The 72089-nt window shown below is 32.2% G+C and overlaps 11 protein-coding genes across 11 annotated transcripts in view; 6 read left to right on the top strand and 5 right to left on the bottom strand.

Annotated features, from left to right (window-relative positions):
• LOTGIDRAFT_229618 (hypothetical protein) overlaps nt 1-1579 on the bottom strand; it is a gene marked incomplete at both ends in the record, with an annotated part of 11003 nt that extends 9424 nt beyond the window's left edge. Inside the window, one exon of the mRNA XM_009067001.1 lies at nt 1261-1579. Coding sequence (XP_009065249.1) covers nt 1261-1579 — 319 coding nt within the window. The remainder of the gene's footprint in view (nt 1-1260) is intronic.
• A 2772-nt stretch (nt 1580-4351) lies between these two features.
• Nucleotides 4352-4720, top strand: LOTGIDRAFT_107973 (hypothetical protein; the record flags this gene model as incomplete). Its single annotated transcript, XM_009067000.1, has 1 exon — nt 4352-4720. A coding segment is annotated over one exon (369 nt), but the record flags the coding sequence as incomplete, so codon positions are not given.
• Nucleotides 4721-5128: 408 nt separating this feature from the next.
• Nucleotides 5129-5404, top strand: LOTGIDRAFT_108260 (hypothetical protein; the record flags this gene model as incomplete). The annotated part of the gene is made up of 1 exon (XM_009066999.1): nt 5129-5404. A coding segment is annotated over one exon (276 nt), but the record flags the coding sequence as incomplete, so codon positions are not given.
• Nucleotides 5405-22695: 17291 nt separating this feature from the next.
• LOTGIDRAFT_73646 (hypothetical protein) lies at nt 22696-24918 on the bottom strand (the record flags this gene model as incomplete). Its single annotated transcript, XM_009066788.1, has 6 exons — nt 22696-22747; nt 22911-22998; nt 23129-23325; nt 23465-23563; nt 24048-24349; nt 24766-24918. Coding segments are annotated over 6 exons (891 nt in total), but the record flags the coding sequence as incomplete, so codon positions are not given.
• A 974-nt stretch (nt 24919-25892) lies between these two features.
• On the top strand, nt 25893-26498 carry LOTGIDRAFT_108143 (hypothetical protein; the record flags this gene model as incomplete). Its single annotated transcript, XM_009066998.1, has 1 exon — nt 25893-26498. The coding sequence occupies one exon, from the start codon at nt 25893-25895 to the stop codon at nt 26496-26498; it is 606 nt and encodes a 201-aa protein (XP_009065246.1).
• Nucleotides 26499-27635: 1137 nt separating this feature from the next.
• On the bottom strand, nt 27636-31953 carry LOTGIDRAFT_211076 (hypothetical protein; the record flags this gene model as incomplete). The annotated part of the gene is made up of 5 exons (XM_009066997.1): nt 27636-28958; nt 29147-29261; nt 30204-30437; nt 31016-31141; nt 31674-31953. The coding sequence occupies 5 exons, from the start codon at nt 31951-31953 to the stop codon at nt 28769-28771; spliced, it is 945 nt and encodes a 314-aa protein (XP_009065245.1). The 3' UTR covers nt 27636-28768.
• A 104-nt stretch (nt 31954-32057) lies between these two features.
• LOTGIDRAFT_155441 (hypothetical protein) lies at nt 32058-40934 on the bottom strand (the record flags this gene model as incomplete). The annotated part of the gene is made up of 12 exons (XM_009066996.1): nt 32058-32144; nt 32343-32486; nt 32787-32925; nt 34581-34762; nt 35273-35444; nt 35867-36024; nt 36292-37522; nt 37698-37750; nt 38257-38481; nt 38722-39018; nt 40012-40432; nt 40911-40934. Coding segments are annotated over 12 exons (3133 nt in total), but the record flags the coding sequence as incomplete, so codon positions are not given.
• Nucleotides 40935-41778: 844 nt separating this feature from the next.
• On the top strand, nt 41779-46570 carry LOTGIDRAFT_211073 (hypothetical protein; the record flags this gene model as incomplete). The annotated part of the gene is made up of 3 exons (XM_009066995.1): nt 41779-42498; nt 42743-43751; nt 43797-46570. 3 exons carry the CDS (start codon nt 41779-41781, stop codon nt 46322-46324), a joined length of 4257 nt encoding a protein of 1418 aa, XP_009065243.1. The 3' UTR covers nt 46325-46570.
• Nucleotides 46571-48643: 2073 nt separating this feature from the next.
• Nucleotides 48644-54939, bottom strand: LOTGIDRAFT_211070 (hypothetical protein; the record flags this gene model as incomplete). The annotated part of the gene is made up of 10 exons (XM_009066994.1): nt 48644-49569; nt 50321-50538; nt 50856-50983; nt 51183-51351; nt 51731-51922; nt 52382-52550; nt 53159-53205; nt 53533-54004; nt 54128-54357; nt 54780-54939. 10 exons carry the CDS (start codon nt 54937-54939, stop codon nt 49534-49536), a joined length of 1821 nt encoding a protein of 606 aa, XP_009065242.1. The 3' UTR covers nt 48644-49533.
• A 732-nt stretch (nt 54940-55671) lies between these two features.
• On the top strand, nt 55672-57775 carry LOTGIDRAFT_229613 (hypothetical protein). Its single transcript, XM_009066993.1, has 3 exons — nt 55672-56032; nt 56331-56430; nt 56801-57775. Exons 1-3 carry the CDS (start codon nt 55735-55737, stop codon nt 57039-57041), a joined length of 639 nt encoding a protein of 212 aa, XP_009065241.1. The 5' UTR covers nt 55672-55734; the 3' UTR covers nt 57042-57775.
• Nucleotides 57776-58316: 541 nt separating this feature from the next.
• On the top strand, nt 58317-70776 carry LOTGIDRAFT_229612 (hypothetical protein). The gene is made up of 14 exons (XM_009066992.1): nt 58317-58501; nt 59850-59911; nt 60393-60549; nt 60780-61036; nt 61384-61466; nt 61937-62262; nt 63606-63798; nt 63982-64291; nt 64524-64631; nt 66259-66342; nt 66603-66688; nt 67116-67194; nt 68485-68705; nt 69211-70776. The coding sequence occupies exons 1-14, from the start codon at nt 58420-58422 to the stop codon at nt 69473-69475; spliced, it is 2313 nt and encodes a 770-aa protein (XP_009065240.1). The 5' UTR covers nt 58317-58419; the 3' UTR covers nt 69476-70776.
• Nucleotides 70777-72089: the final 1313 nt, after the last annotated feature.

Genomic DNA, 72089 nt, shown 5'->3' with positions numbered 1-72089 from the left:
AATCCAATTGGTCTGGATAAACTTGCATTTTTATATTGTCTATTGAATTGACATTTACGTCTGGAAGAAAAAAGACTAGTGTTCCTAGATTATTTGAACTTCCTGTTGAAAATAAGCACATGGATGCTATAAAAACTTTTTGTTAATATTTAGCTCGTTTTGAGAGTTCTGTTGGTTTGACAGCAGTTTGGAAGTTACAATCAGGAACTGTTTTTTCTAACCAGTTGCGGTTCTCAGTCGCAGTTACAGTTGCGGTTCTTAGTTGCAGTTACAGTTGCGGTTCTTAGTTGCAGTTACAGTTGCGGTTCTCGTTCTCAGTGACAATGAGCTTGTAACTTTATCAATATTATTCATTGATTTCATGGTGTGAGAAGATTTGATTTGAACTGTGTTATAAGCCGTTCCTGTATTTCATCATAAATAAACCTAATTTGTTGAACTATTATATTTGATTATTTTTCATATCAAAAGACAATCCCTACGTCTTAATACGTGGTAATGTCCTGATGAATTGCCTGGATATCGGGACAAATCTCTCTGTCAATTGCATGGCCACTAACTTTCCAAACCAGGCAGTTTATTGCATAGGCTTAGGAGTCATATTTCTGATCGTTTGAATGATATTAAACTATTATATAATAAATACATCTTGACGTAACTAACAATTTTATTTGGGAAATATGTGTCGACAGGTTGTCTGAAGTTTGTCGATGAGTTATCCAGGTTTGTCGGTGAGTTGGCTAGACACCCAAGTGACAAACTGAATAAATGACAAAGTCATTTAAGTATGTTCGTGGAGTGATCAATTGTGTTTACACAACAATAATGCTTGTGAGACCAACTCTTAATTCTTAAATGGCATCCCCTGTTGATATTTACGAGAGAATAAATAATTTATGATATAATACTGTATAGTTTAAAGTTTATGACGTTCCTTGTAGCACAAAAAAGTTCACTTAATTAAATTTTGGTCCATAAAAAATGTAATGAAGAATTTCAAATAACCAGGATATCATAGTTTTGCGAAGCAAGCTGACATATGCAAAAAAATCCATACAGAATTGTTGCCTGTAGAGTGAGCACGAGTTGTACTATATAGCTAATAGAGTGAAAACGCTAAGACGGACACGATATTTTAGTGAAAAATTATCAGATCTTCCCGAAAATTTATAGGGATCATCTTCATAATGACATTGACCTACAAAATAAAAATCAAAAGAAAGAATCTGTAAAGAAATATAGCTTGGATTTTTTACCTACCCAAACCAGCAAACTGTTCATACTCTTCCAAATTTTCTGAATTGTTTACTGATAAGTCGGATGTTGATGTCAACTGCCAATCCATGCCAACATCTTGAGAAGACCTTCGTTCACTTATCGAAAAATCTCCAGCAATGTGTAATAGAGGTTTGGGTTCTTTAGTGTCTTCAGTTTGCAAATCATTGTCCGATTGTGGGCGGTTTGTTTCTTCAATCGAATCCGAAGGAGGAAACGTCTGGTATCTATTTCTCCTTTCAGCATGTATGTCTTCTTTGAGTGTGGCATATTTCTTTCCTTTAGAATCACCAGAAGTCGCCATTGTTTATGCTTCCGATGACATGACAAAATAAGCTGTTAACCACAACTTTTTTCTAAAATATCTCAAATTTTGTTAATAAAAAGTTTAGAAAACTTCCATTGTTTTCTCGATTGACAAGTCTCTAGTTTTCATTGTAAATTTATTAGGAGTATTTTGAGACTGTTTGATGGAAAATCAACCAAGGAAGGGCCTTAACTCTGTAATTGTTTTTAATTTCGGACAACCTCAATTTTAACAGATCGCCGTTTATAGTCCGAAACACCCATTGTGACCTAGGCCAGTGCTTTCATGAGACTATGTTCTCATCCCCATCTAACTCCCATATCGTATAAATAATGTAACTTAATTATTGAAAAGTTTTTGATGGGCTATATTTTTGCGATCTACCCTCTCAATTTCGTAACCAAAACATTTCGGGTTTCATTAAGCGGTTCGGATCGTTACGGTAGGTCTACTTGGTTTATGTTTATTTATCCAAGATCATTTAAAGGGACAGGTGTGCCATTTTGAGGGGTTGATTTTAATCTTCAATATCTGAAGTACTAGAAATGTACGAAAATCACATCCTTTAAAAATACTTCTAACTATGAATTTTACTCACTATTTCTTTATAGGCCTATGTCTTTTCTGTATATCACATTTAGTATCTTAAATTGACGAGTCGTGATTTTAACATTTAAACGCAGATATTTCTGGACACACGTTGATTTGAAGGCTCAAGTTTCGACGGTGAGCCGTGAACACAATAACTGATGAACTCTGAAAAATTCCAGTTTCTAAGACTAAAGTAGACCTATGATTCGTCAAAAAATGGCCTACCCATTCTTTTCAAAAAATTAATGCGGGGCTAAATGCTAGCTAAATGATGATCTTAGCCTAAATCAAGTTGTATCTTTATTAAACCCATAAAAATAGTTAGAATCTTAGAAGTTTCAAAATCTGATTTTTTTTACCCCTCGACTCTGAAATAATGAAAAATGTATTCAATTTCCACTGCCAAAATCGCGTAAGATGTATAAATTCCGCCTCCTATAGCGAAAATACCTCCGCCCCCCGTCAGTCAATGAAACCTAGGCTACACCTGTAAAGTTTAGGTATTAACTATTAGGGGGTGAAGTTTAGATACGTAGGTTGCGAGAGTTTCAGGGTTGAAAGAAAACAAAACATTTTATGCAGTCCTCATCATTTATATAGGGCAATAAGTTTAACGCCATCAATGAATCTAGTCTACATCTATGTGATTCAGTTACTATTTTTAGAACAGCTAGTTTGTCAAGTCTAAACATGGCTGATGATGCGACAATCATGGACTGTTGTAGTAGGTTTGTAAGCTATTTTGTCTTCTTGCAAGATTGACTGTGGTTTTTCATATTCAGATAGGCCGGCACTTAGTTCTTCTATTCAATTGTGTAATTTTTCAGATCCTGTTTTCGTAATCAGCCTCATAATTATTCTTCTTGATGGAGAATCAATCCACATTAACCTTTCGTATACATAATCCGAGAAACTATCCAGATATAACCATTTCCACATGGCCCAACAAACGATCTTGACGAGTTGCCAGGAGGAGGTTCAGAGACAAATGTATCATTTTTATTTGCCCCTCGGGATAAAGATACCCATACGCTTTTATTTTAATGCCCATTCCACGAATAAAAAAAAACACCCAATAACCTCACATTTTTTCGGCCTAATTTTTAAGCATAATTGCCTATGTGACTAATGTGACTTCAAACTGAAGTGGCTAAATTAAAAATTAACGCTATTAAAATACAGAACGAAAGTTTGGTATAACTTTTGGTTAATATAAAATCTATAATTCCAATGTTACAGTAATAGTCACATGTTTGTAGGTAGTTCTTTTCTGAATTTTCAACATAAATTATGTTAATTCGTGCCTTTTTGGAATTCAATTTGGCGTCAGATATGGCGTCCTATTATTGAAATTATTGGATTCTTTGTCCCTCAAAGGGACATTCCGGTTTTTTGTAATCAAAAGCTTTGTAAATAATATCCGTTCAGTAGTTTTCTAATAGGTTGCAAAAAGCAGAGCGAACTTAAAAACATTACGTATATACCGTACTTACTGTTTTTAAATATCTTTGGTTTTTAAAAAGTTAACGGCCGGATTTTTTTTTAGTTAAAACTTTCAGATGTGTTTTGGCAATTTGAGCAAAAAAAATTTGACCTATAAAAATTATCATAAGCGTTGTTGTATTTTCGGATGGTTATAATTCAAAATAGCTTTTTCTCAAGTTGAATGTTGTAGGTGATATATAGTTAAAACAATATTATAAACAATGTACACAAAAGACTCAATACTGCCGACTATGATATGATGGTAGGCTATATAAATTATAGGAAAGGTCGACGCCGTTATATGTTCCTTAAGATCATTATCATGTAAAGTTGCTGAAGGATCATGACACCGTTAGGGCCTACACAAAGTTAAACATTGTAAAGTCTATAGTTGGATTATTTTTTTTATATTTGTTCTAATAACCATAACATTTTTTTAGTATTAGGTATCACCTTGAGACAGAAGAAGCCCATCCCGACAAACTGGTAGAATTACTGAAATCTAAACTACTAGAAGGTAACATACTACAGGAAGATCTTGATGATGGATTGTTTTTAGCTGCAGTCAAAAACTACCTAGAATGTGGAGCCATATTGCTTGAATATGGTGCGAATATAGAATCTAGGCGTAATGGCAGAGATGATATTTTCAGTAATTTAGATTTGGAATCAGATTTTTTCTTCTGTCGAAACTTAACACCATTAATGATGGCTTCAAGAATGGGACATATTAAATTTGTTAAATTTTTAATAGATAATGGTGCCGACGTAAGTTCGTTTGATTCATTTGGAAAAACAGCGCTAATGATAGCCATTGATAATAATCAAGAAGATTGTGCTAGATTTCTTGTCGATAACGATTTAGCATTTGAAAAAAGTGATGTTATGGGGTACACTCCCTTACATTTGGCTGCCAAACACGGACTCTGTTCTCTTGTTAAATTATTGGTTTCTAAAGGCTGTTCAATCAATTACCTAAACAAATTTCAGTATGGAGCTCTCCATTCAGCAGCTGCAAACGGACACACTGATATAGTCAAATGGCTGATTGAAAATGGTGCTGCAACCAATATAAAAAATAGCGATGGATGCAATCCGCTCCTTATCTCACTCTTAAATGGCCACGAAGAAACAGCTTTATATTTAGTAGAGCAAACGGTTGACCTAGAATCAGTTGATAGAAATGGAGACACAGCATTGATTTGTTCAGCCAGAAAAGGACTTAAAATACCTTTGGAATCACTTATCGAAAAGGGAGCTGACGTGAATGTTCAAAACAATTTTAACCACAGACCTATTGAGTTGTCAGTACATTTTCGGCATGAAAAAATTGCTCTGTGCTTGGTTGAAAATGGTGCGGATATAAATTTCAAAGACGATGCCTCGAAATCTCTAGTTGTGTCTTGTATCTTAACAAAGCAGATAGACCTGGCAAAATATCTCATTGAGAAAGATTGTCTTCTAGACGGAGCTCTTGTTGCAGCTGCTAGGGCTGGGGAGATGGAAATAATCCGTATTATTCTTGATAAAGAGTGTGATACGAATTACGATGAAAACAGGAATGCAGCTCTTCATGTTGCAGCGACATTGGGCTATGTAGAAATCGCTGACATGCTAATAGAAGAAGACGTTGATGTGGACGCCCTCAATGAGGATGGTTTGACCCCTCTTATGTTGGCAATACAACATGGTAAAAAAAATATAGTTAATTTATTAGTTCGCGAAGGTTGTGATTTAGATATACAGGCCTCCAAAGGTGACCAAGATTGTGCTCTAGGAGTAGCTGCCATATTCGGCCGACCTGCAACTATAAAACTTTTAGTTGAAAACGGTGCTGACATGAATCTTAAAAATAAAGACAAATGTGTCCCATTGTACCTGGCAATCGAAAACGACCAAAACAAATCAGCAATTATTTTAATCGAAAATAACTGTCAATTGGATGTAGTTAATAATGGATTCCAAACGGTATTAGCTTGTGCTGTAGGCAAGGGTTCTTTAATTATCACTAAAGCTTTAGTTCAACATGGCTGTGACATTAACTTGCAATCTGGATTAGAAAAACTTTGCCCTCTTCATTTAGCTTTATATTGTAATCATGTGGATATAGCAAAATATTTAATTGAAAGTGAGGCAGATGTCAAGATTCAGGATAAATGTGGTAACAATGCTTTAGTACACCTAATAAAGAACCTAGTGAAAATGGTGATATTTAATCCGAATGTCCCGCATTGTGTCAGTGCCGAGGTGGAGGAAACACTTGGTGTACTAAAGCTGCTCATTTCACGTGGTTGCCCTGTAAATGAACAAAATGAATTAAAAGAATGCGTTCTTCACTTTACGGGTCGTTGTCATGCGGAGGTATTAAAAATTTTGCTTCAAAGTGGTGCTGATGCCAACCTACGAAATAGACGTGGTGAGACAGCACTCTTTACAACACTACGGTTTGGCTCTCTATATCATTTTGAACAGATGTTACAATATGGTGCTGACCCTAACATCATGTCTTTTCACGGTTTTTATATATCAGATATAAAACCTTCTCATATTTTTCCATTTTGTAAACTGATGATCAGGTATGGTTTGAGAACAGATTTATACCCAAAACATTCAGTATATCCAGGATTATTAATGAACCATTTGATGTATACTGCTATAGATGAGTATCCAGACGATCTCATTGTTAAAAATATAGCTTTCCTTTCTGGCTCTGCATCACAAGAAATTTTGTACTGTTTACTTAAAGACCCTTCTATGGTCAATACATGGGAAATTAATCCAGATAAGAGAGAATGGTTAGAATCAGCATGTAGTACACCAATGACACTCCTGAATTTATCAAGAATAATAATTTTGAAGAATGTCAATCAAAAACCTACAAAAGTAACGAACATTAATGAACTAAAATTACCTCAATCTTTTAAAGATTTTCTGAACTTTTCGGATATAGAATATGAAGCTTTATAGATAAATGTTCATAAGCAGGTTTTCTTATTGTATCTAACAAGTCATTCAAAAGGGTGGGGGTGATTTTGTGTGGCACACTTATATAGCTTCTATATATTTGCACCACCTGGCAATCTGATTGAAATGAGAATGAGACAATTTATTTTCTGTGCTGACTCCTTCTATCCATGATCTGACTCTTAGCTTTTTAATAATTAACCAATCAAATACTCTCTGATGAAAAAAAAAATCCCATAGGCTACTGATATTCATTAAATAGTTAGCCTTTCTATTTTTTGTTTTTTCTTTCAATTAAGTAGAAAAGTCATTCATAATTGTTTCCACCACATCCACCACATTCACGAAATGGAGGTAAGCCTACGTTCATATAACAGGAATAAACTAGCCATGACTAGTTAAAGTCTATGAAATGAACAGAGCAAAGTAGCCTATAGTCATCACCTATTTGGCCTTGGTCAACAAGCGCACTTATATCCTTAAACCTGTCGGAATTCAACCATGCTACGTGTATTTTTGTCAGTATGGCTTATTGATTTCTATAATAAATTTGAAATCATGTCCAAAATGGAACGTGTGTACATTAGGAGAACGGGCATTATATCATATAACTCTGTGGAAAACGGGTGACAAGGAGCTTAAACCCAGTGGGTGTAAAATTCCGAATATCGAATTGAGTCAGAAAGGACCTAAAATCAAGATTCAAATTCCGCCAAAGCTGTGCCCAAATTTGGGAATGACAACGAATGAATAATTAAAAGCAGTTTTGTCAATCGTACCAATAAAAAAGACAGACGGGCCATTCTTTTTGACCAATCATACCTTAGTCTCAGAAACGGAAAATTTTTTAGCTATAAAGTAACAGTGTTCACAGCTCAAAGTCGAAATTTGAACCTTCAAATCTATGCGTGTCCAGAATTATCTGTGTTTTAATGTTGAAATGACGACCCTTGCAAGATACTATGTGATACATACAATACATACATACATATATTGAAAGATAATTTGCCAGGCAAGGTAACATACGCTCACTACCATCTGTCAGAAATGATAACAAAGTCTGTAGTAGTTTAATATATGAAACCAATCATCCGATTGTTATTAATTTCAAACTTTACTGAGATCTCATACCAAGTTTCATCAAGATCGGATAAAAAATGTAGTTTCTAACAGGCCTACAAGCCAACCCTAACCCTAGCAATAATTCCAAAACCATTCATCCGATTCTTACTAATTTCGAACTCGACTGATATCTTTTCCATATATAGGGCCTATATGCATACCAAGTTTCACCGAGATCAAATAAACAATGAAGCCTCTATTGTGCCTACAAGCCAAATTAGAAATAGACGCATTGAATTAATTCAAGGGCAATAACTCTAAAACCATTCATCCAATTATTAGCCTACCATTTTTGAACCTGAGATCTCATTAATATATACATGCGTACCAAGTTTCATCGAGATCAGATAAAAACTGCATCTATGACTACGTGCTACTGCCAATAAACCAAATTTTTACTTGTTTTTACTAAGTCAATGCTATAACCCTGAAATCTTTCATCCTATATACCAATTTCGAATATGGCCGAGATCTCAATATCGAGGGTTAAAAGCCAAAACTGGTATGAGTTAATGAGTTAAGTCCAGTTTTAGACATTTACAGTTGTATATTTTAATACTCCTATCTGAATAAATGTCTGAGATATATCGACTTAATAATTGTCCCTTACAACTTAAATATAATTTTTGCATAAATCAAAAGTAGCCTGGAAAAACTGGTAAGTAAGCATAGAGTTATATATAGAAACTATATTTCCCTTTAATAATGGAGACTAGCTTATGTTTATATAAATGAATTCCTTTGTTTTCGGAATTTTAATTGAAATAATATGGTATCAAAGCGAGGTAAGTTTAATTCCTTCTTTATTCCCGTTTGGCGAATCGTTGTAAAAATTTATTCAGCCTTAAATTGCAGAATCACAGATCACAAAATATTAATAAAAAATTGATATTTTCCTCTCTGGACATAACCACTTATGGCAGAAAATAATGTTCATTAACACTTAGGTCACGTTTTGCTGGTCTGTATGTTTACAATATGAATACGGAAGTAATCATATATCAAAATTTGTAATTTCGGGTAAATGCTTTGAAGTTTGATGCTTTCGATGTATTACAACATATAGATGAATATGATGAGGAATTTGACGATAGTGACAATGATCCTGATTTTCCGTCTCCAGATGACGAGGACTATGTTTCTGAAGAAGATTGTTTTCCCCCGAAAAGTTTTTAAAAAATCAAGATAAACTCAGAACTCAAGATAGAAATGGCAGTGCAGATGCAACCAGGGAGAGAGAAAATCAAATTAACGTTGATACAACAAGGGAAAACCAAAGCAATGTAGTTACAACTTAAGAAAACCAAGTAAACGTAAGTACATCAAGAGAAAACCAAACCATCGTAGATACAACAAGAGAAAACCAAATCAATGTAGATACAACAAAAGAAAACCAAGTAAACGTAAGTACATCAAGAGATAACCAAACCATCGTAGATACAAAAATAAGAAAACCAAATCAATGTAGATACAACAAGAGAAAACCAAAGCAATGTAGATACAACAAGAGAAAACCAAACCATCGTAGATACAACAAGAAAAAACCAAAACCAACGTAAATACAAGAGAAAACCAAACCAATGTAGATACAACAAGAGAAAACCAAATTCAAGTCAACGTAGATACAACAAGAGAAATCCAAACCAACGTAGATAAAACAAGAGAAAACCAAACTAATTCTGGTTCACGAAAAAGAAAAAGTCATCCTGAAAATGAAAAGAATATAAGAAAAGATAAGAATGCACGGACAAGAATTTACAGATGAAACTGGGAAAGTAAAACCTAAAAAAACACCCTTCCATTTAACTGTGGTTGTAGATATCGATGTAATGAGAACTTCACTGAAGAAAAAGGAAATGTTATTTGCAGTGAATATTGGTCGTTTCGCCAGACAGAAAGATTTTTTATTGAATAGAATTGCAGTTTTAGGGGTACAGAGAGTCAGAGTCCGTAGTCATGATAGAATACGTAAAAGTAAGAGAGAAAAAACAATTTTAGATAATTTCCTAATTGCCAATGAAAAGAAAAGAGTGTGCAGAAAATATTTCGAAAAACACTACACATCAGCCATGGTCCAATAGATACAGCACTTCAAAATATTGGTGAAGCTGGCACATTTTCAGGTTCTGATAGTCGTGGAAAGCATGAGCCTGGAAATATGTTAAGTGAAGAAACTTTTAACGTTGTCCGGAACCATATAAAAAGTTTCCTGAAAATAGAATCGCATCACACCCACAAGGGCACCAGCAGATTTTATTTAGATCAAACTTTGACAATTTCGAAATTATATCGTCTATATCAAGAATATTGTGAAGAGACCAATAAAACCAGTGGGAGAAAAGATTTATAGAAGAACCTTTTGTGAAGAATTTAATTTGTCCTTTTACCATCCAAAGAAAGATCAGTGTTCTATGTGTGTCAAATATAACCTTCTCACGGGAGCTGATAAGGAATCTTTTCAACACGGAAGAAGAACACATGAAGCGAAAACACGAAGCCCAATCTGCAAAAAGTCAAGACAAAATCAGAGCTTCTAATGATTCATCTTTTATTTCAGCTTCTTGTGATCTTCAAAGTGTCCTCCAGATTCCCACTAGCTCAGCATCTTTATTGTATTATAGCAGACAATTGTGTGTATACAATCTTTGCATCTATAATGCATTCGCACCAAACATCGCATATTGTTATTGCTGGTCAGAAGTCGAAGGTGGTAGGGGCAGTAATAAAATTGGCACTTTATAGTTGGTTAACAAACTTACCAGATAGTGTTAAAGATGTATGTTTGTTTTCGGACCAAATGTATTACACACAACTTCCTCGAAAGTGGTCATTCACACATGGAATGTGACAGCATGCATGCTGCTGTTGAACATGAAAAAAAGTACGCTTCTGTATATTTAATGCTCGATTGGATATCAATTTTCAATTTTATTTCGTCGCAATCCCTATGATGTAGTTAATTTCCACCATAATGACATCATAAATTTTCAAAGTCTATCTCAATTATTATTAAAGAATAGACGAAAAGACACTGATGGTCATATTGTCAATTGGCTCAATGTTAAAGTTTCCGCTATGTTAAAGCGGAACCAGGTATAATTTTTTATCGATACAATTATGACAATGAATTTCGAAAAATATCGGTGTATGGTAGAGGGCGCCCAACATTACCAGATGTTTTAGATAAGGCTTACTCGGCCAGAATACCTATTAGTGAAGCCAAAAAGGCTGATCTATGAAAACTTTTCAAAAGTAAAGTTATACCACAGGAGGTCCATCAATGGTTTCGGGACCAACTTTCAATGCCACCTGGAGATGATTCCGATGAGGATGATCAATAATCTAATGAACTATGTTGTTAATTCCGAAATGTTTGCTCTTAGAATATCATGTCCATTTGTTACACGTTATTATAATGCAATTGTTAAAATTAATGAACTCTTTTATTGAAATTACTAAACGTATTCAAATCAAATAATCTTTTTAACACCAATCTTGAACCTATAAATGGGCAAGTCCATATTACATTAAAAAAAATCTGCCAAAAATGTTTATGTCCATTTTTAATAATTTCCCCACCAAAAGTCTGTCAGTCCCAATTAACAAATGTAACACATTACCTGCAGCAAAACCAAAATAATGTATTCATTTCCTGATTTTTAGTGCTCTCTCAAATCTGTCATTTTCGATATATACATGCATACTAAGTTTCAGCCTTTATCGTGCTTACAAGCCAAATTTAACGCGTTTTTACTAAGTCAAGGGCAATAACTCTGAAACCGTGCATCCGATTATTACCAATATAGAACTTGACCGGGATCTCATCAATATATACATGCATGAAATGTGGACGGATGGACAGGGGCGACGGCAATATACATCCACATTTCCATGAGGGCATATCAACAGTGAGGAAAATTCCTAGTTTGAGATATTGTAAGAATTATGACTCTAAAATGTGTACTTTCATTTAAAAGTATTTACAATCAGTACCTTTTGATGTTTTATCTAGGTCAGTTTGGTCAAAGCACTGGATTGTGTCATACCCGAGCATAATGCAGTGGGTAGTTTATCTGGTATTGAACATCCTATGCTTCATCACTTTGTTTCAAGTGGTACCAAAAATGATTGATCTTGCCAAAATTTGCAAGACCTTTTCAGGCCCAATGTGACGGCGTGTTAAGCATGAAGCATTTTATTGCCAATGTGATGAGTGAATTACCCCAAAAAATTACATTGGATGAGGTACGGTCTCATTTATATAGCAGATATCTGTGCCAGACGTCGAGCATGGACACAGAGTCAACAATATGCTGCCAATTAACATCATAGATAACATCAGGTGAAAAAATGAGGACCTTTGTCATTATTCAAGGGGATAAATATTCATTGGTATACCAGCAGGTTGCATCTAAATCCAATTGATAGACCGACTTGAGGTGATAACAATATGTCAAGATTATAGGCTGGGTATATAAAAAGGAATTTCAAAGATTTTTTTTAGTTTTATTCATCATAACTCTGGTCTCTTAATGTCTGCAGCAATCTACATCCATTTCTATTTTATTTATTAATTCCATTGATCGAAACAGTTCTGTTGGCACTATGTTCTGAATTGCTGAAATATAGTATAGTGTAAAATCAGAATTTAGCAATTGAAAAATGGTATATATGATTTGTTGATTAACTATTGTTTGGTATTGCCAATCAAGGTTAAATTTTATGTTCATGTATTCATTCACAACTATATTGTACCAGAATTAATATTTATTTCTAAGAATTTATTTGGCATTCCAAAACGCCTTACACATACAAGAAATCTAATTCATTTATTGTAGACCCCAGAGGTAAAATAAATAATAATCAAAGTGTCTGCAATCAAATTACACTGGTAGTAATGTAACAAGTCTTTTAGAGATTATTTTAAAAACCATTTTGAGGTTTGTTGTCAGCTATCTTCTTGCTACATTTATGTACCAATACTAACCATAACAATCTTTAACTTGAAAAATCACACCATATTCGATAACCTACACTTAATACCCTTTCCTAAAATTAATATAATTTATAAAACATTATTTTTATGTGAAAAACATTAAGCTCATTGTACTTAAGACTATTGGTGTACATGAAAACATGAAATGTTGAAAAATCTAAGTGTCCAATTTCTCCAAACGACATTTATGTTTGGATGACATATCAAACTATACGACTGTTTGCCTAGCAAGATACACCCACTTTCCTGATACATTTGTATGTGTGTCAAAATCTAATTGTGCAAGATATTGTTGATTTAATCAAGCAAAATTTAACAAAAGTCATTGGCAACAACTCAATTCCGTTGATCGCAAAATTGGCAAATTCAATTTTGACTAAGATCTCATCACATCATTATAAATGATCATACCAAATTTCATTTAAATCGGATGATATCTGTAGTGTCTATTGCGTTCAAAGGCCAATTGTGGACGGACAGAGGCAACGACAATATACGACCACATTATAATGTGGGGGTATAAAAATCTAGCATCTTTCAAATTCAGCAAGGCCATTAACATTGTTTTATAAAGCTTTCAAATTCTTTATTTTATTTTTATACCTGCTTTCAATAATTATCTTCTTCCACATTTTTCAAAAAAGTCAGTTTTCAAAAAAAAAGATGTAAATTATTGCAGGACAATTTCTTTCAAACGTGGAATCGGTAAAAATTAGATGTTGAGAATAAAATTATAGTATTCATACATTACCTTTGAAATGTTTTCTTCATTGTCACAATGGATTATTTACTGTTGAAAACTAACCAACCAGTTTTACAACATTACAATTATCAACCACATACTAAAACCTACAAATATAGGATAAATGTTATTTGAATGAAGAACATCAATATTTATGCACTTACCTTATTCAAGTTAAGTTTCCCAAATAATGAAATAAAATCAACACAACATGTATGTTATCAGTTTTAAATAGTACTCAATATATAATTTTGAATTACTGAAAAGAAATGAATAAGGATAACTATTCATAATGCCCCGAATAAAAGGCGGGACTAATTGTGGACATACATTGTTCAATTATTTTCAGTAATGAACCATTGGATTATGTAAGCATGAATTACCAATGCCTCAGTTTATTTACCTTTTTTTGTTTTAATTACTTGGCAATTTTAGGTACAAATTTGTACAGGTAGAAACATTTATAAGACTTTAATTCACAATTTCAAAAGTTGGTTTAATTAGTAATTGTGCCATAAATAGATCTTAAACGGGTGCTAATGTCATAAAATTTATCAGACAACTTAACAGATTTAATATTACTGGAGACTTGGGAAGGGAAATATTCAATCTAGCAACTCATTTCATTAATTTCATGACATTAACAGAAGTGAAAGATTCTATTTATCACACAACTATCAATCAATGCATATTTTCCTTAAATCCTTTGCACCTTTAGTATTTAAGCCGTCATTTTGAGGTCAGCCCTTTTACATCTGAGCAAGTAACAAAAATGACCTTGGTAAACCTGTTAATCTGATTACAAAATTGAAACTTGTAGTCAGGATCATTTTAATAGTAACAATTTTATGTCCTTCATCTTCCATTTTAACTGAATTGTCAATTCAAAGTATGGCATGTTGTTTGTTTACATAGAGCTTGAATACATGACCTATTTTGCATAGTCATTAACCTGTGCTACAAGTTCATATTGTTTTGAAGAATCTCTGTTATGAACCTGGGGACAATACTGTTGTGTAGTGTAATAATAAAAAATTCAATATTGCATTTGAGAGCAGTTAAAATCAGATTAGAAGATTTTATCACATATCAGGACTAACAGTGTTTTTTTTTTTTTTTTTTTGTCTTCTAACTACAATCTAATTGCACAAGACTCAAAGTATGAAAAATTTCCCAGTGGTTATCTTTAAAAAAAAAGATTAATAGATCAAATGTCACAAATCTCATTTTAAGAATTGTTTGAATCTCATTATGATATAACTTTGAAGATAATTGATAAAAACAGTCTGATGTATGAATAAAATAGTATGATAATTTTGTAATATAATGAATCCAACTCCAATGAATATCTGAAAACTCTCCAGAAAATATAAGCCTTTAAGATGCCCTGTATACATTGTAATATTAAGCACTTAAATAATTATAATCAAGAGCAAAACCTTTATGCACTTGCAATATATACCATTTTACCTCTTGTGAAATTGATAAATTAACCAGCAGATTTTAGGAATATGCATTCATTGGATAAAAACCACATAAGTGACGACAGTTCAGTCTACAAGATTTTATTATCACTTTCTGTGACATGATGAAATAAGTAGATTCTATTTGCAACTTCCCAGAACTTCAACAGGAGGTTCATTTCTGCAACTTGGTCCCTAATTTACACCCTTTAGTCGGTTTCACACAAAACTTAACTTAGATGATTTTGGCGTTTCAGTTAATTATTAATTTAGATTAATTTCTTAGTAGTAAAAATTTGTTCTATGAAACATGTCCTAGGGGCAGGAACTTGTATCCTCTTGGAATATTTCCAAAAATACGTTATTTCAAATAATTAGATGATTATGCCAATATTTCATTTGCCCCACCATTAAAGCTTAAATTTTAATATTTCATTTATATTGGGTAGTTAAGAAGGTATCAGAAGGTGACAAATGCATTTTCAGAGGTCAGAAAGGAAGGAAACCAACAAGGCTAACATCTGACACAATTAAAAGTAAATGCTTTTTCTGTTATTTCATCTTTTAACATTACATCCAATACTTCGTTCAGAATTTTCTTTTCCCATTTCACATTATTTGCAGTTGATGTTTGTAGAGCCTTAATTACTTTTTGATTCTATAATTTGATTTGACAAAATTCCTTGTAGGAAGAAAAGTTCATATATTCATTACCACAATAATCAGGGCAGATTAACAATCATCAATCATTTACTTAATGGATTTCATCTTTAGAGATTTTGAATACTTAAGGATATTTAAAATACAGTCTAAAAAAGTCAAAACTTAATGTTATGGTAAAATTTTGTTATAAAATGGTTACAAGCAAATGAAGTTCATACAAAAAATTCTGTTCTCTCAAAAGCGTCTCACAATTATACACATTAGCAAGGCTAAATCATCTCACAATACGAATGTTACTCATAATACTAAGATAATTTGCAGTAATTACAGATTTCATAGCACATAGTGGTAGATAATTAAAAAAAAACTCCATCCATACCCGCAGGTCTAATATGAGGAAATAATCTTAAAGGATAAAAGTACAAAAGCTAAAGCTTACCTCAAATAATGTAAAGTGACATTAGGAATAAAGGTACATTATGGTAGGTTTCTTCTTATCTTTAGTGTAGCGTTTCATTTCTAACAATCTTTATTTATGACAAGCTTTATTTTTTACTACAACTTGAATACACTCCCAGTTCCGACCCCCATTACATTCCCACTTCCTTTTCACATTTTAATTCCCACTCCCATCCTACTTTCATCCCCACTTTCAACTCCATCAAGTTTCTACACCCATCCTTTTCAAATTCCCATTTTCATTCCCAATTTACAAATATTCAGAGATTATTCAAGACAAAACAGTTAAAAATTTGGAATGTATATATTGAGGTGCAACCTTCTGAAATAGAGACGCCTCTTCCGTTTTTCTTTACTTGTCCAGTATATCACACCTTTCACATGGATGGGAACTAATTTTGTGTTCTTATTCTGGTGACTAGGTCAAGCACCAGGGTTCGGTATGAATAATATTCATTAAGAATGACAATAGAAGAAGAGTAATCAGCCACAAGATCAAGACCCAGCCAAAATCTGTGTGAAAAACATGGAAAGAATCAATCCAAGTTCTATCAATTTATATGTAATTCTAGTAATCGTACTGTTGAAATGTAGGAAAGTATTTAGAAATCATTATGTAACCTTGTCACATAGCTCATCAAAAAAACATGAAAATGAAGATGATTAATATTCCACTTGGTAATCTTTTGAAATAAGTAGAGTTTTATGCTCTATACTTTTCTTGACAACATGGGGCAATGAAGAGGGACAACGCTATAAGGGAGATTTTGCAAGAACAGCAGCATATGTATCCTGCTCTTTTTTGCTTCCCAACTGTCGAGGGATCATTAACATGCACTGTCTGTAGCACATGGGGCCTCAGTCTATCGTCCTATCTGAACAATTAGACATTTTTTTCCATGTCAGCCCCTCTTTTCCAGTATCACTGATAGGAGAAACTGGGTTGAAAAATCCTTAGATATTATATCCACTTAACCCTGAACCAAGCATCTAACTCACTGAGGAACGAGTAGTAAAACGATTCTTCTAAATGGATTTGAACACAATTTTTATGTCAACAAAATTCAGTACTTTAGGTCTAATGAATTATATCCATTAAGCAATCTTTTTTTTAGCTATATAGCATACTCTGTATAATCTTACATACATTGGGACAATAAAAATGTCTGATTATTGAATGAGTACTTTCAATTTCCAAGTTGGCATTTGAAAAACATGCAAGAGCATAGTGGATTAATTTACCAATTCAAAGAACTTACAGTTCCAGTTTTTGAGATGTCAATTAGTCTATACTTTTACTCACTATAACTCCCATCATAAATGTATATGTTATTCAAAAAATGCATATCAAACAAAAATGAGGCAGTTGATAGTGCTATATTTTGCATAAATACGCTTATGTTATTTCGAATATTCTCTATATTCTAGATTGTCCATCCCTTAAATCAGGCACCAGTATTAACATGAAGGAATATTTCTGTCATTACTTTTCACATTAGTGGAATGTTAGGAAACAGTATGCCAGAGGCAACACTATACTTTGTACAAATAATGAACTGCTATCTTTCATATTGACCCCCAAAGTACTCTGATAATGATCTGATGGAGTCTTTTGTCATAAAAAAAAAACAAACCATGTTATGGTATCCATTTCAGTGAATGTCTTAATGGTTATTTACTACTGTAACATAGATGATGCAAAAAAAAATGCATTCATGAAAATTCAATTTCTTCTTATGGCCTTATATTGCTATATTATGTAAGCTTATGCTCGAATAGAAGATGAAGTTTTAGATTCTATAACTAGTATTTTAATATAGTTTTCAGTAAAATGAATGATACATAATCTAGGATTTGATAAAATACATGATAGTTTTTTTTACTCACATAAATTAAGACATAAAATGACTCGATAACAACATTAAACAACAAAATGTGAACTTCTTAGTAAATGTTTTAAAATCTCTAGTACCAGATCAATGATACAAAGTTCATATTCAACATAAATCCATCCCCAACTTACACAACTATACATATTTCCAATAAAGCACTTTACGATATTTGTGTGAATGGTTTAGTTATTAAAGATTCTCAAAAGATTGAAGCTAGTCTTGAATCCAATCAATTAAAAGTCAAAATCAGGTGAATTAAGATGAGATGACAATAAGGATGGTAAATGATTATTTACAGTGGTCAGTGTCCAACATGAATCATAGGTAAGTTAAAATCGTCTCAATCTCTTCAGATCGCCAAAATCCTCATTTTGTCCACCTTCTCTTCTTCGATCCATCATTCCTCGTTCACCTCTCATACCTGGTCCCCCACCCATATTTCCTCCATAGCCCATATTACCCCTTGGGCCACCAGGTCCTCCTGGACCTCCCATAGGTCCCGGTCCTCCAGGACCTCCCATACCACCTGGTCCACCCATAGGTCCAGGTCCACCCATACCACCGTCAAAATTAGGAGATGTTTGATCAAATCGTGATTGACGCTATAGTTTTAAATGTTCGTAAGTTTACCGTATTCAAACATCAGATATAAATTAAGTTACAGCATCACAAGTAGTTTTAAAATTCCACATCATTACAGCACATCAGCAATTGTTCAGGAACAGCATAAAGAAAGGTAAAAAAAGAAAAGCATTGTTAGCATAAATAAAACAAGATTAATATCAGAACTGTTTAAAGTCATATGGTAATTCTTTTGGGACTAACTCACATTTTGAACTGTACACAATTAAGGGTGCCCTCCAGAGGAATCTTACATATATTTTGTTACAAGTATATTCTACATTTTCAACCTTTTTCTACAATATTGTGATACTATTCAAAATCATAGTCAATCCATTTTTCTCTTCTGTAGAAAAGTTATATGACTCATTGAAAAACAAAACTGATAAGTCCAAAAAGTCGTTAAGTTTAAATAAGTTGATTAATACTATTCTGACAAGTCTAAGATTCATATGACAGGAAACCAAATGTGAAAAAAAAACCCAGAAATTAATACAGTCCCTTCAGATAATAGATAACACAAGAGCACAGTATTCCCTTGATAAAACATGACTTGCTCTAAAATAAAAAAATCTTTCCTGATACACAAGACAATTTGCTATGCAGAATTCATTGTTGGTTACATGATACAAGTTCCATTTTTATCAGTTTGTTTTTATATGAGCTGTTGTCAGTACAACCAAATCACTGAAGAAATTTATCAATGTGGTATTCAGATCTTTTTAGGAATAAAATGTAATAAAATAAACTAAGTTTAAATAATTCAGAAGTTGCCTATTTCATGCAATTCGGTAATTATCACCTCCCTTACAAGCAACTGTTGACTGACTGGACAGGAGAGACAATATGCCTAGAAAACTTTGGCAAGATTGATTCCATGTGCACCATTTGAGCTTGAACATTTTGTTAGTCCAGACGCAATCTACCATGGATTTTTCTAAATATTTGAAACAGATGGATTCAAGAAGTTCTGTTTATGGCTAGTTAAAAAATTCTGAAAATTTATGTTGATGCTGAACAAGACAATGATTCATAAAGCCATAAACCCCCATATTTACACAGCCACAAGATGACAGCTAGTAATACAAGACCTACTTCAAGGCTAGAAAACAAACTGAGATTAAAGGCAATATATCAAAGTTACAGTACGGAAACTAATCAATTACAATCGAATGAGTTATTGTTAAATTTGTCATCATTAAGAAACCAGCTTCCTGAAATTATACTAGAACTATATACCAGTATTCAATGTACAACAAATACATTTTGAGAGTCTTCAACTGAAGAAAACGAATTGTTAAGGGACATTGGCCATTTTTTTTTTTTTTACCAATCATACTTCAGTCTCAGAAATATGATTTTTTTTAAGCTAAGCCAAAAAGCTCACCGTGGAAATTTGAGCCTTTAAATCCATGTGTTTATCCGCATTTGAATGTTAAATTGATGACTTGTTAATACTCTGTATAGAAAAGACATACAATGGAATTGTAAAATTATTAAGTGATTTTCGTACATTTCTAGTACTCCTGAAGACTTTACAAATATTCAAGACCAAATTCAACCCTACAAAATGGCACACCTGTCCCTAAGAATTTTAACAAAGGACTTCCAAAACTATGGCCCTATTATATCTGGAGGGCATGTGTACAGTTCTTACTTTCACAGTCTGATATTAATAGATGATATATATACAAGTTGGTACAATAATGATTTATAATATAATCTAGTATTTATTAACTTGTGGTTCCTGTACCAGTCATTATAATGAAATAGTAATATAGTATTTAACCATGCAACACTAGGTATTGCTATACAATGATCATACAAACATTTGAAATGACTTTTTTTTATCATAAAATTAAGATGATCACAGAAAAATCACTAAAATGGTTTTTCCTGCAATTATTTTTCATCCAATGTATGATGGATGTACTGCAACTTAAATACAGGTTTAAATAAAGCTGACCCAAATACAGCTGTTTCCAGGTAAAAAGCTCAAACATAAAAATATACCGAGTTATTATACTAAGTAAGGTAACAATCTCCTTCTCTACTACTGACTTTCTAAATATGATTATATTATATCATTTTTTTCTCCTTTATTGTATGAAACCCAGAGTTGATTATAACAACATAAAATGCTTGTGAATAAGTCACATTCTTTTACGGTAAACATCAACTGCAAGCAGACATAATTCACTTTTGAAACAAAGTAGCTCTTGGAAACTGTATGAAAACCAGCAATGAAATAAAGTTTTAGGTCAATAGAATATCATTGAAAGATCAACAACAGACCAAAACAATATTGTATTTAGTCATGTTGAAATCATTATCTCTAACTCATCTCGAGGTGTTTGGTGTAAGAGTGAAACGATTCACTTGGATGTTTCTGGCCACGCATATGCTATTAGAAGCCTGTTAAGTTGGACACAAAATTGGAGAGTCAAATCAAACAATGCAACATAAAATCAATAATTTATGAAACTTGTCAGATACTGGGAAATTCATAGTTGGCTGCTGAAAGCTAAATTCCACTGAGAGTTCTACAAGTCTAAGATTACTAACTATTAAACAGCAGAAGTTAACCAATGAATTATGAAATTTCAATATATACACTGTCAAATGATGACTATATGCATTTAGGTAATTGTGAAATCTGTTCTGCATTGTGATCAGAATAAGGGATATTCACTTAGAAAGAAACATAAAAAGTTGTTCCATATCCAATTCTTTCCCCAGTTTTCTTAGACATTATTCAGAATGGTTAAGTTATTCTGCTGTAATGCACAACATTCAAATGTCTATTTGAAGACAGGAGGTTCTACATATGAATTTGGAAATTTGTTAATTGTTGCTGAATATCACATGAAGTCCAAAGTATATCTGATAAAGACAATGTCCCTTACAAGTGTTGATTCTTGTCTCTTAATTATTGCTTAAAAAACTAACTGGTAGTAATTATCATATGAATGAATGAGCACATGTCAAAACTAGTCTAGAATGTTTAACTTATCAGTGCTTACTAATAATCCAGTACATGCTTTGCTTAAATCCATACAAAATACATTGTTGCTTATTGGACGTTTCCTTCTTATGTTCTTATATTCAGAGAAACCCCTCATACTTATATGAGTACTACAAAAAATTTGTTTCGTGGTTGGAAAATCTTTCATTTTAGAAATAGTCCAATGGACACCGCACACTTAAATTCAATTTCCTATTATCAAACATTGAACCCCAACAACATGTGACTAAGTAACAGGAACCACAAGTACACCACAATCTATTTTTATCATAAGCTTATGCTGTAAAAAAAAAACACTAAGTTTCTGGCAAGTCAACAAATCATTTTGTTTGAACATTTTAACTCCACAAATTCATTTTGAAAGAAATAACAACAAAGATATAAATTGTGATGATGCATGTAGTATATAAGAATGTCTTAAAAGATCTAATACATTACCATTTGTCCTGCGTTTGGTCCAGGTGGTCCTTGATTATTGCCTTGGTTTCTACCACCCATCTAGAAAAAATATGTGTATTCGATGTAATAATATAAAAATCCTGCAAATTTATCATCAAAACCATTTTGAAGATTTAATATTAACTTTCTATACTTTCTATAAATCAACACTAATTTTGCAATGACAAAGAAAAACAACAGAAGAACAAACTAAATGAAACACAAATGGTAAGTGAACATACCATAGGGTGCATTTGGCCTTCAATTGGTGGATTTCTCTGTTCACCCTGCAAAAAGCAGTGAACACTGTTACAACAATATTAAGTATCTTGTCATGTTTTCAATGAAGCAACTATTATAGTTTTTCTCTTAAATGACATAACCAATAGTGAAATCAATGACACTTACTGGATTTCCTCCTCTATTAAGTCCCATGCCTGCTGGGGGGATTGGTGGGGGTTGCATTGGAGGGGCACCTCGACCATTCATACCATCCTGAAACACATAGAATATTGTTTCTTACTATCAGTATTCTTTTTCTTCTATGTTAAATATATGAAGAAAGATGGCAATGCTAAGTAAAATAACTTAATTCTATAGAACTTACATCAGGTCTGTTTCCTTCCATCATACGACGTCCACCAGGACCTCCCATGTTCTGTTGTCTCATCATCATATCCTGTCTTCTTCTTTCCTCCTCTTGTCTCATTCGATCTTCTTCACGGCCTCTGTAAATATATCCATATGTACATCAGTTTTCTAGAGACTGAGAAATTAAAATCCAATACTATCTCCTATCTGTGTATGTGTCCCATCTACATGATAATAGAAATTAAGCTAAATATAGACTTGATTATAAAGAATTACCTCATTTCCATTTCCTGTCTACGTCTCATCTGATCTTGCTGTTTTCTTTCTTCAAGTCTTCTCAATTCTTCTTGTTGTCTTAACAAATCTACAATAAATGATAGAGATGGGTTGGTCACAATTATCACAATTTGTTAACACTACAAACCAACTAAATCAGATTTCACCTTGGGTTTTCTAATATTTGTGACTGTAAACTGTAACCAAATGTTATGTACCTTGTCGGATTCTCTCAGCTTCATAATCATATAAAGCGCTCTGCATTTCATCTTCAAGTTTTAACTGAGCCTCTTCCATCTCTTTCTTCACTCTATCTAGCTTCTCTTTTTCTAACACCACCAATTGCTTCCATCTCATACCCATATCATAATCAAATGTTCCTGGCTGAGCAAATCTTGGTTCTTGTTCTCTTTCCCTGAAAAGGTAAAACCATATGTAAGATTGATTCTTCAATTCTGTGATAAAAATAAATATCCACTTACAGAATCATGAATTATAAAGTATGCACTTTAAAAGGAAGAATTTAAAAGTTAAACTATATGAATAACACCTACTTTTTGTATAAAGGATCATTCTTATTCATGAATTTCTCTGGCATACCATCCTCATCATCCTTTTGCTCTAATGGTTCAACAATTACTGGCCTTGGGGAACTTAAAAAAAAATATAATGACATTTTATTGCAGACACACACAGTAAAGGCCAGACATACTATCAGCATATTAAAGTGACAATGTTAACAAGGTCGTGAGCAAATGACTGAAAAAGATGCTAATTAAAGGGAATGTAAAGAGGTTTTCTAAATTTTTAGGTGTCTGGGACCCAATTTGCACCATCCAAAATTTCAATCAGATGCTGTGAATTTGTGGTTCCTGCAATCCACTAAAACTAAGTGTCAGATGACATCACTAATCGTGAAGAGCTTTATGTGATAAATCAACTTTTGCGATTAACATTGTCATGAAAAACTTAGTTTTAGCAATATCTCGAATTGTGTAGTTCTACATTAAGTTATCAGTGAAGAAGCTTTTATCATTTAATTGAATTCAAGAAATAAGATATCATTCCAGAACATGTTGAAACAAATAAATCATCATAGTTTTACCTTGCAGTTAATGAAGGAGAAAATTTACTTACGCTCCAAGCAAGAAAACACCTTCATTTAAACGCCGAAGGGCTTGTTGTGCCCCTGGTTTTCTGACAAACTCAACAATGCCCTCTCCTGTGGATTTACCCCTATCATCAACAATGACAATTGCTCTTTCTAATTCCCCAAACTGGGAGAACCCTTGCTCTAGAAGATCATTAGAGACAGTTGGGTGGAGATTTTTCACTCTTAGAGCAGCACCATGTGTGGCAAATCGTACTCTCAATGTTCTGCCCTTCTTGGTGGTTCCATCCAGTCCAACTTTAGCAGCTTCAGCATTGTGACGGTAATCCTGAAAGGAAAATAATATGATGAAACAGATAAACGAGGCTTATCAATAAACCACCTCAGAGTTTCGCAATGAGCAAGCACACTGTTTCAAAGGGAGGTAATTCATATAAATATGATGTTCATCGTCAAGAACAACAACCGTAAAGAAAACGTTATGTATGTTTAAAACAATGCAAAACATTCAAAAAGGATTTAATTTGCAGAGATGATGTGAAAACTCAATCTGTTTTTTTCCCAATGATCTCACAGTGCATTACACACTATCATCTCCTATGTATATTGGGAACACTGATTTGGCTTATAAACTTATTGTGAATAATTATCAAAAAGTACCGTGCCAGTACTCTGATACGTAAAGTCATTTCATCCACAAAAATTAAAGCAAAGGTTGTTTGGCATAAGGAAGTCAGAAATTACCATTCTGATGAAGCCAAATCCACGTTGTCCATTTACGTAAGCCTCTGATGATTCTCCATAAGGTGTGAAGAGTGCTTTAAAATCATCCTCTGTAAAATCAAGTGGCATATTTCCCACGAACAACCGACATCTTCCTGTGAATTTCTTTGGCCCTGTTGAGGTCTGTTCCTGTTGTTCTTCAGGTTCTTCTTTGACTGCAGCTGTAGATTTATTCTGGTTATCAAAACGTCGATTATTTGGGCCTCCTCCACGGTTGTTTCGATCTTTATTTCTAAAATCGCCCCCACCACCACCACGTTGAAAATTCTTTTGTTCGCCTGATCGTCCCCCTTTATTATTCTGATTTTGCTGTGATTGTTGGTTCTTATCCTGTTTAACTTCTTGTTTATCATTGTGTTTGTTGTCTGTCTTCATCTGCCCCTTCTGTGGTGAATTTCCGGCCATCTTAGCGTTGTGAGACTGGTGAGACATCTTACTTGTAAAAGCTTCGCCGTTCTTCTTCTACTCAAGTCTAAGATGGCGTCAGTAAAAGCCTTTACAGATCACGTGACTTTGACGTAAGAGATCATATTCTTTATCGTTTTTTTACAAATAACATTAATTATGCATAACATAACGTTTGTAAATTTTGCCACATAAATAATATATTATGAATAACAAAACTTATCTCATTTATGCCATTTTACTTATCGTTTGTTTCCGTACTTTTCCGAAAAATTTCAGGCCGCAATGTATCGTAATTATCTCCCTTTGACCACTTCTACTTTGGTAAACTAGATTGTTATGAAACTATCCTCAATACTAAGCGAAGGGTATCGAACTACAGCCTGGAAGATAAACATTTTAGTCTGTAGTAGAGGAATTTTAGAAAAGGGACAATGAATGCATTAAGGATCATTTCACCATTTAAACAAGCCAATGTTAGTCAAATCTGTGGTTGTGTTTCTAAAAGAAATAGTTTGTCTGTGGACTTTATAAATAGACACAAATTTGTATCTCTCACAACAGCTCGCAATGTCAAAGAACTTCATTACAGCAAATCTCTGACCACAACTAGTTCCTTGTGTACAAGAAAAATGAGCACAGATGTGTCACCTAGCAAAAGCATGTTCGGTAAAATAAGAAGTATGTTTTTTGACCCACCATTATTATTACCTAAAACAACATTATTAACTAGTGGACACTTAATGTATTTCTGTGTAACTGAACAATTAGATTTTCAGTATTATATTAAAGAATTTGATTTACCAGATACACTCAATTCATATTTTATTCTTGTGACTCTACATATCTGGCTGTGTACAGTGCGTCTCGCGAATCAGGGTTCTGAAGGAGAAATAGTGCGAAATAGTATGGTGGAAATAATGTGGTCTGATATTGAAGAGAAAGGAAAAAATTTAGTTCAGTCGAAGGCAAGTACGTCAGTGAGACAGGCTCTAGAAAAATACAACAACACACTATTATATATGTTTTTGTCACTAGATGAAGGTTTGCTCTCTGATGATAAGACATTAGCAGGAGCTGTTTGGAGAACTATTTATGAACAAAGAGATAATGTAGATCCAGAAAAAATTGAACTTCTTGTCTATTATATAAGAAAGCAAGTTCATCATATTGAAAGAATTGATTCATTTAAACTTCTTTCAAAAGGTGTGGTTCAGTTCCTTAATATACATGGAGATAAAGTAAATGACAGATTTCTGAGGATGGCTAAACAGCAACAGAAACTTTGATATAGGCTTACAGATTTAGTGGTACCGGTAGGGCTATAAAACTAAGCTCCTTGTGCTTGTGTCTGACTATGTGATGAAAGGCTTTAAATGGCTCACTAGAGATACATCAGATATTGGTTTACTATTAGATATAAAGTAGGAAGATCTGTCATTTGTGTAGTATCTCTTGAAGCCAATTATTTTTTTCATAAACAGAAATAATAAATCTTTGAGCATGTACAATGACATGACCAATGTGAAATGTAAAATTGTCCATACTCTAAGCATTTCTGTTGGAGCAGAAACAATAAAAAAAATTGTTGAAGTTAATATATGAACAAACTTTTATGACAAAGATTTAGATTGTAGACTGACTTTTTGTGCCTGTGTAACCTAATTAATGCTCCAATCACATTACTTTTGATTTCACTTCTTGCCATCTGATGTTAAAATGTTGGATGCTTTCCATAATTATTGGTATATTATAATAGATTGTGTATTTATTGAGTAATTAAAAAAGAAGTTTATAAGCTTATCTCATTATTTTTATTACACAAATTTCTGTCAATTGTACTGGATATATTGCTTAATATCTTAATCCTTCAAGGCTGTAAAATGTTATAAGATATCTCTTATAATGTCCAGGTCATTATGAATATTCTCATGGACAGTTATGACCTATTATATTGTAAAGGCTATATTTTTAAGAGAAAATTTGTGTGGAAAACTAATGTACACCAAATTTTCAAGAAATATATTTCATAGGCTTCTTATTTTGAAGGTTTTTACTAATAATATGAAGCCAAACACTAAAACTGCTTGATAAACAATTAGTACACTCTGTAAATAGCATACTGTCCCTTAAAAGACAACCTAATGAAGCACACAGTTGCTTACAAATTCAGTAGAGAAATGCTAACTCATCTAGCTTAATTATACATGTCCACATCTGGAGCCCTGTTTGAAGAGAAACAAAAATCAGTTTCAATCTAACAGCCTAGGTTTGAGGACACTAATTCTATTGAGTACTGCACTGTAAGATTGTAGATTTGAAGATGACATTTTTTCATATTCATAAGCAAAAAAATTTCATCTGCAATAATTTGACAAGGGGACATAGAATTAATGAGGTGCTCAGAATTAAAAGAAAAAAAATTTGTGGTATATTTTTATTCTATTTAAGATCAAGAGTGATACTATATATATAACTACTAAGTACTAATATCATATATCAAACGACTACAAACTAATATTATATGAAATACACAGCAAGGTAGGTAAAGCTTTCATTACACTTGTAAACACTGTTAAAGACTATTTCCTGATAGTGCTCTGTGAAATATATAAATGTGCCCTGTTGTTATCACTAAAATTGAAGATGTTGCCCTAAAAAGATTGTAAATGTGTTTCTGTTTTTATGCTCTTTTTTGAGCATAAATGGTATACACAGAAAGTTTATCTTCTAAAATTATTCATTAGTATGTCCAAAAGCTAAAAAGTACATCAAATTTTATGACCATGGGCAAATTTGCAGTTTTCAGCACTATGTTTTCATCATCTATAGGCAATGAAACTATTAATTCAAAGACACAAAATGAACTACTCTCTGGCCACATCAAGTTCTAAATCATATTTTTGCTATCATTTTTGTATGAATTGAAAAAATTGATTTTCCGTTCAAAATGTGTCATTTTCACATTAAATTTCTTGGAGAGAAGTGTGTTCATTTCAAGTGTAAAATTTTCAAAACTTATATATTCATGGACCCAAAGGCATTCTAAGACAATTGGTATGCACTTGAAAATCATACTTTAAATATTTGTGACATGAGAGAAAAAATTCAATTTTGAACTCAATGTGGCCAGAGAGTAGGTTATAATGCATACATCTAACATTAACCATTAAGTACATTACATATAATCAAATTACACTTGACAGAAAATAGCTTAAAAAACACATAACAAATGACTAGTTTATAAAAATCCATTTAAAATTTAACAAATTAAAAACTAGACATGATTAAGATAAGCATGTGTAAACAGTTTCTATGACAAAATCTATATGAATTAGAGTCACCAGTTTCTAGGCAACGTGCAGATTTTTTTATGTAAGATTCAAAGTTTTTATATTAAGCATCTGTTTATTACAAAACTATTCTCCAGAAAATAGATGAAGGCTTGAAACTATGTGTTGTAAATTCAAATTTGAGCCTGTAGAATCTGCATTGGCCAATTCATTTTCAAAGCTATGTTTTGATTTTGATTAAAATACAAGCAATCTGTTCAGATATGTTAAACATAAATAGGTTGTGCATGAAGATGGGCCTCCTGTATTTCACGCACCAATAAGATTCTATTTAACATTTTGGTCATGACATCTAGCGCTAGAGCTTGTGTAGAATACCATACAGGACTATCAGGCACACAGCTTCTTTCTGGTACCAAATAAAACATATCATTTACATTCTTAATACTCTCGGGGCTGAAATATTATAATAAGTGATTGTTAACATTAACAGACTTTTACTACTTTCTTTTTTAACTTTAACAATCAATATCGTACAAGATGTAATGTGGGAAATAGTTTGTTGAAAAAGATCTGTCTGGTTGAATTACTCAAAGGGTCAACTATTGAACTCAGTGAATAGATTGATAAAATTTGATTATTACCATTTTGAGAGATAGAATTCGTACAATTTAACAGGACAACGTAATGGGTTCTCGAGATTTTCTGAAGTTTCATACACTGGTATACCTTCTTTACTTTTAGGTTTCCCTGCAGCTCCTAAAAATCAATTGTAAATACAATTATTATTTTGAAAATCTATAATCATTTCAAAACTATATTGAAGAGGGTGTTGTGGGGAAGTGCAAGTTACATGTCAATCAACCACCTGCTCTATAAAATTAAACATATTGCAACTTAATGAAATGAATAGTGACAGGTGTCTTTTCAAAAACCAAAATAAGGGAACAATTGTTGTTTTCGCCACTAAAGTGCAGATACTAATTGATGTTTGTCTTAATTAACTATTAATTAACACCAATTGTTAATTAAATCATTTCAATTGTCTGTAATTCATCAGGTTATTAGTGCTCAAGTCCATATTAAATTAAGATTTTTAATTCACCAAAAAAGATAATTGTTTTTTTGGACTCTCTGTAACAGCTTGAGTGGCTATTTCCATTCATAAACAAAGTTATTTAACAAATATAAAACCAATTAGGCATAAGAGAATCAGTTACATAAATGGGTACTATATGTAGATGGACAAAATTTCGCAGCTTTTAGTTCTACTTAGTGAAGTTGTAGAAGAATATTAAGTGAAATTTTGTCCATTGATATTATCTTTGCCTTAAAATCAAAATTAAAAGAACAATTGTTGATAATTGTAGTAGTGTGTGTACATAATGGTATTTTGTGGTTATGGCACTCTCGACTTGAAAAATTCATTATGAAAATTCAAATTGTAGGCTATTCTAGAGATTAGGGTGGTAGAGGGGTAGCAAGTTACTATTAAACAGAAGTAGTTTAGAGTAAACATTAGCTAGATTATCAAACTTACATGTATTCTTGTCCACTTATATCACTTGCAAATAAATAAAAAGTGTTAATTCTAGCTAAAATAGTAAAAGCTCATGTTAAGTTACCCAAGGAATGTGATGTCAAGATCAGGGTATAAATTATTTGAATTAAACATACCTCCTGGGCCCATACAATAATAACGTAATGTGACACTACGACCAGCAGTATTACCACTAGTAGGTTTTCCAGGACCACCTTTTCTCCAATGTTTCAATATTTGAGTAAAGGACATTTTCATATGTTCTTGAGGTGTTTTCATCATAAAGTATTTAGTATGGAAGTATATTAATGTGTTGAGTAAAACATAAGGGGAATGAGCACCAAGTTGTTTAGCTTCCCATAGATGTTCTTCTTCAATGCGACATAGCATCTGACCTATAAAACATAACAGAAATTTTAATTTTGGCAAATAAATTTTATCTGCAATTTCCATGATATACATTTGCAGCTACTTTGACTGGAACAATGAGGGAGGCTAACTTTTTTGAGGTCACAAGGCTGTTGTAAAGTGATCGAAATTAGGACTTACAACCATTATTTCCAAGATTAAGTTTCAGAAGAAAATGGTGTTATAACATTCGTTACAGGTACTCAAACCTATACTACCTCTAAAGATAAATCAATAAAATCACAATCATTTGGTTTTGAAGACCTTGCAATTACTTGAATTCTTAAATAAATTCAGTCGCTCAATCCATGCACAATCAGGATTCATGAGAGCAACTGGATGTTCAATTAAACAAGTTGGAACAGAGGTCAGAACACGTTCCATGCGTGCCGAGAAAATATTAGGTACAAAACAGAATTACAAAATGGCAGAGGAGGTCAGAAGGAATAGATTGGAAAATTTTGAAAGTGTCATATTCCGCTTCCATACTGTTCGATTGAAGGTAGAATTGGAACTGACAGAACCTGTTCAGCAACAAAACCTTTCTAACATTTTGATTACATACCTGCTGCATTTAATTTTGGTTGATGATGTGATAAAACTTCACTTAAACATTCAGAGAATTTCTCATAATATAAATCACTGAATATATTATCAACTCGACCATTTTCATACAAATATTGTTGTATACCTAGAACAAAGTAAATATTGATTATAACTCTAATTCATAATATATTAGCAACTATTTGAAGTTGTCAATCTAATGTCTTCTCATATGCTAATGTAAGGTGAGTTGACACATTGTCAAAATATAATTCACTTGTCCATTACACATTCCAAAAAAAAACACACAGCAAGAAGTGGTTGACAACAAATAGCACTAAGTATTATAAGTAAATTTTGATGACTAAAACTATATAAACAAATGTAAAATGTTATTAAAGGGGCATTCTTCTTTCTTTGTAAAACATTTTTATTATCAAAAACGTCGCAAATAAGGGTTTTTATTTTACTAAAATCCATACAGTAGCTTTTTAACAGCTTGCAAAAATCATAATGTAAATATATATAAAAAATTGGACTCAAAAGGTTGCAGAAATTGTAAAATTTGAAAAGAATTTTTTTAATCTTGCCAAAACTTAAAATAAATAAAACTAACTGACTAACTAACTAATAAAAAGTACTAACGATCCAATACATTAATTTTTATATTACATACTTACCAAGACAAAGATAATAGATACTATCAGGAGAATACTCTTCACCATTGGGTTTTCTTACTTCTTTACAAAATAAGCATAATGAATAGTTCAATTCATCAGCAGTACATTGTAACAAATCAGTTTTAAATAACTTCAATTTTCCTGATCCAACTTTGGAAACCTTTTCTAGTTGACTGTTCTTGAATACCACCCAATGTTTCCAGGCATTAACACCGTAAGTAAATTTTAGGTACGAGTTGGCATCTTCTGGTGGTTGAACTTGTACAGGTTGTGTTAGCATGACAGGTTGCTGCTGTTGATGATGATGTATTTCATGTTCTTCAGTTCTCTGTCGTTTTGGTCGTGATGTAGATGATGAACGTCCTCTAGAAGCTCGTTTTGAACCACGTTTTTGTCTGGTATTAGCTGGTGGGCTGTATATAGGATCATCATCATCTGGTATATACTGACGAGTTGGTTTTGGTGGTGGTTCTGACAATATAGAGCAAAACTTAATAAACTTCAAAATAATTTGAATTTACATGATTTGAAAGAAGTTAACATAGAAATCTTATCCCATATAATAATTAAACATGCAGTTTTAAGTATTTCACGCTCCAAAACAATAAAACTCAGTGAAAATGTCACTATCTTTTGCTTAAGAAAGAACAGAGTTTAACCACATCTAACCTGTTTTAACTGCTACTGGTTGTACATTATCTTCTAGATCCATAATAGGCTCAGTTATTTCATCAGCAACACGTAATGCCATCTGTAACATATCTTCTTCACCTTCTTTACCTTTATTCACTATAGGACTGGCAGTTTCTATTTCTATTGATATCAAATAATATTTTATAGTACACTGTTCTGTATTTAACTGAGTGACACTACTGAAAATGGGCATCACTACTAATTATTTCAAACAAACCTACTGCTGAACGCAGAATATCTGATTATGGTTGTTGTTACATGCAAATGGGTGAAAATTTGAAATAAGCTAATTGCAGATTGATGAATATCTGAGTTTAGCCATTGCTGAATAATGAACATCTAAATTAAGCTACTACTGATTGATGAAAATTGTAATTTAGCTATGCTGAAGTTAGGTATTTCTAACAGGATAAAACTTACCATCAAAAGCAGGTAAATCATCAGCCCCTTTATCACTGTCACTATCACTATCACTACTACCTTTATCACCAGCTACAGCCTCTGCCATCATTAATAGCTCAGCTTCTAGAGGATCAGCCGGTATTCTATTCTGAATTTCCTATAACAAAACATTTTTCAAAATTTCTATTTCTGAACAAAAGATAGATTGCCAGGCAAGGTAATATACGCCCACAGATAGCTTTGTTTGAAATTGAATATTTGTTAGAAAATAGCAAACATAGACACCAGGAAATATTCAACTTATACCCAAATCCATCACAAACTGTGCCATCTTAAGTTAAAAATCAAACACATTTGTAAGAATAACGGCAATAACTTGTATTTTATTTTTCAAAAGGTTTAGTTTTGATTGTGATCAATTTCATCAAGTTAAAATCCTTCAAGAATTGTGCCTTCTAGAGTGTTTATGAGCTAAAAATTGAACACGTTTTCAATGACAAGGGCAATAATTCATACTAAATATTTGTTGATTTCGCTGATTTTCAATAGGGTTTATCCTTGGGTGATTACGAACACTCATACCAAGTTTCGTTAAAATCCTTCAAGAATTGTGCTAGTGTGTTTATGGGCTAAAAATTGAATGCGTTTTCAAGAACAAGGGCAATAATTCATACTAAATATTTTTCGATTTCGCTGATTTTCAGCAGGGTTTATCCTTGGGTGATTACGAACACTCATACCAAGTTTCGTTAAAATCCTTCAAGAATTATGCCTTCTAGAGTGTTTACGAGCTAAAAATTGAATGCGTTTTCAAGAACAAGGGCAATAATTCATACTTAATATTTTTTTGATTCCGCTGATTTTCAATAGGGTCTATCCTTGGGTGATAACGAACACTCATACCAAGTTTCGTCAAAATCTGTCAAGAATTGTGCCTTCTAGAGTGTTTACGAGCTAAAAATTGAACGCGTTTGCAAGAACAAGGGCAATAATTCATACTAAATATTTTTCGATTTCGCTGATTTTCAATAGGGTTTATTCTTGGGTGATTACGAACACTCATACCAAGTTTCATTAAAATCCTTCAAGAATTATGCCTTCTAGAGTGTTTATGAGCTAAAAATTGAACGCGTTTTCAAGAACAAGGGCAACAATTCATACTTAATATTTTTCGATTTCGCTGATTTTCATAAGGGTCTATCCTTGGGTGATAACGAACACTCATACCAAGTTTCGTCAAAATCTGTCAAGAATTGTGCCATCTAGAGTGTTTACGAGCTAAAAATTGAACGCGTTTGCAAGAACAAGGGCAATAATTCATACTAAATATTTTTCGATTTCGCTGATTTTCAATAGGGTTTATCCTTGGGTGATTACGAACACTCATACCAAGTTTGGTTAAAATCCTTCAAGAATTATGCCTTCTAGAGTGTTTACGAGCTAAAAATTGAACGCGTTTTCAAGAACAATAGGGTTTATCCTTGGGTGATTGCGAACACACATACTAAGTTTCGTTAAAATCCGTCAAGAATTGTGCCCTGTAGAGTGTTAACGAGCAATTGTGGACGGACGGACCGACGGACATTGGTGACGACAATATACGCCCCCCATTTCATGTGGGCGTATAATAAAAATCTGTACAAGCACCACAATTCTGTTAATCAAAAATCTTGTCCAAAGAATGGCAAATTGGTAGTAAATGTTGTATAGCAGATAAAATGCAAAATTGCTCCAATTGATGCGTTGAATTTATCAATGACAAACTTTGAAAAAAATAATGAGATCAGATGACATCTAATAAAATAAGAATACCTTTATCTGTTTAAGTATTTTGCTGGCCGATTTTTTAGTAGTTGGTATAAAGATAGGTACTGGAATGGGTATTGGTACTGGGTAGAATTGAGGTGTAGTTGTAGAATACATGGCCAAAGGAGTAGGTACATATATTGGTACTGGAACTGGTATTATAACTGGTTTAGGTGGGGGCTCTTCATCTAAAAGAAAGTTTCACATACTTAAGTTACAAGTACATTTTTAGAGGACTATTATCAACTAAATATTTTCAAAATTTGAAATGTACATGGTACCAAAAGCTTTGTTACATATGATGTTAACATCTAAAGGTGTTAATTTGTCTTAGTTACTTCATGATGAGTGTTATCATTTTGTAACAGCTGTGACTGGTCTTCACTATTCACATTTTCAACTATATGCAGATATTCAGTTGATTAACAATATAATGATTTGACAATAAATATATACCAATAACCTCATGGTGCAAACAAACATTGTTTTCAAATTTTTGGGGAAATTAGATCCAACAAACCTGCTTTAACCAAAATTCTGTACAGAAAGATTTGAAGCTAATTTTTAATAAAGATATACATAAATAACTTTATTGCTTCTGATTATGCTTAGAATATCCTTGAGGTTGTAACCTTATACTTAAACTATTGTTTGGTTTCTAATAAGAGCATTAAGTCATAAATATAATTTACACTTACCAGTTCCGATCTTTTTATTTTGTGTACTAGGTCGACATGATGTAGCTTTAGTTTGAACAAATGGTTTACATAATAATGATTTATTTTTCATGACTTTAGGTGCTGGTGGTTGAACAATGATTTGTTGCTGAATTGGTTGAGTACCAGTAGTGGTTGTCTGTATAGTTGTACCCTGAATACATATAACAGAATTATTGTATTCAAATCAAATTTGTAAGTTTTCAGTAAAAATGTTTCACAAGATGAAGTGATAAGAGGGTGAAAGCCCAGACTGACTCTCTGAAACACTAACGCAGGCTTCAAAATTTGTCTTGCCTAGAGGACATATCACCTGATTGCCTTGCAGACTGGCTACTAATTGACCTATTCCTTTTAGAAGGAAGTATTAACGTTCACCCCTTCTTAGGGACATTCATATTGGCCTTGCAATGGGATGAAAGCCGACACCAGGCAGATTCCTGGAAGCAATGGCATTAAGATTTGTCTTGCCTTGATTGATGAAATAATTCATGCAACCCCTAGTACAATTTCACTTTCCAATTCCATTAATATCTGATAATTTCTCTTAAAATATGGTAAACACTATCTTCTTACCTTCTGTCCACCAATGACAACAGGAACTTGACTGGTATTTCTGATATTAACTTGTTGTTTTTGACCAGCAGCCGGAGCTAGTGACACTACATTAGATATTATTGGAACATTTGTTGAAGATGCTGCTGTTGTTGTTTGTTTACCACTGGTTCCAGTTGCTAAAAAATAGTAATGTTTAACAAAGCAACAACTAACAATGGCACAATCCTCTTATACTTATACTAAGTTTGCAATATTTTGTCAGATTAGTGTTGTTCTTCATACCTTTCTCGCTACTTTTGATTTTTTTTCGATTGATAAAGGGATTAGTCCCCAAATGTAGCTACATTTACTCCAATATTATGGACTAATTACCTATGTTTGCATGTCATTGTGTGATTTATCTTTTACTACATATATCAAATAACTTTAAAAATACCGTTTACCTCTATTATTTGATTTATTTTTAACTGATGTATTTGGTGTAATAGCTGAAGTTGAACCAGAAGTGAACTGTTTTTGGAATGCCATAACACAATTGTAGGAACAGAAGTTTCGCACTGATGCATCACTCATAGTTAAATGATACTGAGCAGGTGTGTATTTTCTACAATGGTCACAGCAGACGCACAGATTTGACTTGGCTTGAAGATTGACCCTATATAAAGATAAACAGTTGAGGGTACAAAATAGTTGATATTTGTTGTTTGAATCAACTCTTTCAATCATGTCAAAATTTCTCTTCTTCGATCCACACCAACCACATGGTACCACTTTCTGGTTGGCGTTACGAAATATTTCTACACATCTATCACTACAGAACTTCTTTTGATTACCTTCATATTGGATGAAAAATGATTTGGTTTGTTCACTGGCACAAACTTTTCCACAATTTTCACATTTGTTCAATGTCAGTTTATTAGCATACTGAAAAGCTTGGAGACACGGTGCACTACATAATTTGTTGACTACATTGTTCAGCTTAACTGTATGAAGTGGAACAGCATTTTTACTACAGACTGCACATGGTGATAGTTTACTTTGTGTACCAGGCGTAATAGTTGTTATCTCCACATCAGGTGCAGTCATATCTTTCTCATATTTTGTCATACAACCTTGAGAACAGAACTCCTGAAATGTTTTTTGGGTTCCAACAGGAGCTGAGAAAGAATCAGGACAATTAGACAGATCTTTGTTACAATAAGTACACAGTCGAATCATATTTCTAAATTCTGTCAGACATTTTTGTGTACAGAGAGTGCGGATATCTGTATTAGAAATCTTAAAGACATATAACCCTCTGTTCTGAATAGGAATAACTTCAGTACATAGACTACATGATGTATTGAGACTGTTTTGAAATTTCTGTAGACATCCTTCATCGCAGAAATCTAAACCATGCCAACAACAAAATGGCTTATTTTTACTGATGTTCATCAGTTGGCAGACATGACATGTTTTGACAGATTGTTTTGATTTCTGTTGACCATTTGTAGCTAATTTCTCTGCTGATTTGGCTGGGGGCGCTTTAGCTGCAGTCTGGTTAGCTTCTGCTTGTTGTTGTTTAGATGATTTGAGATACATGGTAGGATTTGCTTTAAACTTAACAAAACAGGGTTCATCACAAAGATGTTTGATTTCTTCATTTCTCTTGATGTTGTATTTACATCTTCCAACCTGCAGAAAAAACAGTCAAAAATTAATATCAATACTTCAATCTAAACTACTATGAGGTTTTAAATTTTACAATTTCAAGATTAACAAAAAGTTTATTGGAGTCTCAAGAAAAAGTGTGCTACTTTCTTCAATCTGTGACAAAGTGAGTGGGTAGCTATAAAGTATAGTAACCTACCTTGCCACAAACAATACAAGTCTGTGGTTGTTTAAGTTTTGATTTTGGTTTTGCTGAAAAAAGAAATAGTATAAATGCTTTATGAGAATTGACACCTATGGTTATGTATCTTACATATATGCAGATTATTATAATTAAGATAACAAGTCAAAATCAGATTGCAGATTATTATGGCAATTAAAAATATTTGACTCTATCTATGGAATCATTTCAAGCAATATGTTGTTCAATAAATGTCATTGGTTGAGAAATAATGCACATTGACCAATCAAATTTGGAAATCAGCATATAAGCTTGTTGGATAAACGGCTTCATTTTTGAGTCTCATATACAAATAGTCTCTGACACCCAACTTTTCCTGTCTCAAACGATATGTTTTCCCATCACCAAACAGATGTGGATTCACAACCCATCAGATTCAATAGCCACTGTAGACTCGATCAATTACAAAGATTTTAAGCAACTGGTCCAGGCCATGTTTCAAACAAAGCTGTACATAGACTGAATGATAGAGGCTAATATGCAAAAAATGCAAGAAGCTAAAATATGACAGATATACCTGGTGCAGGAGCAGGAGGTGCAGGTTTATCATCAACAGGCATTGTAGCACCACTGGTAACAGATGCTATCTGTAAACCCATATCATTAGATGATTGTTTAACTATAGGCTCTGGTTTACTAACAACTTTCTTTAGACTGATTTCATCATCATCATCATCATCATCATCTATCAAATTAACTACTTCTTTTACTTCTTCCTTTTCAATTATGGATACATCGGGATCTACAAAATCAAATTAAGGAAATCTTTATACTGTATACAATCAATTGTGAGAGATATCAATCTACCATTTCTGTTTGACACTTTTTTCACCATCTGCTTATTTTCTAAACCTTTAAACTGAACTGTGATTTAAAAAAAAATGAAAATATAGCCCATAGGGAAACCCACTCACAGTCACTTTGAGCAGAAGAAAATATCCCTTGTGAGAACATTTAGTTTATAGAAAAAATTCTATCATACCTGAATCTTCATCTTTAGCATGGCCTTTAATTTCTTTAGGTTTCTCTTTTTCTTCAGATTCGTCTTTTTTCTCTTCTGTTTCCATTTCCACCCTAGTCACAGAGTCAGATTTTTTAACACTTTCACCATCTTCTGGATCACATGTCTTGTCTTCGGTTGGCTTATCTACATCAACATCTTCATCTTTTGTAATTTCATCTGTTTCTATTGTTGCTTCAGTTTTTCTTGTGTCATCTGCACTGTCAGGGGGTTTGTCAGCACTGTCACACTCTCTTGCTTTGTCAGCACCACAGGTTTCTGAAACATCATCAACTTCCATTGCTTGTTCAATAGATTTGGGACTATCTTTAGTTGCTGATTCATTAGAAGCTATATTCTCCGGTTCATCAGTTTCCATTTTTTCTTCATCTAGTTCAGTATTTTCCTTTGTTTCAATAATTGATGACTGTGAGGTTTCATCTTTATCAGATAATTTTTCTTCTTCTATATTCACAGAAAACTTTGAATTTTCATCTTGAGGTAAAGAAGATTTAGAATTTTCATCTTGGGGCAAAGAGGATTTAGAATTCTCATCTTGAGCCAAGGAAGACTGAGAATTCTCGTCTTGCAGCAAAGAAGATTTAGAATTCTCATCCTGGGGCAAAGAGGATTTAGAATTCTCATCTTGTGGTAAAGAAGACATAGAATTCTCATCTTGTTTCAGAGAAGATTTAGAATTATCTTCTTGACTCAAAGAAGATTTTGAATTCTCATCCTGGGGCAAAGCAGATTTAGAATTTTCATCTTTGGGCAAAACAGATTTAGAATTTTCCTCTGATGATTTTGAAGTTTCATCTTGAGGCTTTTCTGATCCTGAATTTTCATCTTGAGGCAGTGATCTTGAACTTTCATCTTGAGGCAGTACTGATCTTGAACTTTCATCTTGGGAAAAGGAAGATTTTGAATTTTCATCTTGAGGCAGTGATGATTTTGAATTTTCATCTTGAGGCAGTGATGATTTCGAACTTTCATCTAGTTTGGTAAAATCAGTAGAAACATTAGATTGTGAAGTTTCATCTTGTACTGGGGTAGCAATTGAGGTCTGAGAATTTTCGTCCACCTCAACAGGATCTGCCTGTTTAAATTCATCTGGCACAGATCTTGAATTTTCTCCTGAACTACGCTCAGAACTAAGAATTGCAGGCTCTAAACATATTTCTTGGTCAGACTTTTCAGTGACACTATCTGAAACTAATGATTTCAAAGTCTCTTTGATAATAGGATCATCAGCCTTTACCGTTTCATTTTTACCAGGAGATACTGATGCTCCATCATCTAAAGATTCTGTTGCTGGTAACATGTCAGGTAATGTTAGTGAAGCTGCACCTTCTTGAATTGATGCAAGTAATTCAGAAGCATCTTTCTGTATAGATAATGATGAGGACAACTCTTCAACAAAATCAGGATTATCTACCTGTTGCAGTTCATCAGTTTTTATGTCAGTAAGTGGTATGTCCACATTTTCTGATGGTGAAGCTTTATTTGTCTCAATGCCTGCTTCAGGAACATCATTAGCTTGACAAGGGTCTACTTTTTCTTCATTATCTTTAGTCATTGCCTCACTTGTCGTTTCCAGCAAGTCACATTTTTCTTGTGGATTGTTTTCTGTAAACCTTCCATCAGAATTACCATCATTCAAATTCAAACTGTTTTCTTCCTCAGTCAGGACCTCCTGAAACAAAAAAGAAGATAAAAAATTTAAGCATTTTTTAGAATTGCATTTACCAAAGTCACATAAATCAAATAATTTTCATAAATGAAAATGAGGGAACCCATCTTTAAGCCATTAATACCAAAATTATTGTACGTACCTTATATATTAGGCCCTAGGCCTGGCAGTTGTTTTTCTATCTTTTTTTTTTTTTTTAAATAAAAAATTCATTCTTGTTAATCCATGTAGATCTAAGCTATAATCTTTAACTCCAGGAAATTAAAGGGACACAACTTCTCTACTATAGTATTAGTTTCTACTACAAGTATAGGCCTATAACTTTTATACTTCAAGTATTACTTGGTAATTCTATGCTTATAGTAAATGAATAAGCCAAATTGTTATGCTCTACGTCGACTACGAGCTATTAGTTCAAAATTAAATAACCATTTGAATCTTTGACCATTCATATATCAAAATGCATCAAAGTAAAGCTTACCTTATTTTCCTCTGCTTCTTCCATTCTCAGCAACCAACTTTATTTCGGCAGGAAACTGCTGATGTTGGTAATGCCAAAGTCGGGGTAAATTGATTGTTGACGGAGAAAACCCCCCAGTTTATTGACTGAGTTGGTCAGTGTTGTTGTTTAGTTATTGACCGGAAGAAGGGAATTCCAATTTCCCGCGCTTAAAGTCAAAGGAATGGTTATCCAATCTTTAACTCTCGCTTTCGATATAATTTGTACAAACTGAGCATAGACTTAAGTAATTGTCATTCTTATTATGAAACTGTCAAGGATTTATAAGCGCACAAAGACCGCAAGCGCGAGGAGCACTGACTTTAGCCTCGTTTTGAATGTGGGTACACCTTTAGTAAAGCAACCGGTCCTTAAAGATAGCTATTTATCTTGTTAATATATTGTCATTCCTAAAGTACCACAAATGGTAGTTGCATAGAAAGCTAAATTCAATTGCTAATCGAGGGGTCAATTTGTTACATAAAGATTATTCAATAACTTATTGTTTTTTCAAAAAATAATTTCTGAAAAAGACTTGAAAATCGAGTAAATATTTTTTCGATCAGTTGAGTCTTTTCTGGAAATTCGGTGATGCTCAAAAATTATTTCTATACCCCAAAATTTAATACAAAATAATACAGCTTAACAATAACTGTCCTATTTTCCATCACATGGAATCAGAATTTGTTTTTTAAGAACAGTTAAACGACTAAAATCAAGTTAATATGCGTAGAATGTTGTCACATTTCAATTTTGTGCATCACATTGAATTCAAATATGGCTGCTTCTTCAATCCGGTTTCAAAATTTCTAAGCATTTTCTGATATTGAATTGATTCTGTACACGTGAGATGCCTCCGGTGGATATGGCAGGTGCCCCTGGCCCCCAGTCAGGTGGGGGCTCAATTCCTTTGGCGACTTTGATTGATTATAGCCTTCAGAGAACACATCATGAGCTAATTGTTTTATCAGAACTTTTACCAAGAAAAACTGACATGGAAAGAAAAATTGAAATATTCCAATTTGCTAGCAGAACAAGACAATTGTTTGTGAGGCTATTAGCATTAGTGAAATGGGCAACAAGTGCAACAAAAGTGGACAAGTGCACTGAAATTTGTAACTTTTTAGAACAACAATCTATGTTTTTCGTTGATACTGCCGATAGTTTAGCAAGACTTGCTCGGGACACTTTGAGTAATGCAAGATTGCCCAGTTTCTCTCTACCAAGTGCTATAGATGTTTTGACAACAGGAACGTATCCACGTCTGCCTACATGTATTAGAGAGAAGATTGTTCCACCAGATCCAATCACACCTCAAGAAAAGAAAGAAACACTTCACAGACTAGATCAAGTAATTCAGTACAGACTTGTTTCAACTGATTTGCCTCCACAAATGAGAAAATTGAACATTGCACAAGGCAGAGTAAAATTTACTGTTGACCACGAGTTTGAAGTAACTTTAACATTGATGGGAGATAGTCCGACTATTCCGTGGCGTTTATTAGATATTGATATTCTGGTAGAAGATCATGAAACTGGTGATGGAAAATCTCTTGTTCATCCTTTACAGGTTCTTACACTATTATCATTTATTTATTTAACACATAACAAATATACGGAGAGAAATTTAGATTAGTCATACCATAAAAATATGATTAATTTGTTATAAGCTTACTATGAAATCCAATGATATTCCCTGGAAATGGCAACTGTCTAAATTGACAAAAATTTTTTTGCAGTAAGTTTGTTAAAAGACCATTGGATTTGTGCATTATTTTCTTTTTGGCAACAGAATGTTTGAATTTTTATTCCAGGTCAACTACATTCATAAACTGGTACAAACAAGATTATTAGATAATGATAAACCACTTCATGATTTATACAGAGTTCTTCATTCATTTAGTCAAGCCTTACAACTAGAAGTGTTAAATTCTCAAACACAGAGATTGATAAGAGCTCGTCTTGGTGACAATGTTAGAGTTGAAGAATATACTCTAAGCCGACGTTTACTTATTTCATATTGGAGAGAACTGTCTAAAAACTGTAAAAATGCAGACCCAGTTATCTATAAACTCAGTGTTCATGTTTGTGAATCTGATGATGGCAAGCCACTACAGATTACTCATTTTCCTCCTATGTCTCCAGCTGAATGTACTAAAGTTGGGTTAGCAATCAAAAGTGACCAATTATCAATTGAAAAATTATTAATGCAAACAATTGAAGTTCGAACGCATGCCAAGTTACGTGAACTATCTAAAGAAATGCAAAGGTATGTCTCTAATAAATGTGAAATTAGAGATATGCCAGCAGCACTTCATACACCGGTTTTGAACCCTTGCATGCCATCAGAAGTTTTACGCATTGCTATAGATGTTCTGCGTGGCACTTATATAACTTCTGTTCCGGCTTATGATAATCCTTGTATTAAAGATGTAGAGGATTGTTTTAACAATGATAAAAGAGGTCTTGACAAAGTTATTACTAAATTAAGACTACAGTTAAATTTATTAAGATGTGAAAAATCCGTACAGATGCTTCTTGCTCCTTGTTTTCATTCTCTACCCATTGTTAATATGTCAGGTCATGCTTTAGAGAATCTTTCTAAAAGTAAATTATTTATAGGGGTTCCACGTCAGACAAGTTACTATGTTATTGTTGAGCTCCACGAGAAGATAAACAACTCCATTGATTTCAAATATTATTTTCTCCATACCAAACCATGTACTGCTGATGGTAATGAAGATACTGGATCTGATTCGACAGTAAAATCATTCCTGAAAGCTGACAAGTTTCTTGAAATACATATCAATTCTGTTATAAAAGGTCCATTTTGTAAGATATATGATGATTCACCATATACCCCATTAGATAGTTTGAGCAGAAAGAGAAAATTATTAGGAGAAGGAGATGAACCAGATATTAAAAAAGTAAAAGGATCACCTTATTTTATACCAGAATTGACATATCTCTTGGCTTCGGCAGAAGAAAAAATTCCATTTGTACATCTTGGAGAAGAACTGGAAAGACAAAATATATCTCATGAAGGTATTCAAATTGATGGAGAAGGGGTGTGTATGGCTTTGGGTATATTGGAATTTCCAAACTGTATGGGTGTTTCTGAAGAGACTAATAAAGCTATCAAGGACAAACTGCTTTCCTGCAAGTTTCACATCTTGTCTAGAATAAGATCATGGAATGTTGAGTTTATCTTTGACCAGTCACCACTTGAGTCAGAGTATTATAAAGAATCTGGAGATATTCAGAAAGTGTTCCTCAACTTAGATTTGAATAATGACAATTATAAAAAGACAGTCATTGATTTATTAAGAGAATGGAATGCAATTGGTAATTTGTACAGTTTGGTGAAAGACTTTGCTGACATTTATTCTGATCCAAAATCAAACTTCCAGTCAACAATCAAAATAAAATCCTACAACTACAAGAAACTTGTGTTGGCTTATGGTCCAAAATTTTTGTATTTGGTAACAATTCAATGGAAAGGTGAAGACAATCTTTTTCATATTTCATTGGGTACAAATGGACAATGTGCAACTGGTAATCCCCATGTTGTTGTTTCAAACCATTTGCAGAAGGATTTGAATTCTTCGAGAAATTTAGCTTTTCTTCTACAGATATTGCTTGACACGCTCTCTCCAATGATATCAATGGCTCACCTAAATACAGTACCTGTAATTGGCACTTCACAGACCCCAAAATTATCTAGTTTATCATTCATTGTTATTCCTCAATCATCTACTCATCTTAGAATCATCTTCAGAAACTTCAACTGTATAGATGTTAATATTCGTGGTAATAAGTTAGTTGCTGTCAGGGATGGATCGTATAGCCATTTTGATAATAGTACAGTAGTTGAAGCTCTAACACCAACTCCAGGTTTGAAAACCTTCCTTAATATGTTTGTTGATGATGCTGCTTTGGGAGGTAGATCTAGGAGAAGATCAACAACAGAAGATGATAATCCTCCATCTCCAATGGATACGGTAGATATTTTTTCTCAACCAAATACTGGATCACCAGCCACAAGACCACCTAAACAAGACTTGACCAGCAACTTTAGGTTTCAGAATCCTATGACTCCACCATCAAACCCTCATACACCAGCATCGCCTGGGGCAGCAAGAATGCCTTCAGGAATCAACCCATCACCATCAACAGCCTTAATGGGAACTCCATCTCCAAGTACTTTATTAACTGGTGAATCTCCAAGTAATCCTCATCTACATGTTCCTTCTCCTGGTTCCTTAATTGCTGCACCATCACCAGGGTCAATTGGAATGCACATGCATTCTCCAGCAGCATCATTTATGAGTCCAAGTGGAATGGTAGAGGGTGGTTCACCATATCCTGGTTCTAATTTAGCTAACCCATCTCCAAGAAATTGGCCTGGATCACCTTCTGTTATGGGAAGTGGACCATCTCCTGCTTCTTATCATGGTGCTACAGCATCTCCAGGTCACCCAGCACTTCATTCGCCACAAACAGCTCAGAGCCAGGTTCTTAGTCCACCATCAAGAATATTACCTAGGAAATCTTGGGCAGCCTCTATTCCAACACTGTTGTCACATGATGCTTTTGACAAGCTTCTGACACCAGTAGTGATTCCAGGTTCTTCTCCAGTTCTTTTATCTCCATTAGAACGATTCCTTGGTTGTAACTTCCTCAAGCGTCATCTCAATAGACTAATACACCAAGAGCAAGCTTTAACTGTTATTCCATCACCATCAGAACCAGGAGTTCTCATCTTTAAAGCTGAATCTCTACAATATATGGTCAATATTATCATGAACACATCTGATCTTCAGACACTGAATCTTAAAGTAAGTCCAGTTCCTGAATTCACAGATCAGTGGACTACTGAAGAAACTCAAATTATTGAGAGATATTTTGATGTTAAAGTAGCATGCTATCCATATAAACTCAACACAATGTTTGCCTTCGCTAAAATTCTTAGTGCCCCCTTGCGTATTTTGAAAGATTTTGTGCAAATCATGAGGCTTGAATTGATGCCTGATCCAAACATGAAATGGTCCATTCAGTGGTGTTTAACCATTCCTCATGATACACCACTAAGTCCACCTCCAGGAACTCCCTGTGTCATTGTCAAATCAAAGGTAGTCATTGTTATTCAGCTAACTCGTATTGGATTAAATCTACCACCAGGTAAAGAAGCTCAATCAATTAATATACCATTAGTGTTTGTTGATCAATATAATACTGTTAGTATGTTTAATTTTGATAGAGGTCAGAATAGTCAAATTGCTATGTCTATTATGGTCATGTTAAAACGTTTTACTGAAATGCATCAAAATCCAGCTGAATGTGCTTTATTCCCTGCTATAAGAGAACTCATGACAAATTTAGTGCTCCCAATGTAAATTCTGTAATTAAAATTTTCCAATGAATTTTGTAAGAATAATAACCATTATCAAGCTGAAATGAGTTTACTTTTGTTTTGATGTTCTGTTTTTTAGGTTATATAATTAATGGTCATTCTATGTTATGTTAAACGGTATTTTCGTACTATGTATTGTATATGTATAAAAGTAGAATTAGGAAATATACCATTTTGTAGTGTGATTTCTATCATGAGGAAATCAATCTGAATAAAATACTTATTTCATATTTTTCTAAGTTGTTTATCTCTCTGACGATTTTCCTCATGTTGGACAACATCAGAATTGGAAATATAGCATTACTGTAATTACGAAGGCTGTTCTTAGGCAAAGGCATGGACCAATACATCTTTGCAATGTCAAGTTATTAAGACCTTTGTCTTTTAGACTATAAGTTTGTATTATCTTGAAAATGTGAAGATGGGACCACTATCTAAATTTCATCCGATGTATACAAGTGTAAAATTTGCTCAGGGATTGTAAATGTCTCAGAGCAGCAACAGTCTTAATCTGAACTTGCGTCTATTACAGCTAGTGACAGATATTTTGACAATTATCAACTGGAGTACACAAGCCAAAAAAGCTATCAGAGGCTGGAATAGAGGCAGATGTTTAGGTCTACTACAGTCTTAAACAGAAGTAAATACTCTGTCTTGATAAGCAAAGTATAAGTTGTCCATGACAAGGGAAGATTTGTCTTGTTTCTATACAGCAACAGATAACAAATATTTCTAGCACTAAATTTTTAATGATATGGCACTTATTAAATGAAGTAAATAACATCAACAAAGGTAAAAAGATTTGAAAGGCGTTAAACAATAATTACATTTAATGTTTGTTACATTATTTACATATTGGCACAAGTCTTAATAGCTCGACAACTCTGGCCTTATCCAGTTACTCATACGAGATATACACAGATATCACCTAAACAATGATGATATCACATCCATATCTCATGACAGGCTAAAGTCTAACAAAGGCTTCAAATTGAACACTCATTCAAAACAGAAATCTAAACAAATTACAGTTGTAGATATTCTGTGCCATAAATTTTCTGTTTTTGTTTCAATCATCTTATGATCTGAAGTCATTTATAAGAAATTGGGCTAATAAATTTGCATGAAACTATTATACCAAAAGTTCATGAGGTGAACTTTTTTCAGATCTAGAATCTGTGAACCAACTCACAAAAAATTTCACAAATATCTGCATCAATATTTCATTAAGATCACACAAATAAAGGGATCCATGTTTAAAGAAATTTTAAGTCTGATAATTTCAGAAAAGTCTAAGTGAAATTTGCATGAAAGAAGTAATATTTTTTTTTTCAAGTTTTTATATAACAATTGAAACAACATTTGACCTACATTTAATTAATCATAATATATGCCACACTTATTAAATTATTCTAAATGAAATTACATCAGCGCTTTAATTTTTAAGGTCTTTCAAGATACTAAGTGTTTCACTATGTGTAAAATCAAGCGAACCATCGTACGAGTATCACATAATGTGAAAGTTAATTAACTAATTACCTCTTAGAGAGGCATTCTGGGTTTTTTGTAGGTCAAAAACCTATACACAAGTATCTAGAGAAACATGTTTCTTAACGTATCTGAAAGTTTTAACTAAAAATTATAAAAGTTTACGTAAACTAAAGGGACAGTTACGCCATTATGGGGGGTTGATTTGAGTCTTGAATATATGTTTATAGTCTTCAGAAATACTAGTAATGTACGAAAATCACATAATTCCTTCAAAAATACCTCAAACTAAGAATTTCTTTTCCTATTTCTTTAGATGTCTTTTCTATATATGGCAGTGTCTCAAAAAAAGACCACTTGTCTTTTTAACTTTCAAATGCAGATAATTCTGGACACACAGGCTTAAATTTTGATTGTGGGCTATGAAGACTGTCATGAGTTTATGTGTTTTGGAAGGTGAAAGAAACAACTGCACAGATTTAAGCTAAATAAATTTTTAAAAGTTTGATCAAGTAGATACATAGATATCATAGTTTAGAAATATTTTCAGATATGATTTACGCCATTATTTTTTCTTAATGAAAATTTTGCATACTGCCCCTTTAAAGCCACAGACAGAGATTTGCATCAATATGTTCCTCACAAAATGCACACTTAACATTTTATCGACTTGTCATCGACCTTGATCAAAATCTCTGCATTCCTGACAAGCAAGGTAAAAATCAACATACAAATATTAGAAGAAAATATCCAAAAAAATTCCTTGCAGCTGCAAACATCAACAACATTTATCTCACAAAATTCACAACACATTGAAAGCACCATAATTTAATATTATATAACTGGAAAAGATTTACACTATAGTATTAACAAATTTTAAATATATTATAAGAAAAAAATATTAAACTTTGACAAAAAAACAATTGTACTTTACAATAAGATAAATGAAACATGAAATTATATCTTTGGTATTGTGGAATGTTTGTAAACTAACAATGGGAGAATGGAATTGAATTAATAAGAAAAATCATTTCCTACAGCACTGCAAATTTTGTGAAATTAGATCAATAAGCATGCAACACTCTTATTATATCTTGGGTTTATTGCCTGAATTGTGCCTACTTAGGTTTGTTACTTTATTTTCTGAAGATGTCTTTGGGATTTAGAACAACTGCAAAAAATATTGACACCCAAATAGCCAAATGGTTGTCAAGATGTCCAAAAATCCAATAGTTGACAAGATATCTAATTGAGAACCACATATCAAAATAGTTGTCAAGATTTCTAGATAGATAACAAGATATCTGATTGTTAACAAAATATTGAAATACTGTTCAAGGTATCCAAATAATTGATCAGATATTGAAATAGTTGCATCAATATCTTTGCCTGAGTATAGTTAAAATGTTAAGTAACTATCATGAAGTGGCTATCATAAGCACCGGTTTAAAAAAAATATGATCACAGTCGTAACTATGGTACTTCATCCATTGGTCTTCTATTTTCAATATTTCAAACAGTTACTACCTTTACTGCAGAGATCAAATAAAATTCTTTGTTGTCAAATTTGGCATGAGGCATTTGCCACATTTGTCATGATGTTGTTACAGCCTTGATGAGGTAAACCATGGTGAAAGTGTTTTGAGTAATGTTCTGTATTGCACTTACTAGCTGGATACATACCATCCTAAATCATGATCAACATCATCTAATTCTCAACGACTGTAAAACTTTATGTCTCTGAAAATATAAAGCATTGTATACCAAGTTTTCTAATAAAAATGTTTTACTAGGAATTAGTGCTGGCACGATATATCACAGAATCGATGACCTGCGATACGACATGCCACAATACATGTATCGAATCACAAAGTCATGTATTGATACATGACGATACCTCTCATTCCATAAAAAAAGTGGATTTTTATAAGCTGAAGAATGGAATCACATTTTTGTTTCACTGACTTATCGGAATTCTTGTAAGCTGTTTATGAGATGGTGGACATTAACCACTCCTATCAACTACATTACCAAATATCACAGTTATAAATTGATAAATATTGAAACTTTAAAGATAAAATGTAAATTTTTATCCCATTACCCTGCATCATAATACACATTGTGACCCTTGTATCGTATAGTGGCATGATTGGCGATACCCAGCACTGCTAGAAATATCAATGAAGATGTGTGGCATTTATGATCATTTTTAATCCTTGTTTGTATGATAATCAAACATAAGTATGGTCTAAGTTTTTGATTAATTTAACTTTGATTGTCAAATGATAATTCAAAAAATTAAATTTAAAGCACAAGTGGCATTCAGGGTTTACAAAATGAGTAACAAAAACAGAAATGTTCTGAGCTCAAAAAGTTGCTGAAACTGTCAGTGGTTTCAATTCCTTCAGTCAAATACATGATCATTGGCATATTTATGGCCAAAACTCTATGGTGCCATATCTACATTTTTCAAATGAATCATGAAACTTACATCATATTCAGAATCTGATAAAACACCAAGAACAGCTACAATCTGATATTGTTTAGCTTTTAAACCAGTTAATGTTCTTCGTAATGTACGCAACATAGCATTATCTATTCTGCCTTGAAAATGTTGCATCTGTTTTTGACTTATACTGGGATCAAATATCAACAATCTATCAGAGCCATCTTTCATCTCTTCTATACCAATAATAGTACGACTATGACCTAAAACATGGCAACACAGAAAGTCAATATTGTTAGCATAAAAGAAAGGTAGATTCTAATGAGATTTTTAGTTATTTTCAGTGACTCTTGTAATAGTGAAGTCTTAAAACACATCTGACTGAAAAAAGGAAATGGTGCAAATCAATGCTTTAGTGTCCCTTATACACACAAAAAGTTTCGAAAACCTTTGTACAATCTCTAAAGGAGCCAAATTATTATTGGTGATGTCATAAAGCCTAACTGTAATCCTGTACAATTCTTTTTACAATATGATATATGATGATATCTGATCCAATATGACAATTTATCGATCATACCTTGATGTTGTAAGTACAATGGAGCCTTAAAATCCAATTGTGACTGAAAATATTCTTTCACCCATTGAAATAGTTTAGGATGAGTTCCATCTCGTCCAGAAGGTTCTAGAAAATCTACCAGACGACATCTGAAATACGAAAGACACATGAAATTCTTACTTTTAGTTACTTATTCGTACAATATTTAAACTAGCTTGATAATATTTTTGGCAACTAGGGAGGTCCCTTTTCCTTTTTGTAGTGAGTTCACTTTCTAAATTTTCAAAAAACATGATGAAATATAGTTTAATACAGATAATTATGAAATGAAACCATAATGATACATACTGAATTTTTAATGAAGAAAGAGTAGCTACTATTTCGGTAGCACCAATCCATTTATTAGTATTAACAACTCGACCACCTAACTGTTCACAACCTTGTTTATCAAAACCTTTCTCCCAAGCCACTTCTATTAATCTCTGAATTTTAGGTATTGAGGGTATTTGTGGTTTGCCTGAGAAAACAATGTAACACTGCATGAATCTAATTATCCGCGCTTGAAAATTAAAATGATGACTTGTCTTTTCTTGATACTCCACCGTATGTAGAAAGGACATAATATATTGAAAAAGGAAGTGAAATGTCTGGTTGGAGGTATATTTGAGATTTTCGTACAGTTCTAGTACTTCTGAAGACTATTTACAATCGAAAATGGCGAACCATGGTCTTTAAAACATAAAAAGGACAATAGTTGTAAAAGCAATATTTCTTCATATGAATTTGGAATTTTTTTTTATGTCCCACAGAGTTAGCAACTCAAACATATGCAAAGTTTTGCCAAGTGAAAAGACTCATTAGGTTAAAAAAATTACCACCTTGTAGTTAATACTTACCATTAAATAAAACCTGAGATATGTTCAGTTCAGCAGTAAGAGATGAGAGGAGCATTTGAAAATTTCTATAGCCACAACCCCAGCCTTTATCACCAAATGATACTGAGTAATGGTCCACACTGGTAGCTAGGTACCATTTATTAACACAGCTACTAGTATGTTTATAGTAATACTGTAACTTAGCTATTATACCTAAAATAGAATAGAATAGAATAGAATAGAATAGAATAGAATAGAATAGAATAGAATAGAATAGAAAAAATAGGAATAGAATAGAATAGAATAGAATAGAATTGATGCAATATAGAATGGATTGTAAACATTTTTTTCTTGCCAAACAAAATAAAAATGTCAAAATGCATGTCTGTGAACACTTTTCTTGAAAATCTGTTGATATGAATAAAGTAAAACAATTGTACTATATTTGCTTGGTGAAAGCTGTCTGAAATGCATTGAAATAAAAGTCTAACTTCCTAATTTAAAAGCTGAATGAAGATATCCATATAACTATTCAGAAGGAAAATCCTGGTTTATTAATCATGAAAGATTTCTTTAATTTTAAAATAATATTCTAGGTGCTGCTAGATTGGTGAGTTCTGAACAATTCCATCTGTTCCACTTCTAGATAACAAAACATAACATGATACATACCCTTGGTACAAGAATGTCCATCATCTACACCATTTAAATCATTGGATTTTAGATTAGTTTTTTGTTTATGATATTCTGGTATTGAAAGATGACCATTCCAGACAGCTCTTTCTAAATTCTTTTCATATTGTTGTTTATAATCTGTTTTCCCATCCATACCATACATTGCCTGATTATTATGGAAAGTAAATTAATATCAGATAATATTTTCTCTTCTATGTACAAACTTTAATCAATTTTTCTCCGCCTATGCACAAGAACATGATTAAAGGGACAGGTTTGCCAATTTGGGAGGTTGATTTGGGTCTTGAATATATATGTAAATAGTCTTAGGTACATCATTCCTTCAAAAATACCTCAAACTAAGAATTTCACTCTCTATTTCTTCTATATATGGTAGTCTTAAGAAAAGACGTGTTGTCATTTTAACTTTCAAATGCGGACACACATGGATTTCAAGGCTTAATTTTCGACACTGAGCCGTGAATGCTATAGCAAAAAAATTCCTGTTTCTGAGACTAAGATCCGATTGGTCAAACAGGATACAAGTTGTCCATCTGTAGTGTTAGTAAACTCTTTTCTTCATTCTTCAGATTGAAAGTCTAACCTTAAAGTCATGATTCATAGAATAATTTATTTTGTAATAATACTCTGTTTTAAGAAAGTCAAATGAACAGTTACAGACAGGGTCACAACAATAAATGTCATTCACAAGCAATTCAATTTATGTTTTCCTATCAAATTTTGGAGATTAAGTTGAAGTCGAGGTTGTCATACCTGTAAGGTTTGAAAGTCTTTTTTCTCCATCTCTGCTTGATCTTGCTCTCTCTGTTGTAATTCTTCAGCTATCAACTGATCTGTTGCTTCATTTACTGAAAAAATAAAGGTTTGGAGAGAATATTAAAATCAAACAAAATGATCTACGGTGAAAGTTCACAGTATTTAATAGTGGCCATTTTTACAGATACTCTGTCCAGTGATTGTCATGAGGTCAATTAATTCTTGTAGTTCAAGCACACACTGGCCACTTAGACTACAATGATTCCTTCCATTCAAATCCAAGGTAGATTATTGAGCTTTACGGAAACTGACCACAGTTGCCAGATGACACTCTTAAAATGTTCACTATGAATTTTAAGTGGAATTTCTACCTGGAGTATGGGTAGTTGAAAAATGACCATCTACATGACTAGCTAAAAAGTTAGGATCTGTAAATACTTCACAACAAACAGGACATATCAACAATTCATCAGATCCTGTAGCAAGTAGCTTTCCTGGACTTAATATATCAACATGTTTAGAATTGATATGACTTTCAATGTCTTTTGGACTGTCTAAACTCATGGCACAGATTGGACACGAGTATATCACATCTTTAGATTCTTTAGAACTGTTAACTGCACCAGACACCGGTTTCATTGGACTTAAAATATCTGAGTGATCCCGATTGACATGCTGCTGTATTGATGACTCAGAAGATGTCGAGTATTTACATAAAGGACATGAAAACGCTGGAGAGATGGCAGCAGCACCTTCAACAGATTTAGACAACGGAGATTCAGAATCAGAGCTTCCATTTTGAAAACCAGAAGAATAGCCTGAATCTAACGAGTTGAATTTATCCTTAGTGGGTACTTGTTTCACTTTATGAAAAGAGTTCAAGCCAATTTGTTTTTGAGGAACATCCAAGTAAAGTTTACTGCGTTTTTTATCAGGGGGATTGGGAGCAGTCAATGGTTCTTGTACTTTTTCTTCAGGTTTGATCATGTCTTCCTCCTTTGATAGATTTTCAGAAGTTGAATTATATTCATAAGATGTAGAAGGTCTGTTCTGTATCTGAGAATCATAGCCAGATTTTGATGTTGAAGGTTTTTGGTAATCAATCTGTTCATCATGGAGTGGTTTTGAAGGTTTCTCAGATGATGGACTGATCAAATCTAAATGTTCAATATCCACATGTCTAGTCAATTCACCATCTACAATCATAAAAGAGAGAATGGAAAAACATCATACCACTGTTTAATTGACAAAAATAATATCACCAAAATGACCTCCATATCTTTTAAAGAATGGAACAACAAGTCTAAAACTTTGCTCTTATTACAGTATTATTAATAGAACTACAACTTTGGATCTATAAGGTCTAATAGGAAAGAATTCTTTCAAAGACTTGTGATAATACTTTAAAAGATGCAAAATTGTATTTCTTTTCTTTGTAAACTTTAAAAATTATATAACTCTATCAACCTCAAGCTGTTGTAAAAGCAACATAATACTGTTTTTCAGCTGATATTCAAATTCACTTATATATGCAGATTTTGATATACAGATGAATGTCCTTAGACAGCAGTCTTTGAAATTCTCTCAATGACTATTTAAATTCTGAAGGACTGCTTACCTTTCAAACCGCTTATGTCACAAAATGGACAATAATTTTCATTCGTATGCATCTTAATATGTTCCTGCATTTCAGATTCGAATATACCTTCTTCTCCACACAAAACACAGACATATTGTTTTTCTGGTCGATTATAGCAAATAGTTCCTCCTTCAGCCATTTTTAACTGAAATATAACAAATTATTGTTTAACAATAGAGATTAGGGTAGTTGAAAGGTAAAGCAATGTTCACGAAAGTTAAGGTTAATATGTTAAAATGGAAATTGGTACTTGTAGTCCAAAGACCTAAAAAACAATAAGATTATAATAATATATTATTAAAAAAACTGATACTTTAATTTTTGCACTGAAATTATATATTGATGATTTATTAAAAAAAAAATTATTAAAAAATGTACTAAATACCGGTACCCTTTTAAAGAAAACCAAATACCAGATGGACTTAATGAAATAAATGAAATAAAATAAAAATCAATTTCAATGCCACAACATTGCACTGTTTTAAACGGCTGTTTGTAAAAATTTCTAATTTTTTTAAATACTTGTTATTCTACTTTCACTTTCAAGGAGTGATGAGAGGTAGGCAGGGGGTCATTTCATTCCATATCTTATCAGACTTTTCAAGGACTTCTAAGGCTTAAATAGAGACGCATCTCAAACTAATAAACCTTGTGCTAGCTACAAGCCTTATCTCAATAGCTTCCAACACAGATAATCAGAAGTATAGTAAGAAAATTCTCACTTATTGCTTTACTGCAACTAGCCATATGTGATTATGTCGGAAGTAAGAAAAATCAACCAATAGGAAAGCAAAATGAAGTAAACCATAAATAGCTGACCAATCAAAATAGCTGATATGAAAGGATTACGTCACAAATTTACACTCGGTAGGTCAAGGTCGGAAAAGAGAGAATGTCCTTAAGTTATTTTAGAAATTGATTTCATAGAGGTAGTATGTCTCGCTTACCCAAATCTGTAACTCCAAGCTTAAAGCCGTTCTTTCAAAGTTCACCGTCGACAGTTGGAAATATTCGACAGTTCGTTTCTTTTCGTACAGCTGGGTCTATTCCTTCTGTGGGGAAAGAAGGTCCAAAGAACGTATTTCACACACTCTGCTGTGGTGTTGGCAATGGATATAGAAGTAAACATTTTGTCAGGACAATATCATCATCATTAAAGTGTTTAAAGGATGTTGAAGAACCTAAAGAAGTTCATGAAGTCAAAGAAAAAGAAGCCCCCAAAAGATCAGGAGGTATTCATTTTTTATATTTTATGTCAACATCAAGGTTGTTGATGAGTTAACTCGAGGTTGAGTTGTATTCGTTTTAGACTGTAGAAGTAATGGAAAGTTATGAATTGTATTTTATTTAAAGAATAATATCATATGAACAATTTCAGCCTTTCATTGTACAGATGTGAGGTGTTTTTAGCCAAGCCAATCAGTAATAGTGTTCACAGCTCACTGTTAAAATGACAAGTCATATTTTCTTGAGACACTGTCACTTTGATATTCAACCGTTATGTTAGAATATTGATTTCTTCATTTGCAGCGCCTATGGGTCAATTTATAAAACCAAATCTAAGACAAAAGAGAATGTTAGTTTGGAGTAAGAAATATCCATCTGTAGCAGAAGTACCAGAATATGTGCCGTAGGTTTCAATTTTAATGCACTACAATGTAATCTTCTTCATATTTGTTTGTAAATCCTCAATATTCTGCTGTTTTCATTCATTTTGATAAATTTTTGTTAAGTGTTTTCAGCTATACTGTATTATTATCGTAACTGTTCTCAAATATTGAAATTATTTCATTAGTTTTCTTTATAGAATCAAGGGAAGTCAATGTTTGAATTTAGACTACTTGTAGTTTTATGAAGATTGGCAGATTTCAATGGCTTTGATATGATATATTTGCAATATGTGCTAAAAATGAATGAAAAGTAATGCTTTTCCACAAATGTATTTGCTGCCACTAAGTAACACATGTAACATTTTATTGCAAGTTATGTTTCATTTTCAGTGTGAGCAAAATGGTTAATGCTACTGACATATTTCGGATCAAGGCTAACTTAGCTACCATGGTGGTGTTTCTAATAGCAAGTTATATCACTATTAAGATAGGTCAGCATCACAGAACTAAACATATTCTTGAATGTCAACAAGAAGCTGACGACTATCATGATATGATGGACTTGTTTGATGCAGAATTAGATAAGGCAGAAGAAAATGAAAAAAGATATCTGGAAAAACAAAAAAAATGATGCGACCAAAATTTTGTATAAAAGGGCTACATACCTCTAATTTTATTATTTTTATCAAGTTATGCAAGATTGCATAGTTTTACTTTGTTTTTTTTTTTAGAACACAAAATCTTAACTATTCTTTTACAGTAAGATCTTAAAATAAAAGTTTTAGGAGGGGAAATGATTTTAAGTAAACCCAAAATTTTAAAATTATTGTTATGTACACCTTTATGTATATTGATTGTGTTTTTAAAGTATAGTTTTGTATGTGAAAGATGTATTAGGATAATGAATGAATTGACCATGAATGATAATAACTGTATGAATAAGTGATAAAATTGTTTTGAAATATGGTGTGATAAACCATATAACTACATTATGTCCAGAGATGAATTGTGTTTTACCAACTCTCTTGGTGTTATGAAACATCTTGTATCTATTTCTAATAAAAACTGATGTTAAAATCATTTAAATTTCTCACACCCATAGCCCATACAATAATGTTGTCCCAAGTTTTCCATGATTTTTTTTAGATTTTGCTCTTAAATAATGGGGCATTAAATGAATTATTTCTACCCTTCTTATGAATAGCTCCAAATAGTTTAAAATGTAATCAAAGGCAATTATGGTTAGCTTTTCTTAATTTGACTAGGAGGGCTTTTTCATAGTCAGTAATCATCAGAAGACAAAATTAATAATAATTCAAACAAAGCAAATATTGACCAATTAATTACTGACCATTTGGCTGTAAGCAAAACACTGGTTGGCATATTCAAGGTAAATTCTACAAATCATGTCAATTATCTTACTGTACTAACAGGATTTTATTATTCATTATATAGTAATCAAAATCGTAGACATATGCTAACGCTACCTTTAATACAGGGTCTATTGTTAGACTAATAATATACCTTTACAATGTCAAGTTTCCATAGAGATTCCGATGGGGTTCAATTTTGTATAATGTAGTCTGGGGTACTTGTAATTTTTAAATGGTTTTACTGTAGTCTGGTTTTTAAATTCGACAAGAATTACCTCCCTTCTTGTTTATTTATCATTCGTTATATTTTTGATCAAAACATTGGACTAATTAGCTTTAATATCACGTAAGCCATACTCTTATACAACTCACTGGCTGTATCCACTAATCTATATAAATCATTCGGACTCGTGGTTGTACCACTTACGTGATTATTAAAACCATTTAACTGTAGTCTTGTTTTATTAAATTCGGAAGGTATTTTTGACGAGAATTACCTCCCTTCGTAGTTTCTCTAAGCTTCCCTAGCAACGTCTTTATCTGTCATGGTGCTTGTTGTTGAATGTCTGAAAACTAGCTTATTTTAGGCATGTCATAGGTGTTGTTGAGTTTGAAACCTGTCGTTACATTAACACAATGACTGAATTGATGCAAGGACTACTGGCCGAGGCCAAAAATGGTAGATTTTCTTCTATTCGAGATACAATTTCTGAAGATGGTTTGTACTTTTTTGTTGGCTTATTCTTTACTTTACATAGCCTACGCTATTATTTATTAGGCTAGGCTAATATGCTATATTATTCTTATACATTTTTTTATATTTACTTTGCTTACATAATCTCAACTTACTGTTGGTCACACATTCCTTGTTATTTAAAATTTTATTGATTACCGTATCTTAGGCCTATGCATGGATTAAACAGTCTATGACTATAAGTTATAAGTAAGCTTACTCTCTGAGTCTGACTACAATGATTTCTGAATTGAATTTTGCCAGTCATTTTCGAATGAATTGAAATATCAACAACAAAATACTACTGTGAGTCTTAGATTCAATAGATTGTCTTTGGGCTGATGAAATTGTTGAAATTGTCAACCACTGAAAAGGTTATATTTGTTAACATGATTTTACAGAAGGGAATTTACAGTCTGTAAAGTGGGTCATTTTCACATGAATTATTTTGAAGGAAATTGTGTCTATTTCAAATGTAAAATCACTGGACCTTATATTTCTATGGACCCAAAGACATTCTAAGACAAATGGCATATAGCTGAAAATTTTATTTTGAATATTTATGAAATGAGAAAGAATTCAATTCAGAGCTCAATGTAGTCAGAGAGTAGTGTTAGTGATACTGATAGTAAAGGCTACTGTTAAGCATACTGTTAAGCTAGTGTTAGAATGAATTGGTGTTAATGGTAGAACTTTACTTTTAAAAAATCTGAATTAGGCCTACTAGTTTTTACCCCAAAATATTTAGAATTCCTAGATATTAATTGGAAATGTTTGCAATCATATGACCAAAGTTATTTGGTAAAATTGGATATTTTCATAGTTTCACTATAAGAGTTTGTTTGTGCTCATTTGAGTTAGCAAGTCTTTGCAAAATTGAAAATGCATAAATGGATGGTATGAAACATCAACATCAACTAAAATTTGATCTGAAAAAATTGAGATTTCGTTCATCTTAAATCGTGTTGATACCGGTATCAAAATTTCTGTAGACTTAAAAAAAATTTGAAAAACCATTAAATAATTCTATTATTAGATCTACCATAATCTATATTAAAATAAATAAGAATAGTAAAAAGTAGGCCTCTGCTCAATTTGCCCTGATCTATTTGCTGTGGATGTAAAGAAAAAAAAACATACATGGCTTCACAAGTTAGCTTATAATTTCAATAAGCTTACCTGTATTCAAAACATTATCAGAAGTGGAGTAAACATTGAAAATTTAGAATTTCTGAAAAAGTGAGTCGCAATTGAAAGTTACTGATATCTCCAGATGCTCCAAATCTAAAGGTGATTTTATTGGTTGAATTATAATTTGTGTGTTTTCTTTTAGATATCTCAAGTGTATGGGAAAATGCAGCTGCCTTTATCGACAAACAAATGTCTCAACAAAAGGTGAGTAGATCTGTCTGGATTGAAATAACCACATCATATACCTCAGTAATCTCTAATACCAAAAATGCGATAGCTTCTTATTTCATAACACTTTGTATGTGGGTAAGCTTATAGACCTATGACCAAAATATGATGATCAAACAGAGCAAATGAAAAAGTTCCTCATTTTAAAGGGAAAGGTTCACCAATTGTATCTTAAAACGGTAATTTTCTAGTTATGCTAATCAGCAATGTTATAGCTCACTATCAAAATTTGAGCCTTCAAATCAATGTGTGTCTAGAATTATTTGAGTTTGAAAGTTTCAATGACGAATATAAAGTGAAATTCTGAGTTTAAGGTATTTTGAAGGAATTGTGCGATTTTTCTACATTTCTAGTACTGTTGAAGTCTAATTAATTACTCAATCCATATCAACCCCTGAAAATGGCAAACCTGTCCCTTTAGTATGTCCACTCTTGATTCACTATTTTGCCATTACAGGGTGTGAATATACCTAATCTTGGAGTGTTCACATTTTCTCAGAAGAAATTGGACATAGGAAATAATAAGTTTGTGTTGATACAGAGACCAGTTTTTAACATTTCTGAAAAATTTGCACAAACACATGGTCTACATTTCACCAAATATTATGTTCCAGGTAAGGTTTTTGTCTTGGGTAACAATAAATTATCAAATATATCATCAAAAGTTTTTGTGGAAAAACTCGAGGAGAAACTCGTGGAGAGAGAAACTCAAGGCCTGTGTCACATTTCATTAAAAAAAATAAAATGTTTGTAATATATTTTATGAATCAGGGCCTTGAAGTCAATTTTTCGTAAAAGTAAACTTTTGAATTATATTTGAAGTATATTCAAATTACCATTTCAGGTCAAATTCCAGTTGTTCCATTGAATTATTCCTCTTTATCTTATGAGTCACCTTTTGATAGAGATACAGTAGAATCTTGTATCAGAGAGACATTAAATGCCGTCAATAGAGCCTTGTCAAATAAGAAGAATGTAGAAATATTATTTAATGGTATAGGAAGACTTTCTATAAGAGAGTCCAGAGTAAAAATGAAATTCTTTAAAGAGTTCATTAATCATTGTGATGGTTCTGGGAAGTTGATTGATTCTTTACAAAATGTAAGTTGTTTTGGATGAGTTTAATTTTGAATTCCACTCGTAACATACTGCTCAAATTATATTATTTGATAATAAGATCTTGATTTAAAAAAAAAATCATATCTTGTTATGTAATTCTTAAGATTTCTGAAAAGTAAAATTTATCTTGAATTTCCTTATTTTCTGAAACAAATGTGGCTACAAATGACTCAGTTTGGATCAAAGAGATCCTATAGAGAATCTGCTGATGTAAGTGGTTGAAAGTTTGGATAGATTTTAAACTCAAAAGCACAGGTTCTGACAGATTTCAAACCTCAAATTAAAGTAGTTTTTTCTGGGTTAGTCAGAATGTTATTTTGTTATTTTAGCGTCCAGGAACACTAGATTCTGTAATGTCTGATAGATCCTTACAGTCCAGAGCTACTACTAGTAATACACTTGTCTTACCAAAGTAAGTGAAGCATATTCTCTTATTTTAGAAAAAAAACCCTTAATGCCTTGATTTTATCATAAACTGGGCTCTAAATATTTTGAATCAAATAAACACTGGAAACGCTCAAATATCAGGTCAACAAAATAAAGTGTTTGATTTTTGATGTCAGTGTTCTGACAAGTTAGGTACTTTCAATTGTTCAATTATTTCTTTCTCTCACTTCTGAGGGCAATCAGCATGGGAATAGAAAATATGACTGCATTATTAAATACCAAATTAAACAACACTAGCCATGTTGACTATGGGTATACAGAGCCACAAATCAAGTCAGATAATGGCCTCAGGTGTTCTGAAGAGTAGGCATGCCTTTCCGTGTGTTTTAGCATATACTGAAGAATTTTTAATGAGGGAGCTGAAATTCAATAAAGATGTAGGACTTACACTCAAGAACCCATTATTTACTTTATGTTCATTTTTTTTTGTTATAGAATAACATCTTCCCAGCAAATAAACAATCTTGCACCTTTACCTGAACAAGTAGAAGAGTTCAATGATCCGGCATTAGAATACAATCCATTATCATCTGATATACCAGTAAGAGATGAAGATGATATGGCTATAACTCCCACTGATGATCCAATACCAGACCCTGTCACTGATACTGATGTCATACTAGGCATGCCAGATCCAGTCCAGGGTGATTTTAATACTGATCATGCTATAACTAATATACTGAACACTGGAGAAATAGAACCAACTAATGATACCTATACTGGTGAAGATGTTCAACCTCTTCCTAATGTTTTAGAAGAAGGTAAGGACTCTGTAGTAGATTTAGTTATGTCCTATTCTTGGTACTATAGTTACTATTCTCTTAATATGTGTTGTGCTGATTGAGCGTAATTAAGCATCTAGCTTACACTTTTGAAAATTAGATTTATCGTCAGGTTTCACAATAAGTAATTTTAGAGGTTCAGACTGTCATCATGTCCTGACTGAAAAAGGTATTACCAATTTTGACAAAATAAAAGCTTAAGAACATTTTTTTAACCTTGTTTTTGTATCATTCAATGAATCAGCCATTTTGGTTAGCAAAAAAGAAATTATGACTTATTACAGTACAAAACATAGAGCTATATGGATGTAGAATATCTATTTTAACCAAAGTGATCATAAAAATTATTTTCCCACAAGGCTAATATAAGGAGAAAAAAAAATATGCAGCTTTTAAGAGAAATAGAGCCAATGAAAGATGACAGATATAGGCCTACATGTTATCAAAATGAATAAAATGTAACCTTATCTCAACAAGTTTGTTTTGAAATTGTAAAGCAAATTGTTAAAAGGCAAAATATAAGTATGAAATTGTAGGGTCTTACCTTGAGAAATGATTTGAAATACTATTAAATACCTTAGAATAAACTAATAGTTACTAGGGACATTTGATATATTCCTCTATTACTAAAAAAAAAACATAATGCAAATCAATATGTCAGAAACTGAGAATTATTTTTTAACACTTTGCCAAATATACACAATCTCCCAATCAAGATAATTGTTACCAATTAAGCATGCTATTAATCAACCTATATTGTTTACATATTAAATTATAATGAACAATAAGGTAATGATGTAATATTTGTTAATTAATATATTCATATTTTATATAGTATATGTAATAGTGTGATATTCATGTTAGATAATTAAATAGGGGAGATCTTGATATATTGATCATTGTAAACTAGTTATTAGATGCTATAGGATTAGAAAGAACAGGGATTTAGATTTAGGCTATAAAGGTAGAGGCATTTGCTTTAAATAAGTGCTGCTTAACATTTGAAATTTGAAACATAATATTGATGTTAATCCCCTTTTTAAATAACTAAGCTTATAAATGTGAAAAAGTGCATGATTTTAAGGGTTACATGAAATGTAGAACACTTAGATTTTTCTTGATAATTGAATCCTAGAAGCTTATGCTTTGTAATGAAAAATTTGGTAAATATTTGTTAAGGAAGTTGTGTTGTAATATTATTATTATAATTTTAAGATAACCAGAAAATCCTTCAAAATTATTTAGATAATTTTATTTCTGATAGTATTTGTTCATCTGGAAATTGATATTGAGACTTTATACATTATGATACCTTATTTTAGAAAACAGATTATTAGGACCAATGTCAGTTAGATCAGGATCGAGACAAACCATGGCGTTACCTAAAGCTACTGGTGTTAGTTCATTTGAAGATTTACTACCATCAACATTATCACCAACCTATAATCAAATACCACCAACACCATTAGTTGCTAAATCATGTCCTGGGCCAGCTTTTCTTGGTGAAACAGACGGGTAGGTATTGTTTGTAATTGTTAAGATATTTGTTATTTGATTAATTCTATTCTAAAAAAAGTATTCAGTATAATTCAACAATTAATTATTTCTTATTTTTAATGCATTGGTGTATTAATATCTGGATTTTATTATCAAATACAGAAATAAAATGTATTAATGGATTGCTTTTTTCTCTCGTAGGTTTTTCCCACCAAGAACTCCACTCAACAAAATTCTATCACCACCTCATTTGGAACCATTACATAGAGTGAGGAGTGCTGAACTAGTGGGTGAAATGAGAGAAGTAGCCTTTGCTGAAAACACAAAACCTATGTCAGCTTGTGGTCATTCTAATGCTGGACAAGAGATATGTTATTTATGTCATCAGAGGTCTAGCAGGAATATTCCAGTGTCATTTGATACTGAGAGAAAGCGCCGAGAAGAAGAAGAAAATAGTTTATTAAGAGAATATCAGGCATTAAAAGATGGTGAAGATATGTTGAGGGAACAGGTATAGTGTAAAACAAGTTGATATCCAATTCTTACTGATTCTTTAAATAACAGTTTAACTCCTCCTACATAGTATTATGATAAACCAAAAGTACTCAACTGCAAGTGAGGTCTTTAAACAGAAAGTAAGCCATGATTGTAGATATTTCATTAGATTTAATCCAAAAGTAAACATGTTTAACTTCAGGAATTCTTTGTACTAAAGGGATTATGTTGTATACTATATATTGCAGGAAAAATTAATGTCTAAAAGAAACGATCTACAAAAAATTGCTGCATTTAACTTAGGCGTTGCTGATGCTGTGATCACAGCTAAAAAACATCGAGATACAGATTTTCATGTAAGTTTATAAAGTTTTAAATGTTGATAAATCATATCATTTATAGACTGACTTCAGAATAAATAACATAATATATATTGACAACCAAAAACATTACAACATAATATATATTGACACCCAAAAACATTACAACATAATATATATTGACACCCAAAAACATTACAACATAATATATATTGACATCTAAAAACATTACAACATAATATATATTGACATCTAAAAACATTACAACATAGTATATATTGACACCCAAAAACATTACAACATAATATATATTGACATCTAAAAACATTACAACATAGTATATATTGACATCTAAAAACATTACAACATAATATATATTGACATCTAAAAACATTACAACATAATATATATTGACATCTAAAAACATTACAACATAGTATATATTGACACCCAAAAACATTACAACATAATATATATTGACATCTAAAAACATTACAACATAGTATATATTGACATCTAAAAACATTACAACATAATATATATTGACATCTAAAAACATTACAACATAATATATATTGACATCTAAAAACATTACAACATAATATATATTGACACCCAAAAACATTACAACATAATATATATTGACATCTAAAAACATTACAACATAGTATATATTGACATCTAAAAACATTACAACATAATATATACTGACACCCAAAAACATTACAACATAATATATATTGACATCTAAAAACATTACAACATAGTATATATTGACATCTAAAAACATTACAACATGATATATATTGACATCTAAAAACATAACAACATAATGTATATTGACATCTAAAAACATTACCACATAATATATATCTACATCTAAAAACATTACAACATAATATATATTGACATCTTAAAACATTACCACATAATATATCTTGACATTTAAAATCATAACAACATGATATATATTGACATCTAAAAACATAACAACATAATGTATATTGACATCTAAAAACATTACAACATGATATATATTGACATCTTAAAACATTACAACATAATATATATTGACATCTAAAAACATTACAACATAATATATATTGACATCTAAAATCATAACAACATAATGTATATTGACATCTAAAAACATTACAGCATAATATATATTGACATCTAAATAACATTACCACATAATATATATTGACATCTAAATAACATTACCACATAATGTATATTGACATCTAAAAACATTACAACATAATATATATTGACACCCAAAAACATTACTACATAATATATATTGACATCTAAATAACATTACCACATAATATATATTGACATCTAAATAACATAATATAGATTGACATCCCAATACATGACATATTTAAGGAATTTCGTTGTGTGCACTAGAAATGGATTGAATGAAGGCAATATGGTGGCACTTGCGAACCATATACATGTTTAGGCATTCCCTTTGTTCAAATTCTAAATAGTGGTGGTTAGATCTGAGACTGGGTCAAATATTACATCACACAAGTCTCAACTCTAAAAATATTACAGTTACAGGTAATCAAAGTCTAACATACTTTGGTGTGTTATTTTATTTTCTTAAGAATCACTGTGGAAATATCTAACAGGCAATTTTAATATATATTTTCAGAGATCATATGTTTTCCAGAAGAGACCCTTAACACCATCACGTTTTCCAAAACAAGATGCTTACAATAGAGAATTGCAAAAACAGGTTTGTATTTCATTGTAAAGACACTTCAAATGATGAAATTTTTTGTGTCCAGTAAAGACATGTTAGGCAAACTTTGGTGTCTAGGCAACCAGTAAAAATTGGTTGTGTTGACTTGTTGGCTTTTCAACAAGTGGACCAGAAATTTTTGTAAATGTTTTTTCTCTGAGCATGGCGATATTATACCAAATTCCTATTACATTTTCCAACACACTACTATGAAGCAAAAGTCGAATTAACTTTAATGTGGATATCTGATTTAGGTTGAACTTAAAGAAAAAAACAGATCATCACAGAAAGCTGATACAGATTTCTTAGAAAGATTAGAACAAGTGCAATTAGCTGAAGAGTAAGTTACTTATTACTTTTATACTACCTTGCCCTGACTGCATGCTTAATACATGTACAGGTTTGACTGTATATATGTTGAAAATTAAAAGGTGTTGATATCCATACAGTTCTCTTGATTTAAACCAGCTGATGGACAATTTTTAGTTGTGTTGGACAAACATACATTTTAGATTTTCAAACCAAAATATTGTAGGAATCTAATTTATTCAGTTTTGTCTAATATAAAGATTGCTTGCCAGGTAAGGTAACAAATACCCATGGCTGTAGTTATTTTTCATGTTCATCAAACCATTAGGACTTTAGGACTACTTTAACATTTCTATAGCAAAATATATTTTTGGAGTGTTTCACCATGTTCTATAGAGTGTCCACATTATTTGGAGGAATTCTGTGCTTGTTTAAAATACAGTTTTATCTTTTTACAGTCTAGCAGCTCAAAGAGAACAGTATTTAAAGAATAAATATCAACAGCAAGATTCTTATAAAAAATCACTAGAAACACAGGTTAGTTAACTTTCAGGAATTTATTACTGCATTATGAGTACCAATACAATAACAAGTTAAATACATAAGGTAATTATTGAAAGACATGAAATTGTACGTTCCTTTACCTATTTTTTTTCCTTTTAACTGAGAATCTGTTACATCCCAGCTTTCTTATACTAACTATTATTCTTATCTTATTTTATTGCTTATCCTATATTTTCCCTGTTTTTCCTATAATTCTGCTATTATATTTAACCTGTGATATTATTTAATATTTGAGGGCCAATATTTCATGGCATTATTTCTGTACCATTTATCAGTTGTAAATTCCAATTTTTATGAAGTATTTTCACACATCTTGATGTATCATGGGAATTATCATCTTCACTATGTCAAACTTCGTCTTATACCTTGACTGCAATAGCCACTATTGTACTCTTGCAAATACAGCCAATCAGAAGCTCCAACAAAATGTCTGCAAATTATAAGCTTTAATGTTAACAGTCTCTCTGAAGACGGCTCCAAATGGCTGTGTTCGCTGGCGTACAATCCAATCAAAATGCTGTATTCTGTGTTACAAAGATAGTAGCTGTTGTAGTCAAGGTATAAAACAAAGTTCGTAATAGTTTGATATTGTGATGGACCTGGATTGACAAATGATTACATTACCTCTATTACTATTCTTTCATTCTGTCTTTTTTTCTTTCTCTTTCTTTTTATCTATTTCTCCTAGATAACAATCAGAGATAAGTTCCGAAGACCAGATGGATTATTCCGTTCACCAGATCTCATATATAGAAATAGATCTTACACACACCATGAACCCATCTCATTTCTTACAGTACCAAGACCCAATTATTTACGTCCTTTTAGTGATAGAGGGCATCAAATAGACAGCTCTTGTTCAAACAGGGTACTAATAACAATTTTGATTTGATACAAAATTTGATGTAACCAAGCTCTTTAATTTCCTCAAATAATTGATAACAATTGTAATATGAAACATAATGAAACTGGTACTTAGTTATTAAGTCTTAGTATATGGATGATAAAAATAAGCAAAACAATTCGAGTGTCCAAAAATCTTGTCTAAAGCATGGCAAAATAGGGAGAAAAAATAGCAGACTCAGGTGTTTCAAAAAGAGTAAGCATGGTCTTCTTCGATAATGGCAACACATCATACATCAGATTGTATTCTCAATATATTCTGAAATTAGCCAAATAATTATATCAATTAGGAAATAATGAGCATGTTTCAGAATTCAAGTAAGCAATGTTTTATTGATAATCTGTATTATTTGTTTTTAGTTACAATTCAAGCCTCAGCCGTTACAAGGTAGTCATGAAGATGGAGAAGTATTCGGTTTAAATGATATAAACAATGAAAAGATGGCAGAACGTAGGAGAAGAGCTTATGATTTATTCCGTGAACAGCAAGATCTGGTAGCTCAAAAGAAGCGCGATGCTATATTGAGAAGATTAGCTGAACAAGAGGAAGAGGAGGAAGTTTTAAAGAAAACTAAACAAGAGTAAGATCTATTAACAATCTTAGTTTATTGTCATACTGTGATGTGATGAATGATCTATTCTGTTATGCCTAGAATAATTCTGTGGCGTCAAAAATGATCCTGTGATGCCCAGAATGATTTTGTGGTGTCAAGAATGTTTTGTGATGACTACATTGATTTGATGGTGTCAAAAGTTATTTTGTGATGTCAGAATGATTTTGTGGTGTCCAGAAAGATTCTGTGGTTGCTAGAATTATTCAATAGCATTAAGAATGACTGTGATATCCAAAATGTTTGTGCCGCCCAAAAAATTGATGTCAAAAATGAATCTGTGATAACAAGAATAATTTTTGATGTCAATTATAACACTGAGATGCCCAAAATGATTCTATGTCTGAAATAATTTTGCTGTGTCATATCTGTTTTTGAGATGCTCAACATTAATCACTTTGAAAAATAATGAATAAAAAGTATTTTGTAATTGGAAATATAACACTTTTAAAACCTTAAATTTGTCTAATTACAGGTTAACTGAAGATCGTGGTCATAGACACAGTAGAAGATTTACTATACGTAGAGAATTAGAAGGAGATTGGTTTAAAGCAGCTCAGTCAAAACGAGCCCATGAATTACAAGATCGTCTGAGCAATCTCAATCCTGGAATGTTGGTTCATGAACAATGTGATAAATATAAGAGATGCAAAAAATGTCAGCGAAAAATCACAAATCATGGTGAATCAAACATCTGGGGTGAATCACGATATATACCAGGATCAAGATTAATGGTTTAGTCTGTTTTTGGTTTGCTTCTAGCTCTTGATGTGATATTTGAGTTTATTTTTAAAAGTTGCTTAGTTTATGTGACATACCTGTGACATCCCTTCTGCTTTAAATTTTTAATCAAAGATTACAAACTTTTGGAAATTGTAATTGCCAATATAGAAATTTGTTTTCAGATTTTCACATGGAACAGTTTTTTTGTGTTTTTGAAGGGTTTTGCTATCATAGGTATGAACATTGAATAGATGGCACTACAAAATGTTCAGTGAGACGAACTGGTAAATATTCAGTCACTGCTGTATATTTTAGTCTTATTTCTTATATCAGTATTTTATGTGGTGAGTTTCACCAAGTTTGGAATGTAACCATCAAAGTTTCACCAAGTTTGGAATGTAACCATCAATATTTATTAGGAATGTATTTTGCTACTACAGTATTTTTCTACAGATTTTATACCAAAAATATTTATGATTGTTTGAATTGTATTCATGCCAAGTAATTGTTATTGTCAAAAATAGTTGTTTGTTAACTGGTATTGTTTTTTTTTTTTAATGTTTCTTATTTGCATTTCTAATTTCTGTGATATAGCCTCTCTAATAAGAGAGATGGTTTTGTAAAAAATTATCATAAATTTTGTTTGTTAATGTGTGAATACAACTCTTAATTTGATGAGGTTATATAAAGGTGATTGATCTGATAAGCTAGCTTGATTAGAAATAGGTTAGATTCAGCTTTTACTGTTTAATGTAGTAAAGTTCACCATGGTTTTTAGCACGGATGTATTTGGATTACTCTGGTTGTATCCAGAAGGTTGTACTACATGCTTGAAAACTTGTAAAGAGTTGAAGAAGGATTTTTGAACGGCAAGAACAGAAAGGAGCATTCTTAACACAAGAACCATGTAAACAAAATGGCTGCTAATATAAACATACAAGAAAGCGATGCACTAAGAGGATTTTTGCTGTAGTGCATTGAACTACCATTTAACTTCTTTCATCTAGTTGAAATTATAGTGAATTTTTATATTTATAAGTGTATATATAAGTAGACCTACATGGATTCAGGTGGAAACTTGATATTGTAATGTCTGGTAGATTATGTTATATCTTTTTATTATGATTTATCTTATGGCAATATTTGTACATGAACATTATGCATTTCTCCCTAGTGATTGGCTGTGATATTTAATGTAAATAAGCTGTTTTTTTTTCATTTAACCAAAGATTGTAGGTCCCAAAGTATATTTTGAGTGACATTCTATTGTTAGAACTTTGTGCCTATCTGCTGTCAAAATAAATTATTTCTAAGAGTATATTTCATTTCTTCTTTGGTTATGCTATCAGTAGATCAGTTAATCACCCTGATATGGTGTTTATCAATGGTTTAGCACCATGAGCTGTCAATGAATCAAGGTTACTATGATCAAGTGCTATTGAAAGTTCCATGTCACATTCATGTGGTATTATCAATGGTTTAGCACTAAACTGTCAATTGATAACCATTTGATTTAATTCAAACGGAATTAGTACCCCAGGCCATCATAGTTAAATAAAGAAAATAAAGATACAATTGTCAAGATATTTATTTCAATGTCAAATAACTACAGATTGAACCTGTTATCATTTGTCTTTCTATTTACAATATTATCATTTTGGCAGCCCATAGTCTGCTTTATTTTATTTTCAATATTTCATTCTACATAGCAATGAAAGTCAAGTCATAGTCATGATTGATTAGCAGGCACTTTGAAGACCAGACATTGCCTGTTAAGATATTTTCAAATAAAAACTAATATATCTCTAATTAACATTAAAATCAGAGACTTGTGAGTGAACAAACAAAACAAGGTTTCTATCTAAGTTCTGAAACAAAACAACAAATAGAACTATTCCTAGTTGGTTTAGGACATTCAGTTATATAAATATGTTTTCAGGGTGATTACTAGCTCAAATACAATATTCTGCATAGAGTTGTACTGGCTGCATCAGGTTTATACTTCAGTCTCTTGAAATAGGCTTGATTTGTTTAATAATTATCTACAATACAATAATACTACTGTAAGGTTTGAATCCAGAATTTTCAATCAAAAATCTGAAAACATCAAAATGGCATACATTATCCTTATGTAAACTGAAAATGAAATTGAACATTCAAATTGCTGGAGTTGTTCAGAAAATATTTCATTCACCAAGAATGTTCATCACAAACCAAATGGTGTTTTTTCACTATAAGAGCTATCAAATATTCAGCAAGTTTTAAATTTACAAGAAAATACAGCCTATTTTTAAATTATAAAATTAAATTCAACTCAAATGTCACAACATATTATTATTATACATCATTTATACCTAAAAATATACAAAATATTATAAAATACTTTGGTTAAACCAGATAATAGACAGATAGTGGAAGAAAGCAGTTAAAACCTTAATTATAACATAATTTAATAATCAAATAATTTTAAGAAATGAGTTATATAATCTACCCTTTAATCACACACAAAACATATCATTTTTGTGATTTTTAAACTATGTTATTCATAACTATTTCTATCATTGCAATATAGAAAATATTTTATTTTAGGCAGTGAAATCAGCATCTAGTTACTAAGCAAGTTACATCTGA

This window comes from Lottia gigantea, assembly GCF_000327385.1.
Source record: "Lottia gigantea unplaced genomic scaffold LOTGIsca_8, whole genome shotgun sequence".
Taxonomy (NCBI): Eukaryota; Metazoa; Mollusca; class Gastropoda; family Lottiidae; genus Lottia; species Lottia gigantea.
Note: the sequence above shows the minus strand (reverse complement) of the source record. Positions and strands in the feature narration are given on the sequence as shown.

What these genes read in the sequence shown, in the direction of transcription:
- LOTGIDRAFT_229613 (XM_009066993.1), top strand. Translation starts at nt 55,735, where the DNA reads ATGTCTCGCTTACCCAAATCTGTAACTCCAAGCTTAAAGCCGTTCTTT. An exon ending in AGCCCCCAAAAGATCAGGAG is followed by an intron (nt 56,033 to 56,330) that starts GTATTCATTTTT and finishes CTTCATTTGCAG; the next exon opens with CGCCTATGGGTCAATTTATA. An exon ending in GAAGTACCAGAATATGTGCC is followed by an intron (nt 56,431 to 56,800) that starts GTAGGTTTCAAT and finishes TTTCATTTTCAG; the next exon opens with TGTGAGCAAAATGGTTAATG.
- LOTGIDRAFT_229612 (XM_009066992.1), top strand. Translation starts at nt 58,420, where the DNA reads ATGACTGAATTGATGCAAGGACTACTGGCCGAGGCCAAAAATGGTAGA. An exon ending in CACCAAATATTATGTTCCAG is followed by an intron (nt 60,550 to 60,779) that starts GTAAGGTTTTTG and finishes TTACCATTTCAG; the next exon opens with GTCAAATTCCAGTTGTTCCA. An exon ending in AATACACTTGTCTTACCAAA is followed by an intron (nt 61,467 to 61,936) that starts GTAAGTGAAGCA and finishes TTTTTGTTATAG; the next exon opens with AATAACATCTTCCCAGCAAA.